The sequence below is a fragment of the Lutjanus erythropterus genome, chromosome 9 (genome assembly GCF_056507025.1).
Source record: "Lutjanus erythropterus isolate fLutEry1 chromosome 9, fLutEry1.hap2, whole genome shotgun sequence".
Lineage (NCBI taxonomy): Eukaryota > Metazoa > Chordata > Actinopteri > Lutjaniformes > Lutjanidae > Lutjanus > Lutjanus erythropterus.
The window spans coordinates 10,293,859-10,365,947 of record NC_139325.1 but is presented as its reverse complement, the minus strand read 5'-3'; the positions used below and the strand labels follow the sequence as shown (position 1 = coordinate 10,365,947).

Sequence of the window (72,089 nt, the reverse complement as noted above, 5' to 3'; positions counted from 1 at the left end):
TGGACCATATTCAGTTGTATTTTGCTGCTGATGTTAAATATATTAACTGTTTGGAGACACGTTGAAATTCCATGTTACACCATAGAATTTCTTACTGTATATATTTTGTTCTATTATCGATTATTGTCATTTTGTCTCTTTGTATATTGTAGTAGATTGTACATATTTTTACACTACCTATTTTATGGTTTCTTCTATATTTTTCTATTCATGAACCTGTAACGATCAGTAAAGTATTTCTGACTGTGATTCTGATTCTGAATTTGGGTGAGTAACTTTTTCAAAGCTTAAAATAGCTGTCAAATCCCCAGTGTGGTTTGCTGAGAAGTTTATGGGGTATTTGATCAGTGTTGGGAATTTGCATTTAAGTATATAAATAAGCAGTCTAGAGCTACTATTAGTGGTCTGGAGAATGCATATTCATATAAAGCAGCTGGTATATTCAAAGCAGTGGCTTGCATCAGGGCCAGGGATGTCATCTGTTTCAGGGGAAAGACAGTTACAAAAAGGGGTCAAAGAGCCACAGCAACAAGCGGGATGATACATGACAGCCAGTCAGAGAGGCTTTTCTTAGCCTGATGTTAAGCGCCCACAGGAACCACGGCAGTATAATGCCAATAAAACCAAATAAAATAGCTTATGATAAACATTAAATATCTCAGCTCTGCCATCTTCTGCTCGACCATGGCAACAATCTGAGAGCAATTTCAGGTCAGACTGAAGGCTCTGAATGACCTTTTTAGCCACACAAGTGTCATGGTTATATAAATCTGTCAGCGTTGTAAAATGACCTTTGCCTCCAAACTTACTAATTTTTCATCCATAAGTTAATTATTTCACTTTTCATAGTTGAGTTAGTAAATATTGTTAATAGTATTTCTGATTGTTTTGTACATAGTGTTTTTGAGCATTTTGATAATCACCGCAGTGTCTTAGATAACCGTTAGCAACATTAGCTTGCTGGCTAGCATCATCACCTTCACTCACACTCAGCAGAAAAAAATCAAACTCATTGAAAATGTCTCGGCTCATCTTTCAACTGCTTACACAACCATCAACCAAACTGACTTCAGCCAAAAATGGCTAAGTAGGTGAAAGTAATGTTACCATGGTGTTGACAGGAAGTAAGGAATTGTGCAAATAGGGAATGTCAGTCTGTTGGCCCATTTCTTTGGTACAGACTGATACCTTTAAACAGTCGTTTGTGGGTGTACATTAACTGCCATCATATTGTGTAGAGACGTTCCAGAGACTGAAGCAAACTGACTTTGGTGATCATTTGACTTTTCATCTTGCACCACCATGAGGTTGACTCTGCCATGCTCTCAGAGCTTCTAGCATGCCTGTAGGCCGAGATAAGGCTGTCCCATGTCTTCCTAATGAACAATAAGTTCAAATCTCTGAACAATCCGTTTTTGCTCAAGAGAGATCGGAATTTCTGATTCATTCAAGCACACTGCACGTGTAAATCTTAGCATGTGTGCAAAAGGGTGAGTATGATTGTCTACAGTTTGCACAATAATCACTTGCACATTAGCCTGATATCAGACTGAATCGTCAAGTCATTAAGCTTCATTTCCATATTCAGACACACAGCCAACTCAGTGGAGTGGGTGGATCCGAAGGTCTGAATCCAGGCTACTTGCACATGGCTCTCTGATCAAGACCGATGAGTTGATTCTCACTGAAACTTTTCGCAACTTCACAACTGAGTCATCATATGCAAAATGATCCATTCAATTATACAAATCTGTCAGACATTCATGTATATTCTCTTTTTTTCTATTGCACGGATCTCTGCTAAATCAGCAAATGACCTGCCAGGTGACTGGAATGAACTTGGAAATACAGTACATGTGTTTTTGTGTCAGATTTTCTTTTCACTGTATTTTACTTTACATGATAGATCAAAGGTGAATCGTCTGTTTACGGCACATTTAACATAATTTTGCTGTATACATGCAAATGTCAATGAATGTGTGCTACATTTTTGTTGAATATTGACTTTTGCCAGTAAACTTTTACCCATTGTTGAATTCTGAATTTAAAAAGCTCCGTGCGATGCACAACAGATTTAGCCAGACAGCATTCCTGTATAATAGAGTTAGCAGTGAGTGTCAACAAAAGACTGGAACAAAACAGGGGTGTGTATGTACAGTAAGAAACATTTCCGGGGTTGACTGCCATCAGGAAAAAAGAAATATTTAGAGCAGTATGGCTCACACGTTTCATTCTGGTGGCATTGGTCAATTTACTGACATAGCATCTAGGTTTCAAAGCATGAATGAAATGTTTTGGGTGAATTACCACGTTTTGCAGATATGCAATAGAGTTGTGATGTCCCAAGAAACAGTCATGATGGTTGCATTTAAGAGCTGTAAGTCATCCCTTGTCATGCCAGTATTTTTTTTTTACATTTTGGTTTAGTACAATTTGGAGTAAGGAAGAAAAAATATTGGTCTTTCATAAATATCATAAATAGACAGACGAATACCGGACCAGCTTTGCATCAAATTAATACAAAACTACTCCTGGTTTCCATCATTAAACTATAAACTGTAAAGAGCACAGCTGACAAGTGATTAACAGAGCAAAGTTTTACTTTTCTAATATCTCTAAAACATTGTAATTAGTACTAATTAGCAAATTCTAGCTTACTAGCTATACTACAATGGTGAGCATCAGCATGTAGCATTATGTTCAGCATGCTGTATCAGCATGTTAGCATACTAATATTAGTATTTAGCTGAAAGCACTGCTGTACCTAAAGACAGCCTCACAGGACTGCGAGTGTATTCTTATTCACGATGAGTTGTCTGTGCTCACTCTGACAGATTTCAGACCATTGTTGATGAGCGTGTAGCCTCCATGCAAGACGCTTTGTAACGTCAGCAGGTCTTATTTCTGCAGACGAGGAAAGTCAATCAGCTCCCTGCCAGCGGCTCATCTTCTCACACCACAAATCACAATGCAGGATCCCTCCTTGTCAGTTTTATTTTAGCTCAGCCCTGACATGAGGTTGGACACTCATCAAATATGTGAGAAGGCTTCATGTTTTTAATGTAACACTAAACCTGATTAGTTTCCAACCCCGTACCCACCCCCAGCTCTCTCTCTCTCTCCCTCTATCTAATTCTCTATCGCAAAAACAGCATGCACAGATGCACACCCATCCATGCATAACCACTATGTATTGTGCTGATATGGTTGTAATGTTGTTTGCTCCGGTTGTGTGACAGGGAGTCATTTTATACTCAAAGTGGTGAACATAGACCGCCCCACACATGCAGGCATCATATCAGAGACCTGTGTAATGGAAACTTCATGCTCCCAACAAAACACAGCCACAAAACACACAAAACAAACTGACAACATGTGCTCTGAAAATGCACCAACAACCAAACATTTAAAAAGAGACTCAGCAAATTTCTCATGACTCAGTTTATTCCATAAGTGCTCAGATAAAATGTAATTTTTCTGATTTTAAATAATCTGTGGAATTAATCTCCAGAATATTCCCAAAGAGTTTAACTTAAATGGCTTTGTTTTTACTCAAAGGATTAAATAACAACTTAATAACAATTCCATAGCTGAAATGACTTAAATCAGATAAATGTTCCTATACTGAATGTTTCACGTTTTTTTTTTTTTTTTTTTTTTTTTTGTTAGAATATGTTATACTAGTTGATTAATCAATTAGATGGCAGCTATTAAATTAATCACCAACTATTTCTGTATCATTTTGAGTAATTCTTTTAGGAAAAATTATTTCAGCCTCTCAAATTTGAATATTTTCTGCTTTCCTCACTCCTCTTTGACTGAATGTCTTTGGTTTGTGGACAACTTAAGACATTTGAGGACGCCATCTTGGAAATCAGTGATCAACATTTTTCATCATTTTCTGATATTTTATAGAAATGGATTAAATAAGAAAATGATCAACAGATTACTCAATAATGAAAATAATTGTTATTTGCAGTTCTAATGATCTATATTCATAATTTATTTAGTCACATGATACAGTTCAACATAGAGCATCTTCTTCCCTCAGGCTGTGAGACTGCATATGATTTATTCAACCAATCCACTGTGTCATTTTACCAATGTATTTTGAGCAGCAAAAGGGGTACTACAACTTAATCATGTTATACAATGATAAATAAATCTACCATGTCTCTTGTATACACTGTAAAGAAAAAAAACTGTTTGTTTTAACTTTTAAAAAAGTTTATGTCCAGGCTCCATTAAAATTTAAACTTGACTGAAGCATTTTTTTTTTTTTTTTTTTTTGTAATTCTTGCAATGCTTCAAAACAAATAAACCTTTCTAGTCAAATAAAATTTGTACACTGTAAAATAGCATACAGGAATTCAGTGAATCAACTATTTTCTCCCCCATGACTTAACATAAATATACAAGTTTTATATATTCAAGTCCATCAAATTTATAATATTTATTTTCAGAACACTTCAGAACTTATGAACATTGAGTTCCTCTAATTTGAAGTCCGACTTAAAAATTTGAGTTGAATGAATGTACTGTACAGATTTCAGTCAACTCAATAACTTAAGTTTCTATATTTATTTGTTTTGAATCACTAAGCTTGTCTTTTCAGATTTAGTCAACTCAGTTTTAAGGCAGCCCAGACACTAACTGTTTTAAGTTTAAAGTAAAAAAAAAAAAAAAAAAAAAAGTAGTTATTTTACAGTGTATAGTTGTTCACTCAGTGTAAAAACTAATATGTGTTGTGTTTAATATTTACATTTACATGTAGATACTGTGTAATGCAATATATGATAATGTCATATGGTTTGGTTTGAGCTGACAGCAGGAGCCTAATGTGCTGTCAACCCTTAGATAATATAATAATGAAAATATTTATCAGACAAAACTTATTATGAAAACACTCAAAACATGAGTTATGTTGTTGAGTTGTGAGTCATTGCCATTATAAACCTCAGCCTGTAAACTGTGTCAGACTTAAGAGATTCCCATTAATGCCCACAGAAGTGGCTGTGACGCGTGTTTCTTCTTTATGGATCCCTTTCAGAGAGTACAGAAGTTATCTAACTCCGGTAAAAAACTAGGACTGCTATCCTTATTGTAATAAGTTAGTCGAATGATGTTTATGTCTATGTAGGAAATTATTTTCTCATTTCTCATATCTGATCCCCAGTTTTTCCCTGACATGTGACACTGTCAGATCTAATTTGCATACAAACAGGGTTTTGTAAGAAGACAATCACAGCTGAGGTGTGAAAATCCATGCAGTGTGGGTATGAAATATAATTTGATTTTATTTGTTCACATATATATAAAAAATGCAGCATGATATATACATAAACAGATTATGTGAGGGAGAAGTGCAGTGGCTCTCTCCAGTCCAGACCCAAATAAATTGGAAATTAATAGAAAAGAAAAGGACAGAGAAGATAAAGAAAAAAAAAAAAAAAAAAAAGTTACAGATGTTCCCTGTATGGAAAAAGATCTGGGAGAAATATCTTCGAGGGATCATAGATCCTGATACTTGGACATTAATCTGGCAGGAAATAAATAGAAAGTCAAACGCTGCACAAAACAAACCTATAAATTTTACATTTATCAGAACAACATTACACCCCAAGAAAACTGCAACTTATGACGTAGTGCAGTGAAGAAGGCGAAAGGCCTATTTTTTTCATATGGCATGGAAATGTCCAAAAATACAATTCATTTCATCAACAATTATTAAAGAAAGAATCCCCTTAGATCCCAAGATATGTATTCTGAATGAAAAAAATATGGCCACACTTTAAGAAAAGATTGTGTGTTGGATTTATGAGTGCTGAAAGAGTTATAGCCGCTAACTAGAAGACTATTCATATAATAAATGAGAAATTATGCTTACTACTTTTGAAACATTAAGTTTACAACAAATGTCTAACTCCATCCAACTACGAAACTTGGAATCAGATTAATGCACACATTTATAACAACATAACGAGTCCAGATAAAGAACATAAAGACCACAACCGATTTATATTACATTATTATATAATATTAGATCTGAATGTATGTAAGCATATGTTAATATACTTATAGTGTATGTGTGGGTATACATACATATGCATGAGTATATGTGTGGGCAGGTGTATGCAACTTTCTTAACCATCTTATTTTTTGTTCAAATATCTTCTTTTTGTCTTTATAATAAGCATAAATTGCATTTATAGAGCAGCTTTCAAAACAGAGTTACAAAGTGCTGTACTATAAAAAAAACACATTTAAAACAATGGAAAATTATCTAAAAATCATAGAAAATAAAAACATCAACAGAAGGATAAAACTAGAGAATCATTAAAAAGTCATTTTAAAATAATGGGTTTTTAAAAGTGATTTAAAAGATGTTTGCAGCTCTGATCTCCTCAGGCAGGCCGTTCCTCAGTCTCAGAGCTCTAATAACAAAGGCTCTGTCACATTTATGTACTAATCTCAATCTTGGAACAACCGGCAACAACCATCTGAGGATCTAAGGTAGCGAGAAGGAGCATAGCGAACTAAAAGTACAGCTAAATAATAAGGGAATGGGTGTCTTAGAGCTTTGTAAGCAATGAGCAATATCTTAAAATCAGTTCTAAAAGCAACAGGCAACCAATGAAGGGAAGCCACAGTGGGTGAGATGTGTTTCTTAGACTGAGTCAGAATCCGGGCAGCAGAGTTTTGGATGAGCTAAACATGGCAGAGGAATTTTTTTTGTTTTAAGGAGAAAAGAGGCTAGAACTGTGAAAAAAAAAAAAAAAATGCTAAAATGTCTGAAACTTTGGGGCTCTCCTACATCAAGAAACTCTTGAAAACTTGGAGGATTTACAGAATCTGCATTTTAACATCTTCCATGTGCGCATAAATGAGGCAGCTGCTACATTTCCTTAAAATGTTTATTTAAAATGTGTGGAACAAATTTGTTTATAACATAACTGTTCATGAAGGGAAAAAGGAATAAGATTGCACACTAGCAGATATTCATATGTATACAAAGCAATAAATTTTTAGAGGACAGTTTACAAAGATAATCCATAAGAATGTCTTGCTTATCAAACATGAATGACTTTTAACACACGTGTTTTATTAATGTTTTATTAACATTATTTATTTGGTTATTAAGGACAAAGGTCTGTCTCTGTCTCGCTGCCCCAGTTGCTGAGCGAGACAGGACGCTCATCTGTCCTGCAGGTTCTGAGACTTATATAAGATAAACCTGCTAACCTCAATGACACTAATCTCTGAGAAGAGAGGATCACCTTCCCTCCCTGCACTCCCTCACCTTCTCTCTCTCTCTCTCTCTGTCCACACACACACACACACACACACACACACACACACACACACACACACACACACGTATACACACACAATCACTTCTTTTATGATCCACTACTCTTTGCGTTTATACTCTCTCCATTTATTTTCCTTTTCCCTCTCGTTCCTCCCACCCCACCTAACCTCATCCAGGATCCATGAATCACTCAGCTCCATTCAGTCGTTTCAGCTCTGTATTTCCTCCTGGTTGATTCTGTCAGCTGAGGTGTACTTTTACGGGAGTCTGTAAATCTTTAAACTTCAGCAACGATCTCAGTCAGGTCCCACTGACACCTGTTGTTGACCTCCATGTCTGTGTTTCTCTTCCAGTGTCTGATTTCTTTTGTGTTTCCATAACTGGTTGACTTCAGGTCAAGACAAGTTGTACCGCTGTAACACTAAGAGTTGCCTTTCATTGCTGTTTGTTTGACACACCATTTGTTACAAAAAGAGCCCCAGTGTGGCCCACATTTACCCCAAATCTGTGGGAAAACATGTTGTCACAACCTGTCATAATGTGAAATATTACAGCAGAGCAACAGGATACGGTGATTCAAGTTATTGTTCCCTCTTTTTAAGCACATTTTCTTCTGGAACAGTAGTTGAGCTTCTTTGTATTGTGGCCTACATATGATCTTCTGAATAGTTTTAAAAGGAATTAATATAGTGCTCCAAAAAAGAAAATACAGCTCTCAAGAGAAGAAGTTTTCAATTCAATACTTTCTATTAGAAAAGAAAGTAGTTCCTGTTGATTCTATGACAGAAAGAAAGTAGTTTCCACATGAAACTGCTCACAACAAGTTCACGGATCATGATGTTTGGAAAGAGACATCGCTGTTGAGTTTTTCAAATTATTATTTTTTGGTGCTTTGAGCACCATGGGACTAGTGTCAATTAGTTCTATTATATTTGGGAGAAGGCAGAGATCTCGCCAAAACAGTATAGATAGATCATTATCACTACAGGCCAGTGGACAACGCCCCATATCTGGGATAGTTTGGTTTCATTTTTGTACAGTGGAAAGAAGTGGAGCTGCATCTTATCTTTATTTACAGCCCATGATAAAAATTGTATATATTTAGGTTGAGCCAGACATTATAGACTTCCATCAGTGATTAATGCCGCTATTGATTTCACAGTCTGGATGCAGATGGTCTAACAGGTGACAATAGGAGTAAGTGAACTGATTGATGAAAGGATTCCAGTATTGATGTAAGTAAATGATAAGCAATAATTTAGGCTAACTTGTGCTTCTGTCTTTATTTGACCATTTCCACACAATAATACCACTGAAACAGCAGTTTTATCATAATGAACATAATGGAACTCCTCTGTGATAAAAATTCTTGCAGTCTGATGTAATGTATGACATCCTATCATCAATACAAGGCCAATATCCTCCAACCAGTAATCTCAGACAGATTTATCAGCCATCAGCTCAGCCTGAAGAATGTGAGAAGAGTGTGATGTATATGTGAGTTAAACGTTTGAGGCAGGTTGTCGTTTGGAGGTGTGACAACAGCAGGGGCGCGGACCGATTCAGATGATGTTGTTTTACTAAGAACAGTAGTGTGCTGCGTGACCTGCAGCTGACTCTTCATCTCCCTCATGGCTGTGAGCATGCATGATGAATGTTTCCTTACTGTTTGTGCAAACTCACCCCTCTGGAATTTGTTTACAAGCCCAGCTTGATGTGATCGGGGGATTCTGCTCTCATACTGTCTGATCAGTGCTATCCCACATGCTTAAAAATAAAATGTTGCAATGTTCTGGTTACTGGGATTTCTGAGAATAAGCCATATTGTAAATCAAGATATTAGTTAGCTTGGCCACAGTCGGCGCTCCACGCTAGCGGACTGGACCCGGCAGTGAGTTTGGTAATGCCACACTCCAAATGGTTCCCGGTTATTCCATAAAAACTTTCATCTGGAAAAAATTCTTCACAGAAATAGAGGGGGAAAAAAGCAGAGAAATCCCATGAAGCCGGCCATTCTCCAGTCTTTGTGGTGGAAAAGCTATTAGAGAGCAGCTGCGCGCAGACAAGCAGGAGGGACGAGGAACCGGAGGATGACTGACAAGTGTCTCAAGCTTTTATTCAGAGGTAAACAGGTTATTATAAAGACATTTACTCACAGATGCTGCGTGGATTCACCCTGTGGTCGGCTTCAGCTATCACCCTCCGCCAGCTCACCGCTGCGCTGAGAGTCTTTCACAACTTGCTCTTGAAACTTCCAAATCAAAGCTCCCTTAAATTAAGAGGGCTATTTCGTTTGATGCTGCATCTCAAATTAAGGACCTGAGATTTAGGCCCTTTGGCGCCGTTCTTACATCAATCTGACTTCTTAAGAGCAAACCACAAATGAGCAGGATTCTTCACGGGGGATTAAGTAAAACCATGCTTGAAATTAAGAGTTAAACTATAAGCGCTACCAGGTATGAGACTTTGACAGTAAGTAAATATGTACTCCTGCTCGCTGCTGGCTGGAGGTCAAGATGATGGAGGTGATGCTGCATACTTTCATGTTAGGTTTAGTATTTTAAGGCTGTTTTTTATTATTTCAAACCTTTATTTAAACTCAAAGGACCATCGAGGTTTTCCTCATTTACAATGAGAAACAGAAAACAGCAAATTTAACAAAATACTCAGTCCAGCACCAAGTATGATGGGGAATGTGGGCTGTCACTACAATATTAATAGCTTGAAGCTTCGTTTTGATCCATTCCCGTTTGCCCTGTTAAAATTAATGTATTACACTCTTAATACAACATTTCCTGTATCCATTTCAAATTAAGAGCTCTCTGATGTTTTACTGGATCGTGCAGGTTTTTGATGACGTGGTGAGAAACTTTACTCAGCAAATTTGATTATTGCTGTGATCTACTTTTGTAATGAAATAAATATATTTCATATCCTTATATCATATCCATATTCACACATATGTGAATGCGGGCGAGTGGCCACTGCCTGTTGAGGTGAACTTCTCCGCTATCGTGACTTGATCCGAGGCCATACAAACAAATACCAAGGTCTAGCCCTAATGACCAATGTACTAAGGGGCAGTGTAACAAGCCATTTCATCAAAATATTACTACAATATAAAGTTAAAATGAGGAAAGTATTTGGAAGCAATTGGCTATTTGCTCAATGTAGACACTGAGAAACTTGAGCATTTATTTGTCGTTGTGTTTTCAGAGTGTTTTTGCTAAAAAATAGCTGCCTTTTATGGCTGGAAAAAAAAGTTGATGAGAGCAGTGAGACTGAACCTAAATCCAAAACCAAAATAGTGACCTAAAGAAGCTTAAAGGACCAGTGTGTAAATTTTTGAAGACATCTTACATTGAGCTTGCAGATTGCCTTGTCTCACTTTCCCTTTCCAAATGTGTAAAAGCAGTACAGTAGCCCAGAACAGACACAGCCACTATAGAAGCATGATACTACAATACAGCAGCCTCTGTAGAAGGAGACGTGCACCCTCTGTGGATATAAATATATCATTCTAAGATAATAAAAACACAATGATTATTATTTTCAGGTGATTATACACTAATGAAATCATGCTTATGGACATTATATTCAATTTCTGCCATATTCTGTCAATAAATCCCAGTAAATCTTAGACAGTGGACCTTTAATAAGATAATATAAGAAAATTGATAATTGCAGTTTTAAAGCATAGATGTCAGATAATGTGACTGTGCCAATTCCAACATGACACAAGGCCTTTCATGATTGATTTCTAATTTGCTGTTTAAACACAGACATTTGTGCCTCAGTCACCCCCCCAATCACTTAAAGGGACAGCTTGCTACAAAATCAAATATCCGTATTTCTCCACTGCAGTGCTATTTATTGATCTAGATTGTTTTGCTGTGAGTTGCTGAGTTTGGAGATATCAGCTGTAGAGATGTCTGCCTTCTCTCAAGTTTAACAGACACTCAGCTTGTGGTCTACACTAATGTCTCTTTCCAAAAATCCTGACTCTGTTACTCAAGAGAAATCATAGAAGATGTTGTGAGCAGTTTCATGTAGGAACTATTTTCTTTCTATTTTAAAGAAAGAAGTTCTGGTAGATTCTAAAGTAGTTTTGGTAGATTCTACTGCAAAAAGAAAGCAGTCCCTTCATGAAACTGCTCACAACAAGGTGTGTAGATTATCTTGCTTAACCAGGTCATGATTTTTGAATTTTTCAGATAAATTTTTAGTGCACTGAGCACCACAAGCCGAGTGCCAGTTAGTCCCATTATACTGGACAGAAGGCAGACACCTCTATGGCCTGTAGCTCCAAAACTCTGCAACTCCATCAGAAACAATCTAGATAGATAAATTTAATACTACAGGGGAGAAATATGCATTTTTTCATGCATTTGGACAAAACCTACAGTCCAAGTTTTGAGCAAAAACACCTTTGAAATGCGCTTCAACAGTCTGAGATACTGTTTTATTGTACGTATGGGCTTGCTTGTATTGTTTAAAGTAGACTTTAAGTTTAGGCACACTGAGTTTGGGAATGAAAAGGACCAATAGAACATTAAATGTGTCACTAACATGTCTGCTTAACCAACAGAAAATACACAACAAATGATTCTGTATACAGCTGTACGCACATATCTGTTCATCTGAGGGCCTGTCAATCAATCTTCGATGGCTCAGATTAATGAGCTGTAAATGCGCTTAAGTGAAAGAGATAATGTCATTATCATGTCTGCTATATATAGTGAATCTCTGACTCATTCTGTGTTTTCTTCTGCATATCCCTCTGTATCTAGGACAGTTTGTCATGTGACCTGTGTGACAGTCAGCTCTGTTGTGGTAGTTTTATTTCGGCCTGACAGCCATGAGACAGTTGGACTCTGGTCTCTGCAGGCCTTAGCGCTGATCGTCACTGCATTGCTGTCAGTGTCCGGGGGGGCTGTTAACAAGAGAGAATTTGATGAGCAGGCAAAGATATTCATTCTACAAAAGCGTCGAAGTCTCTTTTTTGGGTGGATGCAAATCCCCTCACATTCAACAACAGCTCTTTCTGGCAGCAGCGGGCCAGTTCTGGACGGGTTTCTGGCTGGGCCCGTTGGGCCCGGCAGGCCGTGGCAGGGATTTGCCTCTCTGTGTGAGTGAGCAGGGGAATGAGCAATTTCTCATGTTTGGCAGTCGATTAGTGTCTGGACTAAACCGGGGCAGTAAACTTGATTTAGACTCATAGACAGATGACTAACGAGAGACATCACAAATCTGGTTTTCAGATATTTTATTGATGAAAACATCTTTAACCTTTTGACCCATTGGACACATAACATAATATAGCAAAAAAGCTATTGAGAACATATCCTCTGAAGCCCAATCACAGATTCAAAAGCACTGCGACACCCGCAGTGTCTGTTACATTTATAAAAATAACAATTATAAAAAATATACATACAAGACAAGGATCTTTTTCTTTCTTTTTCAAAGTGTGATTTGTAAAAGACTGCATGAGCAGGAACAGATAATTTCAGACAAACGCGTACAAGACAATGCAGTAACCCACAATCTCTAACTGATAGGCACAATCACTAACTGACAGGCAGACTGGAGCTAGCTAGCTAGTCAGCTGTTAGGACTTCACTGAGTATAAAAGGACAACACGTTGCCTGCACAATCCAAAGGATACCATCGACATTGGACAGTCACTGAGAAGAAGAAACAACCGAACAGAGCAGTTGTGGATTATCAGAATCAGGCGAGACAGAGGATGAGAAAAAAAGCAAGAGAATTTCTCTTTGTTGATGCTGGTCTTCTGGGCCCTAACCTAACGCTTTTATGCTTTAGCATCATTTCCTTTGTCTATCTGCCATCAGGAAAGGCTGCAGTGTAGTTAGCGAGGAGTAAGTGAGTTGGCAAAGCTGAAGCATGTTATCAAATACTGGATATATAGACTTTAAAACGGTGTGGAATGAAGCATAAAAACCATCAATAAAGCAACCTCACGGATGAAACATAAGTTGCAACTTAAAGTCTCCTGAGGCTGGTGTGAATGCATGCAGTTTCCACTCTTTTGAGCAACAAAACAGAGAGTAAATGGTGATAACAGTTTTTGGTGTCCCTGAAAAAAGGGTGAGAGTGAGCACTGTCCATTAAGTTGTAATATGACCTTAACAGAGACAGTTTGTACAGTAAAGCATGGTAGCCCTGGAGAGATAAACCCCATCACCAGCTGCACCCATCTCTCCAGACTCCGACTCACTCTCCCTCCTGCCGTTTTTTTTTTTTTTTTTTTAAACCACTACATTTTCCTTTTTCCCTTCCCTTTTTTCTCCCTCTACTGTCTTCTATATCGACGCAGTATCTTTTTTCCTGCGCCATCAAACTTCACGGCGATCACCAAAAATGTTTGGCACAACATTTTCTGAAGCCTGAAGAACGGAGCGTCTGCAGACCCGAACCATCCCCAGCTAAGTTCAAGCTCTTCGGCAGCAGCTGAGGAATTCCCTGCCAGGGTGCTACAGCAAATAGTGTCTCATCATCTGAGGTGTCTCTGCAAATATGCTCCCAGCGGAGGAGGAAGCACACACCGAGCTCTCTGTCGGCGCCCTCTCTAAACGCACTCTTTCCTCTCCCTGTCTCTTATCTTGTGAACTTATTTAATTTTTCTCAGATGAGAAAAAAAGAAGCACCACTGTACATAAATATACAGAAAATTGCGTGTGAGTGACGCTTTTATTTGTTGCTGATGATCTGGAAATGCCTGTTGTCCTTTTTCCTAACAAATACTCAACAATGGTGTTTATTTGGGACAACAGAGTATCAAATTATCAGTTTCCAAACCTAAAATTCTTAAATCTTGCAACATCCCATCAATCACACATTTTACTGCTACTTTACTACACTGATGCATGGTGCTCTTTTTCATCCAAACGTACACAAACACTGACATGTGCATGGTTTCACGTATACATTCACAAGCCTCTGGGGTGCTGTTGTCTCTTGACAGAGTGGGGCTAATTCACAAAAATCATATGGCCTGCTCATTCTTTTTCTCTGCCTCTCTTTCTGAGAGGCAATAGGCACTTAAAAACTCACATATGTTCACATATACAAATAGACATAGCTTCATATTTTTGTTTATCTTTCCCCCATCAAAACTGGGTTTTAATGTTACAAACAATCAAAAAAATCTTTGGTCTGTAAACAACCATAATTATATCCAAATGCAAAGGCAGAGATGCCTGTTTGTTATCCAAACTAGTTTAACAGCATCTCACCTCATTTCAGCTGAAAAGCAGAGTCGAGGGTGCTTGTTTCAAAGCCTTGCACACACACTTCTGATTTCACCTAGAGTGTGCAAATGTGTGTGTGTGTGTGTGTGTGTGTGTGTGTGTGTGTGTGTGTGTGTGTGTGTGTGTGTGTGGAGAAGCTGTCGACTGCTTTGGTCTGCTGCTGGAACATGCTGGCTAATTGGTTCTTGACAGATTCACTCGATGACAGTTCTGCTTCTTTGACACATTTGCATTGAGCCTTTTATTTCCAAGCTACCCCCAAATTAGTCTTTTCCAAACCTGGCTGGCCTGGGCAGGATCACAAGACGTTGGCATTTCAAGCAACATGAGATAATTCACATTGAAATACTCAAAGTGAAAGCCAACTGTTCATACTCAGCGTACGAACAAAAGCTTTAAAAAGAAGACTCCTTTTTCTGTCAGCTGTCAAACACTGGGCAGGTTTGAGGCGGCGACTGTGCCGCTCACTCCTGTTTAAACAAATCTCTCCCTCCTCCTGTCCTCGGGCCTGACTCAGTTACAGGGAAGCCAGGTGGAGTACGCAGGCTGCTGGCAGGCAAACACCGGCTGTACCTGCGCTATGTAGTAGTTACTGAAGTTGCCATCTGCCACATAAGGAGCAGGTTGGTAGTAACATGTAACATTAGCCACGTTAGGGATGACGTTCTGCTCAGCCAGAACTCGCACAGCCAGCATGGCTATGAGCCCTAAGGTCTGCCGCCTCTCGTGTCCCATCAGGCACACCGTACTCTCATTGACCACCCCATGGAGGGTCATCAGGTAGTCGTACTTGCGGTCTTCCAGGCCCACAAAGTGGTTTTGAAGGTAGGACTCCAGCTTGCGCTGCTGCTCCCCAATGTCGGGGAAGTCGATGAAGAACCTTGAGCACATGTAGCGCTGCAGGGACTTCATCTCTGACTCGGAGGCAGCCCGGAAACCCCTCACCAGCAGGTGACAGTACTTCAGGAGCCCGCCGCCCCGGATCTCCTCCGGGTTGCGGGTGCAGATGATCTTGTGGCGTAGGTGGTCCAGGGCCTCGCCGAAGTCCCCATACACGCTCTCGCCCATGATGGTTGGGTGGAAGGTCTCGGCCATCGGGTTCTCCGAGCACTCGTAGAACAGCAGCAGGGAGTCCAGTTTGATCTGAAACGAGTCCACGCTGAACTCAAACTGCCGCCGGAGAGAGTCCACAAACTTCAGCTCCACGTTCTTCCCCCGGTTGTTGGAGAGGGAGATGAGGCTCCAGCGGTCTGAGTCATTACACACTTTCACCATCTTCTGCACATAGGCCTCCTATAAATGTGTGTGTGTGAGGGAGAGAAAAAGAATAAATATTAGGTAGACAGCCTTTAAAGTAATTGTGCAGAGCTACATGAACATTCAAGCCTGATTTTGCATTGTGCAACTAGTTTTAATACTAATTTTAATTTTTAACAATCATTTATCTACATCTATAGGTACTATCTGCATGTCTTTGTGTTATAAATATTGTGTTATTAATGTTACTGACCCCAATATTAACCATAGAATGTACTTGGGTTGTGGGATCTAGGTGGCTGAGCTCAGGATCCTTTCTAAATTGGTTTAACTTAATCCTCTTAACTACAGAAAACCAACATTTTACTATCACTAAACTAATCTAATTGTACATTAAGCTGCGCATAATTGCCGATAAGCCCAATTGGTAAATGCAATTAAATCTTATCACATATTTAACAGCGAATAACAGAAGCAAGAGAATAAAAAAAAATAAATGTAGTAAGTACCTTTAATGTTAACGGCGTTATTTTCTCTTTATTCACACAGTCGGGTAAAAAGTCCAGGAGACAATCCAAAACTATGTCCTTCACAGTCTGGAAATCGCTTTCACCTTTCATATCTGCACAAAATATGAGGTCAAGGTCCTTAAAGCCCAGTCCGCTGTCCTCGTGCAGAATGTGGCTGGCCGCGGAGCCGTTTAACCGCACGTCCCGGACGTGGATCTGTTTTTCCTCCATCCGACTCCGCACCACCTTAACGATCTGCCGCGGCTGCATCTCCAGAGTGGGGAAGTTACCCCGGCCGTGGATCGGGATGGTCTCCGTCAGGATGGCGTCCAGCCGCTGCACTTGCTCCCAGCTGAGTACGCTCACGTTGCTGCCTTCAGCGTCGGACATGCAGCTGGTGGTGGAGCTACTGTCGTCCTCTGACATGGTGGAGCGGAGAAAAGTCCTCGGTAAATGAAATAAAATAAAAATTAAATAGTTTTCTCAAAATGCAGATCACTTGCCGCGTCTTTACGCACAAATTCGGTAAAGTGGAGGGACTATAACTTCATCCGCAGGACCCTCAGGATTTGAACTTGTCCGATTTGACTGTAAACATGCAAAAATGAAAAAAATATTAAACACCCCAAGGCAAAAAGTGAGAGTTTCAGCTGTGCGTCACAAGCCTGCGGTTGGAGATCCAGTGGCGCAGCAGTGGAGCTGGTGGTTGTGTTGGGGAAAGAAGTGCAGTCAGTCAACAGAAGCGTGTAGAAAACGAGTCCTAACTTTCTCCTCTTCTCTTTCTCTGTCCTTTTAAAACATTCACCCCCAGTGCCGCCGTCAATGCGTCCGAGCGCTGCGCATCACAGTCTTTGAAGGTCGCTGATGATCCAGGAGGGGGTTTGCTTTTCCGGCTGTGACTCCATCGCCCAAAGGCACGCCTATGATTTTATGAATTTGCATGAATAAGCTGCTCCTCAAGTCGCACTTTGGCACAACCGACGGTCAACCCCTCACAGGAATCTTGTGGATTTTTACGCACAGCTCCTACATATTTTTAATTTCTCCTCCTCTTGCCAACAAATAATCCCGTTAATACGAGTTGAATGTGCTCAGGAAATCCAGCTCGCTTTCCGTCCGACTTTGTTTAGTTCAACATATTTTCCCCACTTGTGCAGAAGTTAACCGTTAGCTGCCCACCTCACATGCTGCCTCCCTCCTTCTGCTACAGTCAGGTCTGTAGTCTGAAGATGTCAGCCGGGATTCACTCCGCCCCCCTCTGACAGACAGACAGACAGTCTGCTGCTCACTGACATCCCTGCTCAACATGATCACACTGTAAAGTCTTTATGAAGCACACTTCTCCAGACTGCCTTAATGATACATTTATAATGCTTTTAATCTGAAAACCTTGAAGTGTTCATTAAAATATTACTCTGCTCTGTTATTCTGCTCAGAATGATAATTGTTGCACCTGCATTCATTCATAAATTACAAGTTATTTAGAGTCAAAGATGATCATCCTTATATAACCAAACATAAGATTTAAAAAGAAAAAGAAATAAATAACATGAAATATAAAGTATTTTTTAATCTCTGTCAGATTCAACTGGTGCTGATCTGCATAGACAATCAAACTCACTTGATGTTACCATGTAGCCCCCTGCTGGCTGGATTAGGTTTGACATAAAATAACATTGCCTCACAGGGGCTATTTCCTTTCAAATGTCCCATGAAAGCACTGTAATATACATTAAACTTGTACCAACCCAAATAGCCATCAAGGAAATGGAACTTCTGCTGTTTAAAACGGACAGGAAATATTTTCTCCGTAATCCCGTAAGCCTGTTACCCCCAGACCACTAACACCATCAGGTCAGAGTGTGCAGCCCCCTCGCTGTCAGATTACCCTCAGCCTCTGACGACATGTGTGGACTGTCGCCCTCCCCACTGGATTGTAAAAGTTGTTATGCAAGGGTGAAAGTAAAACATTAACTTAAACATGGTGGAGGGGTTACATGTTAAGTGGGGTTCAGCGGGTCCTCGACCAGGAAATTTTGAGCATTTCATTTAATGGGATTCTGGTTCATTTCAATGCATTGGTTTGTGCCTTTTCTGCATCAATTTGTGGTGGATATGTCCCACACTTTAGCAAGACTGGTAGTTTAAAAACATTTTACTATCTCAAAGTGCGCCAAAATGTCTCAAAAAACAAATAAAAGTGTTATTTTGTATGTAAAGTGGAACAACCTCAAGTATACTTAGTGCCCTTACTGTATGTGTGTGTATGTATTACTATACATGCTTGATTAATGAAATTAAAGTTTACCTTGTTTGTCCCACTTTTTCAAAGAACACTGAAGTACAGCTTCAGATAAATTTTGTAAGCATACTTGAATACTTCTAATGAAGTTAAATTAAGCACATTTAATAAACCATACTAATAGCAAGTAGTAATATTAAAGTATACCAATATTGCATAATTAGTACATTTATTTTAAGAAGTAATTTTATAGCATCTATTTTGAAATACACTTTTTTAAACTACACTTTAAATATGCTTTAATTTAAGAAAAAAAAAGTATACTTATAATAACTTTTATGTTCTTCAATTATACTTCTAATGCACAAAATATACTTCTTTTCTTTCCTGGGAGACGTTGTCAGTTTTTTTGACCGTTTTTAGACAGTTGCTATGTACTTAATGCTAAATTAGCTTGTCTGCTAGCTAACTTACCTGGATAGCGAGCTTTAATTATATGCAGGCAACAAAAACCTCCACTTTTTTCCTTCTTCTTCTTCTTCTTCTTCTTCTTCTTCTTCTTCTTCTTCTTCTTTCTATTTTATGGCAGATTGCAACCATTACTTATGAGATTCCTATAGAGTGCTGAAGGAAAGAGTCAAAGACAGTGTTTTCTTTTCTTTTTTTTTAGTCAGTTTTTGGGTAAGTGCTTAATTTTTAAGCTTTTTTCATGTCTTAAAAAAAGTAATTGCTAACAAGTAGATAAGTGAGACTACAGAGGTTGTCAGGGACATTAAACGTCTTCACACCAAACACTACAATCTGTCTTGCTGAAAAAAATGTGTAAGTATCATAAATTTCCGTTTGAGCGCAGGGTGCACATCTTCCAGGACTGGCCAGCTGATGTTGCCTGCCAGAGGGCTTCTTTCAGAGATTTGACTAGAATTTACATTCTTTTTTCTTTTTTTTTTACACCAGAAGTGTCGCTTGAAAAGGTGATTTCTTGCTCCATCTGTAGCATCCTGACTTCTGATCATGTGGCTCATGCTCAGCTGAGCAGCAGTTTAAAAAGGTTTTTGTTTAAAGGATGACCCATTATTTTAGATTTTTACAGTTCTGCAACTATGATACATGTAATCTCAAACGATTGTGAGACGATTGCACCAATATTGTGGTGCAGTCTCTCCTTGAGTAGATCCAGGCTCTTTATTAAGGGTGGGGGCCATGCACTGGAACCAGAGACAGATTAGAGGGAGACTTTTCAGACGATTATAGCCCTGCTTAGGGTCAGTTTTTCTGAAGGAGACCTATCCAAAAACATCAAACCAGAAGTCCTCTCCAAGCCCCAGACAGTCCAGGCAGCTTGTGACGGGGTCAGTCATGGGGTCAGATGAAGACAGAGGGGTCAGGGCGTGGCAGCTGTCACTGATGCTCCATTAGGCAGCGTAAAGCCCTGCGTCACTGCAGCCACCCAGATCTGTAAACCCTGATTATCCCATTTACTCTATTGCACTGTCTTAACTCCCACGGCCCACACAGGAACTCTGCCTCTGCACAGTGTCAGTCACTCTGCAGCACGGGACACACACACCACAGTTTACAATCACATGGTGCAGCTTTTACAGTCAATACGACAGTAAAATAAATTACCAAAAAATTACAGATTAAGAGCTGAGAAAGAAAAGAGCTTTTTTTTGTACACGGTGTAATCATTTTAATGGTTCATTTTTTAAATAGAACTTTTGCTTTGTTTTCATACTTTGCTTTGGCACGTGTCAGACAGGTTGATCGCAGGTCTCTGAAATCGAATCCACCATCTGGAAATGTACATGGAACTATTAGTCAGTTACAATGGACCGTGAGCTGCCTCGTCAATGTGTTTCCCAGGTGTTTAGGGATGGTTGCTATGGATTGGACCGAGTCCCTGCGCCGTGGACGGTGCAAAGCTAAATCAAAGCGGCTGTCAGACACTTAACAGCAGGCATATGCATACGGTGCGGGCCTAAATCCAAACCGGCGCTCCGCTGATGAGTTGTTTTGTGTAAATACCAGTTGTCACTTCATTACTCACAGTGGAATGAGTGATTCATTGGCTGGTGGTTATTGAAAGACATGAGATTATGTTGTCGGAAAATTAAATGGAGGCAAGAAGTCAAAACAATACATACCTTCTCCCCTTGGTGATGGTGATGTCTTTGTCTGTGATGATGATGGGCTTGTATTAATTTAGTCAAAATGCCTACAATATAAAATATGGAAAGTTTAAAAAAAAGTATTTGCAAAACAGAGCAAGTTTCCTCACTCTGGAGACTTTAATGTACGTGGGAGAGACCTCTTCTTCTTCTATTCCTCATAAAGCAAATCTTTTACAATCACGGTGTTCCTCTCTGGGGCCTATGAAACATTTTCTGGACAGTTCAGCCCAATAAAAAGAAAAAGAGAAAAAAGAAAGACCTGTTTTGATTTCCAGTGATGTTTATCTCACTGCATGAGTTGGATTTATCTGCCATGATGTGCAACATCCACACAGCCTTTGAGCTTCCTTCTTCAGGTCAGGACTGTCTGCTGGGATACCCCACCAAACCTCGCCATGATTCAATATCTAATGTCAATAGCGTGCATGTTTTACTTCTTTTTTTTCTTTACATAATGGCTACTTTCTCTCAATCCAGTGCTACACTCACAATAAAGATGGTCAGTGTTGGTGGTTATTAAATGTTTGATACTGATCAGTCGTATCCATGACTGAAGATTATTTGTAGCTGTGCAATTACTGTATTTTTTTCATATTCCATGTGATAGTATGTATGGAGCTCCAAACTGTAAAATATTTAAAAGAAAAGACAAAATGAGATAAATAATGAACAAGATAAATAACAATATTACAATATTCTATTTATTGATTAATTGATTGAACACCGTTTGGCTCCTGTTTGCTTCCTTGTTCTTTTGTGACAGTCCACATGTAGTTTCCTCGTGAATAACATCTGAGTGGAAATGCTGAGTTTCTGCATCTTTGTGACACATTGAATATGACTGTCTTTTACCTCAGCCTAATGCAATCGATTTTAAGTCAGGGGTTCTCAAAGCAAGGCCAGCAGGCCAGTGGTGGCTCACGGGAACATTTTGTGCCTCCCCTGAATGTAGAATGAAATATGCATTACGTTCTAATCATCTGTTTCATTTCAGTACTTTCACTTTGCATAATCTACATTTAATACACTACTCGGCTGTACTGCCCCCACATCCAACAAGCGTCTGTCAGGTTAGGAATGATGATTTATAGAAAGTTACTGGTTGCATGGCAACTCGTGGCACCTGGAGAATGTTGCAAGTACTTTATGCCATGCAACTGCTTTATTTTTGTTGACAACTCAACAGTTTAAAGTGGAAGTGAGATGGCAAAGCCACCACGGAAAAGAAAACACTGTATGGTTGAGGAGAAGAGGAGGTTTCAGGAAAAATGGATCAGCTCTTACTTTGTTGGAACATGAAGTGTTCTAATCACCTGTCGAACAGCTGAACGTAATGCTCAAACACTAATATTAAACACCTTTATTAAACCAATCACAAATCCTGTGAAAAGTTCATGTTTTTTCCTGTGCATCTTCCTACATTGGCACTCAGTCAAAACTTTGAGAACCTCTTGTTTAAGCCATCAAAAATCCTTGGGCCTCTTGTTAAAACTTAAGTTCCTGTGGCTTATCTTCCCTAACTGGCCTGCGATAAGAAAAGCCTGTTAAAACCATCACTACCGGTGCAATTTGATGTTGTACCTGTTTTCCAATTATAGGAAGGAATGAGTTGTGTGGAATTTGTTTCTGCCAGAGGAGACGCTGACGTTTAGGTTTCTCTGGCATAATTATTAGAATTTTCATCTCATTAGGAGCAATCCAGAAAAAAACAGATCTTTTTCTACCAACCTCACCTCCAGCACACGAGGAGAGAACAGGTTGTTCTGTTGTGCCAAAGAATGGGGGGGGGAATTTAATAAACAGTGGTGAGTGCTAAAACAATGCATGCAGGTTGCTAAAAAGCTCTGTTGGCATGTGTGTGGAATCTGCTGTGACAACAGTAAGAGATTTAAACGGAGTGTCACATCATTGACATTTCATTTTTTACTGTCAACAGAAGTGGAAATCCGTTTTCTCTGCTGCTGGAGAAGTAAAGGAGATGGAATAACAGGGTGTCTGATTCGATCGGAAACACTTGACCTCAGAAGCAATACGGCGTGACGACGCTCTCACATATGGACGAGCGGTTTCGGAGCCAGCCTTGCTTGAGAAAACGTGAGCGATGGTGACGCAACCAGAAAACAAAGATCCAGTCATTGTCGTTCCCCTTTGGGTCTCCTCCCTCCTCCTTCACCCTCAGCCTCCTTTTACTGGGAGATAACTGGATTTCCAGGAGGGTCACATTAGTTTGTCCCGGCTGTCGGAGAGATATTCCCACTGCTGACGGCAGAGTTAGTTTTGGTTGAGGATCAGAGGCACGAGGACATAAATGGGATTTCCAGTCCTTTTCAGTCAAACTGCTTCTGACCCCCAGTGACAAAAACCTGGAGAATCGCTCCACCATTGAGGAGAAGGAGCGTGGGGTTATATGGGGTCTGCGTGGAGAAGAAGCAGCAGCAGCAATCGCATCAGCAGAGAATCCCTTTATTTCAACTCTTTTTCATCCCAAAGGGGCTGGTGTGTGTGGTGAGCCTAGTTTCAAATGATCCTGGCAGATTAATACCGAAGGTTACAGAGGGGGTCATGTTTCACAGCGGGATGGAGAGGCCCATCTCACCTAATCTGCCTCATTATAAGGTCTTCGTGATCTCACAGCCTGAAGATCCTGGAATTGTAAAAGAGCTGATTGCTGCTGCTAAAACACTTGAGCGATTAATAGATGCTCAAGAGACGCGCTGTGATCTCTGTGCTGTACAGTATGTGCTGCTGTGCCTGGATAACTTTCATTCAGCGCATTCACCTTATTGGTATGACAGCCTCTCCCCCCACCTGGACGTCCAAACCATCCTGAAGGCGTGCTGGAAAACATCCACATCAAACATCCACACCTTCAACTCAGGGGCTTTTTAAGCGTGCGTGGTTTTCTAATCTGTGTCATTGTAACTGCACGCTTAATTGCACCCTGCTTCTCTTTTCACGGGTGTGTCCATTTACAGTAACAACATGTCTTAGCAGTGACTCGAGACGGAGGGATGAAGCAAAAGACAGGAGGATCTCAGAAAAATTATACATCACCACTCTTTATTCAGTGGGGGATAGAGATCTATACCACTCTCGTATCTGTACAGCAAATATGAAGCCGCAGCTGGTTAGCTTAGCTTAGCATAAAGATTGGAAACAGGGGAAACAGTTAGCCTGGCTCCGCCAAAAGGTAACCAAAACGATTTGTGGTTTTACTGGGGCTTGCAATTCATTGCAATCCATAGTTCCAACATTGTTGCCTACTTTGTCACCAGATTCAGCAACTTTTCAGGCCCTCTTAGCAACATTACTTCCAAAAAGCAGCTAGCAACAAATTTTGCAACTTTTTCTGCAAACAGCAAAGGGGTCTCTCTCTTCTTCTCCCTCTCTTTCACTGTGCTGCAGACAAAAGGATGGGTGTGTCTAGAGGGGAACCTCATGATCTTTCTGGAGTTTTGGAAAGGAAAGGTTTCCCCTCTAGAGGTTGGATCTTGTCAAAGTGTGAGTGAGCAGCTCTCACTCTTCCTCTCCAGATCTCTGGATTAGGGTGTTACTATACGAAGTCACTGGAGTGCCATAAAAAAGAACAAATCTGTTAAAGAATAAGAAAATTAATGTGGAAATTTAAATAGTTTGTTTGATCAAGTAAACTTCAAGTAAACTTCAAGTAACTTTAAGTAAATTATGTCCATGCAGTTATTTTTTGGTTTAAGATTCCTCTATCTACATTTTATATGGTTTAAAGCTTTTACTGAGGCAGGCCATACAAGAGTGATAACAAGCATTTCACATCCATACACTCGGTACTCGATATCGGCCAATACTCAAAGTTAAAGTATCAGAATTGCTATCAGGAGGGAAAAAATGGTATCAGAACATCTCTGCTCTGAATTTCACAGACATTTACAGCAGCTGATTTAAGAGCTTAGCACACTTCAATTGAAGGGAGTCATAAGCTTGTACTGCAGAGACTTCAAATCAAAGGAAACTGCAACCACAAAGTTGTCACAGCATGTTTTGCAACACAAACACTACATATAGTAAAAGTATTGATGAAAAAGTACTTCTGCTTAGAGTTCACTGTGTGCACCGCCATACTGTGGTAACATCAGGTGACAACAAAACTTATGCTATGTTCCATTTAACTCCTAAGTTGGAAGTTGGAAAACCAAACCATAAATAGAGTTGGGACAGCAGGCTACACTGTGTACAACTGATTTAATTAAACACAAAAGACAGACATGCTAAAAAAAAAAAAAAACAGTAGGCCTATTACTACAGGTTTCACTTCCTGTTGATTCTGGGAGCAGCCATCTTGGATTTTGAGGTCAGGATTGGTGAGGTTCTGGTGACTTTCAAAGTCAGAAATCCAGCTTCAGGGATGTTTCAGTTGAAATTTCTGACTGGGAACCTGGAACTTCCAAGTTTCAATGGAACACATAAAAGAATGTGTGAAATAGTGAGCTTTATAGCTTTATCTGGCACATTTGGACAGAGCCAGGCTGTTTCAACCCGTTTCCAGTCTTTATGCTAAGCTAGCTGGCTGTAGCTTCATATTAACTGTGCAAAACTAAGAATGTTACTGAAGTTCTCATTTAGTGGGAAAACAAATAACCATATTCCCCAAAATGTTAAACTACCACTTTAAAAACAAAGTTGGACAGTTGGACAGTAGGCTGCTAATATACAGTAAGCCTATACAGCTTTCACATGGAATAAAATAATATGTAAATTCTGGCAAATTTGGATGGAGTCAGGCTGGCGGTTCTCCCTGTTTTGATTGTTTATGCTAAGCTAAGCTATATTAACTGCAAAGACATGAAAATTTTTTCAAAGTTCATTTAGTGAGAAAGCAAATAAGCATATTTCATATTGCTTTAAAAAGGTTTACCGGTAATTAATATGAAGAAAGATAAATAATAAAACAAGTGAGGAACGGAAATAAGCAGGAACAGGCACAGCCAGCGAGAAATGGATCATGGTTGTTCCATGAACCCCAACCAAATGTGTGCAAATATATTTTGAATGAAATATCAGTTAAAATAGGTGTGTGCTCTAAAGTGAATACCTTTTGGAAAAAATAATACAGACAAGAGAAATGTGGGTGTTATGATAATGATGGCAGAGGCATCAAAAAAACTTTGCAAAAAGAGAACAGGAGATCACTCACAGTCACAACGACTGTCATCACGTCCACCGGTTTGGCACATGCTTTGTGACAAAGCTTTGAGGACGTCACAAGACCACGCTCACTGCCAGGAGACACGTGGCTCTAAGGCTGTCAAACTGATAGCAAGAGGAAGCCAAGAGGATGTGAACTGAATGACGGTGGAGACAGCACGTTCTGGCCACACTCTCAGAGTGAAACACTTCCTGAGGCCCTAATGATCTCTGTAAAGCTGCCAGCAGAGTGACGGCCGTGGAGAGGTCGGGTAATCCGGGGCTAACTGGCTCCATGTCCACGAAATAGGATTGAAAGGGCTGGTCAAACCCTTGCTCCTCCTCGACTGAGCAACAGGTCAGTATTCAAGCCAAAGAAGAGTATGAATAACTCTTAAGTAACTCTTAAGGTATTACAGATGAGCAGCCGTGGATCAGTCAGGCTCCTAAATGTCCCATTGCTCAAACTACTGCCAGGTCTGTCAAACATATGTTTATTATTAGTAGGAGTAGTAGAAGTGGCTGGTGTAAAGTTATATTATTTCTCAATATATATTATCACATTTTACTTCTATTTTATTACATGTGGTTTCATAAAGTGCCTTTGAATTCAACACTTGTTAATACAGTCTGGTATCAACATTTTTAATTGCATAACTTAAATGCATGTAACTGTTAAGGAGATTAAACTTAATTTACACTGTCAATTTATTTTCTTTGTACACCAGGGTATATCCCATTTCTAAAATGCATCTGATAATGTCCAGTCATGTTTGGACATTTTGTAAGAAGCTGGATGTTATTTTCATATAAAAACTTTAAATTCACGTCAGAAGAACTCTTCAAAACAAATGAGGATGTATAGTTAATTGATAGTTATACAAATAAAGTATTTGTTTTTTTGTTTGTTTGTTGTTTTTTGTTTACTCCTTAAAGGACAAATAGTAAATATTAAAATCCCCACAATATGTTATCAGGCATCAAGGACACAGGTGCCCCCCCGTTGAAATTTCTATTCTGGGCTGAAATAACTTTTTGTTGCCTGTTTATTCTTTATTCAGACCCCAATTAGCTTCCACTAATTTGTTGCTAGTCTTCCTAGGTTCCACACACAAAACAACAACAACAACAACAATAAAATTACATCAATTTGAAATCACACAGTATCAATGAGACAATAATATTCAATATCAGCCCAAAACTAAGACAAAAAGAGGACTTAAAAAAAGAAAAATTGTCACAAACACACTGCACTAAATAAAAAATAAAAAAATTAATTAAAACATTCAAGAACTGACTTAACAAAATTTACATGCGATTCATCAGTTTTGGTTTTAGTGACTTTTTGAAGGAATATCTGTTTTTAATCTGTCAAATGTTGGGAACACATTCCAAGCTGAAGAACCTCTATAAAGAACAGTTCATACGATCTGTGGATTTTGTGCCACCAGCAGACCAGTACTCACTTGATGTGTCGCATGACAAAAAACACTATATACTAGTTAATCACCAAAGAACTGAGGTGTGTTTAAAAGTATAATAACAAAAGACTAGATTTTAGTATAGTCTTCACAGTCAGCCAAGGTAGTCGATCTCGTACACATTGGCATGGAAAGAACAACGAAGAATTGATCTAGCTGCCCTTTTCTGTGCAATTTGAAGCAAGTTTCACGTTAATTAGCGTTAAAATTAATGCAGAATGTTTGCAAAATGAGTAAAAATAGTAGTGGGCTTTTGTTTCTAGGTGATCAGCTTACACTGCAGGACTTGTCCTCGCTTGTTATTGTCGATTCATTATGATGCGTAGATCCTATGCTGCTACAGTGTTCCTGCAGGAGCACTCGTCCTGCGCTCCTGCAGTGTTCCTGCAGCCAGCCTGAGCTTCCTTGTGTCTGTGGAGGAGGAGATGGGTGGAAACAACTCACTTCAACCACAGACTGTAGATTAAACAGGATTTCAACCTACTTAATATACCGTCTATGGATCCAACTCGCTATTTGGACGGCAGCACTCATTTTCTAGCTAATTTCCCTGTTTAACTGTAGAGGGGGCTGACTTTTTATAGAAATCACCCTTTTCAATTATATTATGGCTTAGAGTTAGACATAAATATGAGCGTGCCTGCTTTGAGTGACAGGTGGACACCATCACAGATGACTATTTGGTATGTAGCTGCTTCATTTGGCTGCCCCAGCTCCACTCACACTCCACCTCTTTGCCCATTTTTGGATTAGCCGGGAGTTGGCAGAGTCCGTCACTGACAAGATAGCGACGGCCAGAGCCACCATAACCTGAGCTTAACAACAGCTCTGTGACATCACAGAAGCTCCGTCCACTATTTATTATAGTCTCTGTGTATCATGTTGTTGCAGTTCTTCATTGAAGCTACACGATGTGTAACTGAGAGTAATATTCTTTTTGTCTCCCACTAAGCTAATTTTATGGGTTAAAGCAAGTTTAATTCAATTTTAGTCATGGGTATATTAAAGAAACTTTAGTTAATATTACCAAAGGGCAAACAAAATGCATTTTTCATGTGTCCGTAAAAACACTGCCACCTTTTTTGTCACTGGTGCACAATTTAATTTAAGCTCATTAAAGTTCTTAATGCACTCACTGATGTGACTGCGGGTTACTGCAAGTACTGCAGGGCAGACGAGGCTACGCATTCATGCTGCTGTCATGATACGTGTTATCCTTTTCATCAACTTCTTCTCTGACCAGGAATTCATCTTAAACTCACTTCCTATGTCGGAGAAAAAATGATGCTGCAGTTTTTGCTGTTTCATAAAATAAGTGGCCTAAAATACAACACTGTAATTACTAAAAAATAAATCAGCAACTTCACAATTGTTGACCACAATGAAGCAGAGAAATCTACTAAGACAAGAATAAACACAGAAACAGAGTAACATCTGTATATAGAGTGTTTCTTAACCTTGACAATCTTGATCATGTTATTTCAGTTGCTATAAAAATGTTATATTTCCATTCTGTTGTAGACAGACATACTACACTGGTGTACTTAGCATAAAAGAAGTTGGAGAACTACTTAAGAGACATTTACAATCATTAGACCTTAACAAATGACACTGACAAGCAGCCTGATGAATGTAGGGTTCAGTTTGAATAAATGAAGGGGTTTGACCTCACTCATTTCGATTTGACCTGGCAGCGTTCACTCAGAATGTATTCCGTGGAGTGTCTCGAGCGTCCCTCTTTCTCCATAAACAAATGAATCGTGAAGTTATCCTCACCGTCTGGAAGACAGTCCTATGACTTTTCCATCTGCCTGGCAGGAAGGCTCCATGGCCAGGGTCTATCCTCCACCATCTCTCCACAGGAAGAGTGCACCTTCCTAAAATGTGCTCCAGCGCTGCTCTGTCACACCCTTCTCTGTGCTTTACAGCAGTGATTACTAAACAGGGGTATTTGGACCCCAGGCCAGGGTAGATGTGCAGCTGCCAGGGGTAACATGGAAAGATTGCAGTGAAGTTCAGCTAGTTTCGTTAAAGGTCCAGCATGTAAGATTTATGGGGATCTATTGGGAGAATATGGCAGAAATTGAATACAATATTTTAAAACCTGAAAATCAGAAATGTTGTATTGTTGGCGAGGACACCATGTTGAACTGCCATGTTTCTACAGCAGCCCAGAACAGACAAACCCAACAGGCTCGAGACTGGACACTTTAGCGTTTTTTCATGATCAGTATTCAGTTTGTTACAACTTACAGCTTCACCACTAGAAGCCACTGAATTCTACACATGTCCTTAAAAAAAACCCAACAAAGTTAGTCAGCTATTACACCTGAACAGGACGTGTTGCAACAAAGGGTGCATGAAAACTAGCAAGCAGAGAAGTTGAAATAGCTAAAAGGCTAAATGGAACACAGTACATAGCTAGTAATGGATAAATGGTTATAGCTAAAAGAAACTGATAATTGGATGACATGGATGGCTGAAATAATAAATATAAATGGCTGAAATAGTTAAATAAAAGTAACTAATACTTGGTTTAAATAGTTAGCTAAAAGTGATTAACAGCATTAAATGGCTGAAACATTTTGTTTCTGCTCTAAGTGGAACTATGAATACAAACTTAACTAACAAACTTGATGGACCTGAACACTGCCTTTCAACTGTAGACAGAAATATGGTAATATTTTCAACTTATATCATTATTGGTTAAATAATATCCAGGTTAAATGAACACTCTTATGTGTGATATGTGAAGGGTGTTTAAGACGGTCTACTGACCACCGCTCTACTGCAATCACCAGCAATGGAAAGTAACATTTACTCAAGTACTGTTAAATATAAATTTGAAGTACTTTCTATTTCTACCCCACCACATTTCAAAGAGAACTGTATTTTTCACTTATCTTAACATTTATCTGACAGCTTTTGTTACTAGTTACTTTAAAAATTAAGATTTTTTTATACACAAAACATATGGAGACTTCATAAAATATGTTTTGTTATAAACTGAACTACCCATTAGTTTATACAAATTGCTGAAATTATTAATCAGTTTGTCGACTGACAGAAAATAAATTGGCTATTTTGATAATGATTTAGTTATTTTTCATGTAAAAACATTTCATGGCTCCAGCTTCTCAAATGTGAAGATTTTTTAATTATTTTAATAATTTTAATGTTTTTTTTAATAATGTTGAGGATTGGACTGTTGGTTTGATTGAAGATTTCTAACTATTTTTAGATTTTCTACAAACCGAACAATCAATCACTCCTTGAAGAAAATAATTAGCACATTTATCATTAATGAAAGTAGTCATTAGCTGCAGTCGTATATAGATCACTTTAAAATGAGCTTCATTAGAGCCAACTACAACAGTAAAATCCTGCTTTTACAATACATGGGTTACAATAATCCAATCATAATAATAGCAGTATATTTTCCTGATTAAGCTTACATATTTAACTTAAATAGAATTTTCAAAGCCAGACTTTTACATGTAAAAGAGCATTTTAAATAACTATTTTACTGTGGCATTTGTATTTTCACTACAATAAAGGATCTGAGTACTTCCTCCAACGCTGGTACTGAATATTTACAGTGTGTTTGTATGAACACTGGTATCCTATTCATTAGGTTTTTGAAGGATCTCGGTTATGTGTTGCCCATGTAAAAACCATCTGTTGTTTTCAGAAACCTGGATAAACTCTTATCTTGTTTTTGAGAAACTTGTATCTTAAGTGCTCTAACAGAAACCAGGATACCATGGCATGTAAACACCTCATCCAGGTTTTTCTGAACAATCATTGTGAGGGATATAATGAGAAAACAAAACTGCTGACAGATTATCAGAAACCTTTATACTGTTACAATCATGATTACAAGGGTATGAAGACCCACGTTTCTTGTGTTCAATGTAAACCAGGAAAAGGCTCCAAACTTGGATATTAACACAAATGGAAACTCAAAAAGAGTGCACATGCTGAAGTACATTATGTATGCTGCTTATGCCTAAAGGTCTAATTTTAAAACATGTAATGTTCCACTCCAGCACCTGCAAAAACACTACATTTTTATTCAGAGCACAGACGCTGGGTATGAGCAGTCCTTTTGAAAAATTCCACATTGCCTTCCAGGGTTGCGGTATCAGCCCAGCACATTGTGGAGTGATGTAAAGCGGCAGACGTTTTCTCCAAGGCTTTGATACATGTGTCGTCTCTGCACAGACTAATAGATCTTAATCTGTAATTAATATTTCCCCCACGAGCAGTCTCTCCCTGACTTCCGATGCGATGCTCTACCTGTAATTACAGCCAATAAAATCTCTAAATCTCCACACTCGCTGTTCAGATCAGGGTCATCACAGTTAATCACAGGCTGAGACTTGATAATGGTGCTTTGCTCATGCAGGGCAGCTAAAGTGTCAGGAGACAGGCAGGTTAAATGTTATCTTTATTAGATGCAATGAGAGCCTCAGTAAAGGACCAAGGTTCTGCTATTTAAAAAAAAAAGCAAGGAGATAATTGAAAAAATTAAATTTGTCTCTCCTTTCATTGCGATGTAAACTTAAATAGACACAGGAGACAGGATCATTGCACAGCTGAGATATTTTATTACATGCCATTTTCACTTTACATCCTTCTGTCTCACACACACATGGCATCTGAAGATGAGATTACATGGTCCAGATCTGAGGTACCTACCAAACGTACACTGGCTCCAGCAAAAAAACAAAAGCTGGAGAATAAAACAACTAACCACTGAAGAAGAAACTAATGAAGAGAAAAATGATATTTTAGCTGCTGTATCTGTGTGCATGTGGTCACTATTTGATAAAGGCACACCACGTGCTGTAAAATGCACTACTGATAGCTTCAAAGGCTGGAGTTCCACACAATCAACCCTACTGAGCATTTACCGCTCACTATATCTGTGTCAAATAATATATGTAACATGTATGTATACAACCCCCCTTCCAAAAGAGTTGGGATGCTATGTAAATAAAAATGGAATGCAATGATTTCAACCTAACAAAGTCAAGATATTTAATGTTTGAACCAGTAAACTTTGTTTTTTGTAAATATATATTTATGCTGAATTTGAGGGCTGCAAAACGTTTCAAAAAGGCAGCAACAAAGACTGAGAAAGTGGTGGAAAACTCAAAAGATGCCCGTTTGTGTGTTGAGGCTGTTAGTCCTCTGCAGCGGCTGCAGGTTCGATTCCTGCCTGCGGCCCATTTGCTGCATGTCACCCCCCCCCTTTCCTGTTATATCTTCAGCTGTCCTGTCAATAAAGGCAGACCCCCACCCCCCAAAAAAAACAAAAAAAAACAAAAAAAAACCCACCTGTTTGAAACATTCAACAGGTAAAGTATCATAATTGGATATTAAAGGGACATCCTTGGAACACCTGTTCAAGCAAGAACCACATGAGGTTGACCACTATGTGAAAAACTGTCAGCCAACAGTTCAATTTTAATAGTTTTCTTAATGCACAATTGCAAAGAATTTAGGAATCTCACCATCTACAATGCTTGATATAATTAAAATATTCAGAAAATCTGAATGAAAATGGAAATAAGAAATGAAAATAAACACTGACTGCCTGTGACCTTCGATCCCTCAGGCAGCACTACAAGACCAACATAAAGGATATTATTACATGGACTCAGGAACACTTTGGAAAACCATCAGCAAACACAGTTTGTTGCTGCATCTACAATCGCAAGGTAAGACTGACAGTGTGACAAGTCCACACTGCAATTTGGTTTTAGACATCCTGGACGTTGTGTGTGGAGTTCAGACCTGTTTCCCATTGAAAATGTGAGGTCCATTAAGAAGAACAAAATACATCAACGGGGACCCCGTACTGATGAGCACCTGAAGTCATATATCAAGCAAGAATGGGAAAGAATTTCACTTTTAAACTTCAACAATTAGTGTCCTCAGTTCCCACATGCTTAATGAATGTTCTCAAAAATCCCGTAAAGTTCCAAGGCACTCTTTAACAACAATTAAAATGCCTTTATTGTCATGGCATGGTCATTTTAGACCTTAAAACCTTTGATGACTCCCTGACAAAGGTTAGTTTGTTTATTTCAAGGTCTAACATGACCATGCTGTGATAATAAAGGCATTTTACTTGTTTTAAAACAAAGTGCCTTGGAACGCTGGAAGCGCTCCTCTGCCAACTTTTTTTTTTGGCTTACCAAGTATCACGAAAAGAAAAGTTGATGTAAAACAGTAGTAAACATCACCTTGCATCAGCCTTTTGGAACACACTGCAGGCATCAAATTCAGAATAAGTGTATATTTACAAAAAACTAAGAACTTCATCAGTTCAAACATTCACCATCTTGTCTTTGTACTGTGTTCAATGGAGCACAGCTTTAAAAGTATTTGCAAATATTTGCATTCTGTTTTTATTTATGGTCCCAACTTTTTTGCAAACGAGTCCATGCACACATTTACTGACTTCACCAAGGTTACCATGTCACTGCAAATCAGCTGAAGCGATCAGTCAGACGTAAGAAGATGTGAGTATGTAGAAGAAATAAAGGGCCATAAAAAGAAACTTAATGTACTGCCTTGGTAAACAGCTCAATTTACGTCTTAAGTACAGCTGATGCTCTGCCACAGTTGATTAATTGGCACTCTTACTTTCTTAATCACATTGAGAGCTTCCACTGATGTAACACACACATAAGCCCTCGAGGTGATGTAGCTTGGACCCACTTTGTGGCTTGAGCATGTCCATTTCTTTGGCAACTTTAACTTCACATAATGACATTTATTTGGAAAAGTTGATTACTTTTCGTATTATTGGTTTGCCTAGTAGATGAGTCGTAGAGAGAAAAAAACAACATGCATGAGCAATCCCAGTCACTCTCTTTCACACATACGCACAAAATGTTGAGCAGCAATAAAATAAAACTTAAAGTAACACTGCAGAGACAAGTATAGATTTGCATTAGACCATCCCACACCTGGCGGGATTAGTTTGAGGTGCATATCATCATGGACTGATGGATCTGATGATGTTTTTAGGGATGCTGCCAACAATACAGACTGACAACTGCAGGGGATGTTCTCACTTTGATGGTATGTAGCAGCTAAGCTGTTTTAGATCAGTGTTTGTTCCAGGTTGGGACTGCAACAGGACCTCTGAAGGACCTCTCCACCACTATCAGCTCGTCAGGGTTGTCATGCGCCATATAATGGAACAGGAGGTCTTGGATTGCCCGCTCTTCGACCTTCGAGGACAGAAAATGACAGGAAAAGAAGATCAAGACGGGGATACTGCGGGCGACAAAACCACACTTCATTTGAGGGTAAAAGAAAAAATGCTGACACTGAGAGCTTAATGATAATATGAGTGTTTTACATAATGGCAACCAGAAAGCCACAAGAGAAAAGAAAGTGTTTGTGAAGGCGTTGACAGATGCCTGGCAACAGCTGGAGACGAGCAGAGAAGGCTGTCAAAGGACAAAACTGGAGGCACCTCATTTCTCACTAGCGCAGTACACAATGGGTTACTCATTAGATAAAAAGTCTGCCAGATAAAGACAGAAAGGAGACGAATGCTGTGGCCATACCTCCCTGAAACACTTTGTTTTCCACTCACAATCTATACATTTAGTCATAGCAGGAGTGTGTACGTGTGGGTGAGTGTGTGAGCGCTAACGCGCACAGACACGGCGAGTTACCTGGATGAGCGCCAGCGGCTTCTCTCGTCTGCGGATCAGCGCCGCTTCCTGCTGCCTCTCCTCCTCCACGATGGAGGCAAAGGTCACCAGGGAGGGGGGAGGGCTGCCTACCGCTCCCAGCACCCAGGGCCTGGGGTGGGGTGACACACAGAAAGAGAGGAGGGGTTATCAGTGTCTGTGCTGTGATAGTGAAAGCAACAACAGTCTCAGTGTGTGGACACTGGTTGAGCCAACTACTACTGACAAGCTCCAGTGTGTAAACGGCCGCCTGTCCACCTGGCTTTCACAAACCTCTTATGTGATTACGAAACAAGACTGAAAATATATTTTGATTATACAATATAGAGGCAGCTCTTGACCTTTGCAGGGATGCAAGATACTAGATTTTTGTCAATATCTGGTATAGATATATGATGGAGATATGATCATGTTATGTTACGCCTACTCTTATCTTGATGGTCCACTGGTAGATGCAGATATGAAAAAATTATACATAATAGAAAAAGCCAATTATTTTTTAAATTATATTTACAGCTTCACCTATGCAATATGTAAATAAAAATACAATAATCTGTGTAATAATTCAACTGTTTAATTAATAATTTCTATATGTTTATATATACACACACATCTATACTTGAATGGGAACAACTGTAACAGAAAAATTTCCCCCGGAGATCAATGAAGTATTTCTGATTCTGAAAATACAATGCTTTTCAAAATATGCACATCCACTGATTAACAAAAACTGCTGACAGGGCGTTTCCACCGGTGCCTGTTTTTTCTTTGTACTTGACAAATTCTTAATAATGTTCAGAAAGGCGGCTCTCAAGATGGTCAATTAAATTTGTAGTGTTGAAGGAACAGTATTTACAAAAACAACATTTCCTATCATGATTATACGGACAATAGTCAAATTTACACGTCTGAATCAGAATCAAATTCTGAGGTGCCAAGAGATTCCTACCTCTAACGTCTTGTGCTATACATTTGTTGTTACATATGCCAACAATGAAACTAACAAAATAGATAGCAGAGCATGTGTTCTGCATTTCCTCTCGGAATATTTATATTCTTTGACTGACAAAGTACACAACCTGTCTTGCTTTTTCCTATCCCAGGAGGACCCTGAACATCGATTCGACATGACATGTGAAATATGACATGTCGCACAGCTGACATGAGCTCCCTGCAGTCTGATTTGTGCACTTCAACTGATTCCTATTTCATAGTTGTTACGTGAGGATGGAAACGCACTGCATTGATGTTTTGTTATAAATGTGGCCAAAAACATTCCTAATCATTCACAATGATGCATGTTAAAGTCATATGAAAAATGGAGTCTGTGTTTGTGTGTGTGTGTGTTAATCTGGCCAAGAGACACCTCTGGAAATGGTCAGAGAAGACATAAGAGAGAAAAGAAAAAGCCTGACATTCAATCAAAGGGTTTTTAAAGGCATCTGTATTAATTCTGACTCGGGATGTGGAAACTGCATCCCAGAAGGCAGACATGAGAATTCACGAGGCTGCCGCTGCTTCCTGAGCCTTGAACTCATCCGTCTCTCTGCTCATCCAAATACCAAGAGGAACCTGAAACCTGCTCCCTGTTCTGTATGATCCGTTGTGACATGAGGGCTGCCCTTATCAATACTGATTAACATCAACGGCTTCACTAGAGTGACTCACACAGCTGTTTAATATCTAGAAGTCGGCTCTGGAGATTGTAGCATGAAGCGCGAGTGAACATACAGAACAGGAAGAATGATATTAGATAAAAGAGACGCACTTCCAAGAGGCGAGGAAGATGAAGTTCACTGTTAAGGCTTGAAATTACTTCCCACAGTTTAATTTCTTTTTGTCACTCACACACACTGTAAGGGTGGGTGGTATACCGGTTTCATCACAGATACAGATTTTGCAAAACCATTATTACTGTGATAAATGTTTGATCATATTATTGTTGTAAAATCATTCTTACTCAAGTGGACTGCAGTTTTATAGTTGTGGTGTGGACTCCACCATCCACTTGAGTTATAACAGCCCTTAAAACTAATGTGTTTTACTGTGATAATATGTTGGTAGAGGGCTACACATGCACTCATAGAACTGGAGTTACATTGAGCAAGTACTATTTTCCTTGCCGAAGCAAACTCGACAACATGCAGATTGGGTAACATGTAGACAGCATTACAAGCAAAGCATGACCCTGTTGTTGGCTGCAGGAACAAACACAAAAGTCTAAATATGCCTCCACTATCCAAGGAAATTAATCTCCAGGGGAAAACCTTTATTTTTAATTATAATTTCCACGTTAAATTCAAGCATCTATTGTATTGTAACAGGTAGGGACAATGTTGGACAAATGTATTGTTGAGGGACAGTCAAGAAAAATTATGTGGTTACTTAATTGGCTTTGAGGCCTAATGTTCGGAGTAGGAGGTTCATGCTGGACATCCCATTGATTTTTGTACAGCTTCATACTGCAACTCAAGCTCAGCTGGCTTTGTTGTTACAGGAAAAATCCTCTCTGCTCTGTGATCCATCCCAGTATGTGCATCTGTTGCTGCTGTATGTAACTGTAATGATAGACATGCCCCATGGTACACTGACTGTTCTACTTATGTTTATATACTTTGGATTTTCTACTAAATACATGCTGCTGATCTGCCGAATCCAGCTCTTCTCATACTTCTCTAACTGAAAATGAATCACATTATTTTTACTAATTAAAGCTACATTACAGGGCAGGCTACTCCTCCCAACACATACAGCCTATGCTTCTTTTTCATTCCTATTTAGTGCCAATAAACAGATCTTTTTTTTTTTTCATCATCAAGATATGTTACTTAACATTGTCAATCGAGTGAAAAAAGATTGAATCCTGTTTTGAGATGACTGCCTTATTATTTGAGTAATACCATGATATAAAACTATCACAGCAAAAAATACAGTGATATAAATTTTAAGTTATATTGTCCATCCCTAACACACACACACACACACACACACACACACACACACACCTATATCAAAGATAAATACAATAAAAAGATAATCTGCCTTTATGGATGACTGCAAATGCAATTCAACTAGAAATGAATATTTATTGACTGGAGCTCACGCTGCTGTCTGTGCGTGTGTGCCGTGTTTGTCCAGCTGTCTGGGGACGTTGTAAAGGTCAGGCTGACTCAGTGTCTGCCAGCAGGTCAACCCAGCTGTACTGGGTCATTTCGAGCTGTTCACCTCACTCAGACCAGAGCGTCACACCTCGTTCTATCTGTCTAACGGGAAGACATCCAGTCTGTCAGCACTTACATTCGACAAGTTGTCCAGTCAGACTAACAACTCTTCTTAAAATGTTTTCCCTTCTCTGGAGAATCAGGCTTCTATAAATACTCCTCGCTGCTTCCCCTTTTATTTCTTGACATCAAAAACTGGGTAAGACCAAGTAGCTCCAAAAAAAAAAAAAAATTTGAAAATGTTTCGTATTTGAGCATTTTCTCAATCTGATGAAAGACGAATTAGGATGTGAAAAATTCAGTTATTTTTAAATTAGATTAGATTAGATTAAGTTTTATAATGAGATTAGTTAGAACTGAGGAAATCACTCTTAAGTTAATGTGGTATCTTTTATCTTGTGTATACAATTTGCGTGTGTGTGTGTGTGTGTGTGTGTGTGCGCTGCTGATTTTCAAAAACCTTTTGAGCAGCAGTTTTATGAAGACACCTCAACAGTGCCACCAAGTGGAAGACAGCAGAAAGAACAGTAGTCAATCTTGTTTGTACTCCATTGTATGTATAGACACTCACCCACTGGGTCTCTCTGGCCCGCTGCTTTCGGTACATTTAAATGTGACCCTCCTGGCTGCAGGAGTAGCAGTGACGGGGAACCACTGGGCACTTTGGCCCCTCTGGACTCCTGTTTGCCTCACTCTGATCAAGCGGTTCTCTTCCTCCTCCAGCAGCGCCCGAAATGAGCATGAGGAGGGTGGAGACTGGACTGCTGTTGCCCTGCAGCAGGAAAAAAAAGACAGAGGAAGGAAAGCATGTGTGACCATTAATTTAGAATGAAAGTAAAAAATGGTTGCACTTTTGTTGATACACCTCCTATGCAGACCTGCTGCATCTCCAATGTAAAGCAGGGGAGTTGGTAGGGTGGATTTACTGTCAACAGAAACAACTTTTTTTTTTTTTTTACGGCTAGAGCCCACTTTTAATTCCTGGAGAAGGGATCGGCTTTTATAACTCTCTTGAGTGGATATGCAGATTTTTCTACCCACAATGACAGCATCAGACCACACAATTACTATCTGACACACGCAGAACTCTGTCACTAATATAAATTTTATGTAAGGGCTGAGAAATTCTGGCTTTCTTCTGTCGCAGATCAGATGACATTCTGATTTTCTTTTATGCCGTTTGTGTGGGATGTAGAATAATGTTTATTTCAGGCTACAGTTCCAATTTAAAAATAACTAAATACACAGACAATTTCTGACCCATTCTTTGTTTAGCATCTATCGCCTTTAATTTTGTGTACTGCACGTTAGTTCACAGTGATTACCTGCAGTTTCGTCTCATATCATCCAGGCTAAAAATTTAAGCAGTCATGGAATTGTGGCCACCTGAAGAATGCAAGTTCAATATCTACTCTCTTTTTAGCTGTGTTTTGGTCTCCACTAAAATTCTGTATCTTTAGCTGACAAATACTGTGTAATAATGTTCACCAGTTACTTGCTTATTTTGTCTGAATGCCAATTGCTGCTGGGCAGGTGGTGTAACATTGTATTTATTAGGAAACATGCTGCAACAGGACATGACACTGATGAGAGCCTTGAGAATGAAAAAACTGTCAAGTTGCCAGAGATAAAAAGGAAAGATAATAAAGATAATAAAGTCCTCTGTAGAATTAGGGGTGGGTTTGTGATTTCAATCAAAGTTATTATACTTAATTACAACTAAACTAAAAGCTAAAACTAATGTAGTTAACTAAAAAAAAAAAAAAAAAAAAAAACACTTTCTGAAAAAAAATTAAAACTAACTGTAAAGATATGTGAACTTAAAAATCTAAAATATTAATATATGAACAATGCCTTTAGTTTTAGTCTTAGTTAATTTGGTCAAATTTGTTAACACGGCTAGCATGAGGAGGCACTGGTACATGTTTATTGAAAATGGGATATCTACATGACTGTGGGTCATTTGCCACAAAGTAAACCCACCCTGGAAACTAACAAAATCTAAACTGACAACAAAAATTAAAAACAAAATAAAATAAAAACTTCAGAAAAATGCAAAACTACAATAACTCTGATTCCAAGCGACCCTAACATCAAACACTGAGTCATCTGATCTGTTTTTAATACAAAAACACTGATTGTAACCACTTTAAAATTAACTGCTGCTGCTATAAACTCATCAAGAGGGACCCGGAAGTCATTTCTTGACAGCTTCGAGTGGTGGACAGTTTGGTCTTCATATTTGGGCTCACTCACCAGGCCTTCCCACTGCTTTTGGATGGGGTGACTGTGGGGGTTGGTTTGGATGCAGTAGACTCCACACTGGCCTCCTTGCTGGCCATTGCCAGCATCTTCCTCTGCTTCTGGGACAGTTTAGCAGGAACAGGGGAGTGCTTAATGCTGGTGCTGACAGGCAGGAGGAAAAATATGTACTGTTAGCTCAAGTGAACAACATCGAAGAAACACCGTTTATTCATGTGGCAGTACAGCTTTCCTTCAGACTGGGCAACAGGGCAAAATGAAGCATCACATTTTATAAATTAGGCAATGGTACAAGTGTAATTCTATGACAATCAGTCACTAATTGATCACCATTGAAATGTGGTCACTGTAAATAATTTGCCTCTTAAATAATCTCCTCAAGTAGAAGAAATACAGAGAGACGTCTCATACCTTCCAGGGCTTTTAAGAGTCACTCCGAGGGTCTGCAGAGAGTTGGCCTCCATGTCCATGATAGTTCTCAGATCCAAGACTGGAGGTGGACGTGCAGGACTGCAGATTTTAATAACACAGTCACACATACAGCTCAAGTTTCAATACTAATTTATTAACTAGGCATAAAAACCTTTCCTTCTTTCTCTCAACCCCCTCATCAAAATGAAGTGGGAGGATACAGGGTCTGTTGTTAAGGTCAGGGTATCTTATATCAAATCTCAAACCTGCTTTTTAAAAAAAATTAAAACCACTGATCTCCTTCTGAAAGTTCTACCTACAGTATTTTCAGGAGGAGCAAGATTTTAAGCAGAAAGAGGATGTTTTAAAATATAGATTCAATAAGTTGATCTTACCAGGGAAGGACCTTTGGGATGGTTTGTGGAGCAGAGTTGGCGGGAGTTGGGAGACAGTTCCTCAGGGAGGTCGGGGTGCTGGGTGGGGTCTTTAGCCTCTGAATGAGAGCCTTCTCATCCTGAAGATGATAAACAATTTTACCTGTCACCCCCTGCATTTTTGAGCATTAAATCAATAACTCCATGTAACATAATAGCTGATGAATAACTTCACCCCAAGTAATACTTGTGTTTATACTTCTGATAAAGTTTTTATGATGAACTGACAGTAGCCAGCATGTCAAATATTATAATTAACTAAAAAAAAATTGTCATAATAAAAAGAAAAAACACATAATCAGCTATATTTAGCCTGCATCAAAATAAAAGGACTGCATGTGATTGTTGTAACGGTCAGACATTCACCTCAGTTCTGTCATGGAAGACTGGTGACTGCATGTCTCTGGGACTGCCCACCCCCATGTAGCTGCCCTCTGAGTCAGATGTGAGGAGCTCCTGCAGGGACTCTGTAGAGTTTGCCTTGCCCGACTTCACCAGGGACAAGGGGACCACTGAGACAAGAGGGAGTGTATTAGTGAGATTATTACCCCATAACACTTCTGAAAGGAGAACACAACAACAACAACAACAAAAAAACCCTCATAATGTGTGGATGAATGATAGCATTTAATTATGGTATTTAAATATTAATATTTCAAAACAACATATCCTCTGTGTTTGTGTAAGTATACCTGTAGCAGGAGGGCTTTGAATGATATCAGAGAGAGTGTAGCCTCCTGAGCTGTCAGTGCGTCGCCTTGGTTTCTTTTTAGCCTTCATCTTGGCCTTCTTTAGCAGGATTTCCCTGGAGTACAATCATTAGCATGCATTTATTTGGGGCACCACATTTCAGAAGTTTAAAGGAAACAGCAAGGACTTGCAGATAACCTGGCTAGGCTAGCTGCTATCCAACTTTAGGTCTATACATTAAGAAGTCACAGCTCTTTTCTGGTCTGCACCCACATGCAGAGAGCAATGTTTTTCTACAGATGATATGAAAATACAAAACACTGAACTTCAGCCAAATCAGAAAACAAAAGCAGCCAGAGTCAACACAGAGATAGTGAACATTTCTTTTTGAGTACCTGCAGGAGTGATCCAGTTCTTCTTCTGGTTTGGGGCTGAATGCTGATTCCACATCCTCATCCTCATACACACTGAGGTCTGGAGCACCAGCATACGGAGTGATAACCCTCTTATGCATGGCTGGGATCTGAAATTAAAACAAAAATAATTTTTAAATCCAAACAGACGTTGCAAGAGAAAATTACAGTTCCCCCACAGTTGCTCTGACATTGTTAGTCAAATTAAATGACAATGTTTGACATTTATTTTTTAGTATTTAGATTTATTTATATGGCACATTTGTATTTCTGAACATTCCCCAGAAACCATGGTGAGTGTGTCAGAGGAAGTTACATAAGGAAAAAACAAGAGTAACAATAGTGTCTTTTGGCTAAAGTCTACTATTGAAGAGATTGATTTTTTTTTTTAAAGTCAGAGCAGAGTAATGAGTCTAGGGAGCCCTTACTCTGTAAACTGATGGCTACTAGTGCCATATTAAAATTCACTTCAGCACTTCCTTGAAGCTGTCTCTCAGCATTACTTTAAATTGCTATGTTATTGGGGGGGGGGATCAAAGCCAAAAGACAAATACTAAACAAACAAAGTGGTGAAGAGATTGGGATGTTTCTAGGCCTGGGGTGAGGCGGGGTGACTCACCATCCTCCTGTAGGCTGCAGAAAGCTCCACGAGCACTTCATCACTAAGAATATCCAGTGCTCTGAGGGCAGCACAAAAACAAAGGGGCAAACAGACACACACACATACAGATGAGAAAAGTTATTTTTACTTCTCTCCTGCTGGGGAAAGTATTTGTCCTGCTACATATCACATCTTGATGTCCACAACTTTCCTGAACACATAATCAAGACTAATCGGACTAATGCACACTTTTGGAGTTATGTAATACTTGTAATGAGACTCATTATAGCACTGTCTTCAAAGTGTACTACGGGGTGTAGCTATAAATAAACAATTAAAAGACAAAATTAAAATACTGAAATGCAATGAATGAATTCATAAAAGATCTTTCAGCATGCACACTGGGTTAGTTGTTATGATTCTCACTTTGACTCCAGCATGGCAGCCATGTTGAGCACAATAAACTGGAGGCAGGAAAGTTTAAGCTGATCTGCATTGTACATAACAGCAAACTCCAGCAGCTCAGCAGCATTCTTCAGAGTCACTGTGAAGAGAAAAGTAAACCTTTTCAATTCATTTGTAAAACTGTGCTGCATTCACATCATATATATAACTGGAAAATGGAAATCTCCAACATAAAACAGCCAATGCATGATGACACATCATGCAGAAATTAAGTAAAAGATGATATTTAAGAAAACACCAGATCAAATATCTCAAGAAACTGGATAACATGAAGGGACAGCAGCCTGTAACTAACCTTCAGAATGTATTCACTATCAGTTCAAAACCGTCACTTCATTGTACTTCATTGCACATACCTTAACTATTAAGCGAAATTAGAAGAACACCAACATTGCTGCCAATTTTCTCTCACTGTAGTCAACTCAGTCATATGTATTAGATATTGACAGGCCTCAAGTGCATTTTTTTGGAAATAAGGAATTCACATTGCACAAAACTTCTGTCACAATGTCTTGGTGACTTTATTATTGTACATTACACTGTACATTAACTTTTTTTTGCTCCTGACCTAAAAACCCATCAAACTGTAATTTTCATGAAGTAAGTGTAGAATTATTTCAAAATAAAAGAAGCAGGAATAAGAGCAAAGAAACTGACACTGGCTGGAAGTATAAAAGAAAAGAAACTCAACTTACAGTTCTCGGTGATGGCCACCTCGCACATCTCCTTCAGCCGTGTGATTAGCAGCTGGTCGGCCACAACCAACACGCTGCAGACAAACTCTACATTTAGACACTCTGTTGAGTAAAGAAAGACAATGATAAGTCCTGTTAATGTGTCTTTTTATTACTGTTTTCTGCAAATTTAGCAACATTATTCAAAATAGCAATTCAAAATGTGCTGCCAGTCCAACATAAAAGTGCATAAAGCTACCTTTAATGGTGGGAGACTCATCTGTGTAAATGTACTTGAGGATGACCTGCAGAATCTCTGAGCTGGTGGGCATCTCCAGTGCAGTGCAGGATGTGGCCTGAGGGGGGCGCAAGACATCATCATTAACAATACCAATATGGTCATGTCCACCAAAGTGCAATTATATAATGAGGTATGAAATAAAAAGCTGGCATACCTCAATCCAGGGGTTCCCAAGCATACTATTGAAGTATTCTGCAGAGAATATGGACACAAACCAAATTTTAAAAAAGTACTTCAACACACAGGAGACCATTATTCAAAAGGTCAATAGCAACTTTTATTCTCTATTACTATGAATGAAGAGAACATCTGTACATTTGTGTCTTTGCTGTTGTGTGGATCCATCTTACCGAGTCTTGCACAGAGGACACTTTTGTGACACGGAAACTCTTTCCCATCTTCAGACTTCAGAGTAACATCACAAAGGTGGGAGCTGTGCAGACACAAAAAGATGAGATATCAGAAAATCTTAAATTTTATGTCCAATTCATTATTTTAGCTTGGAATTCTCAAATGAGATTTTTTTTTTTTTTCAAGACATTTTATTTTTCTCAATCGTTCAAAACAAATGTGCACGTTTTGGCAAATGTGTGCAAATGAATAAGTAGAACTATCTACAGTTTGCACAATAACCACTTGCACATGGCTCGCTGACCAAAACCTATGAGTTGGTTCTCAGTGAAATTGTTAAACTCTTCACATCTTGTCATTGTTTGAGACATCACACGCAAACTGGTCCAATCAATGATCAAAATCTGTCAGAACCTGCCTGAACTATCAAGTTTTGTCATTGCTGCGTTTTGTTTTTGTGGCATGGATGTAATTTTCTGTTTACTGTATAAGACTTAAAATGAAAGATCAAAGGTGTATTTTCTGTTTACAGTAGGCCTACTAGTAATACATTTCTACACAAATACATTTTTGAAGCATGAACAAAATGTTTTGGCTGAGGTGCAACCTCCAGCAGACATGCAATAGAGCTGTGATGTCCCATGAAACAGTTGTGTCAATTGGACTTAAACTTTAGAGAATGTTAAGACTGTTAAAAAAAAAAAGCCAAAGCAATTGAGAAAAACTGTAATATACACTCAAATACGCACCATTTTTTCTGGAAGAATATGGGTTTGAGGCCAGTTTTGCTGTTTATAACATTGATCTTTCCATTCTCATATTTGACTCCGTCCAGTCTGTTGAGGAACAAAGAAAGCATGATTAATACGAAATTAAACTAAATCTTATTTTGCCTCAGGGTTTTGGGTACACTTGATCTCTCACCGTGCAAACAGGCTTCTCAGGCCCAGCTTTTTTGCAACACCCTGTAAGGTTTTCACAGGGTTGCCTCCTCCCTCCTTGGCCCTGGTCTTGTCACCTTTGCCTCCTCTCCTCCTCCTGCCAGGCTTGGCGTTCTTGCTCTTGGCCTTGTCACCGTCTCCTTTGGCTGTAGGGGGGAGGGAGTGGTACACGTCCAGCGCTGAACGACCTCTCAGGTCCAAGTCCTGCAGGCCACTGATAAGCTTCTCCTGCTCAGAATCCTGGCCAAGACACAACAAGACAGCAGACCACTCTTCTTGAAATAACCACAACTCTTCAGTGGCTAAAGAAAACACTTTGTAAACAATTTGTATAGACAAAAATAAGTACATAAAACAACACATTGAAGCCTAGTGATTAACACAACAACATTAACAGATTGTTTTGGGGTTTTTTTCTCACCTGGTTTTGTTCCTTCAAGGGCCCTGAGACTCTCACCTGGGCCCCGTGCTCCAGCAGCTCACAGGAGTCTGTGTAGATGAAGTGCAGGGCGTATTCAAGCATGTCCGCTGGGATCTTCTCAAAAATGATTAAGTCACAGCCCACAGCATCTTCGCTCGTCCTCACTTCTCCATTAAATTCCTCATCAGTTACCCCGCATCGGTCGGGCATGAAGAGCTTCCGGAAGAACTCGGACCTCATGGACAGGATGTACTTGTGGGCTGGGAAGGTGCGATCACCGGCCTGAAGGGTCACATCATGGATGCTGTCCATCTCATCCGCCTCATCCAGGAGACACCGGAAATGTTGAGAGAAGGAGGATGCAGAGATGATGGGAATCTCAAACAAGCTGGATTAAAGACAGGATGGAAATTGTACAATAATCATTCAGACAATCAGAAAAATCTTTTCCTCTCATTATGTATAGACAAATAAAAAATGCAATCATAAATAATTGAAAATAAACCAACTCGGAAAGAATGGCTTACTGAAGCAACAGAAATTATTAAATTGGAAAAGGTAGCCTTTAGACTGCAAGATAATGAGACAGAATATTCTGAAACATGGACACCAGTGGGAAAAGTACTTAATGTCACTATACAGAAGAAAAAATGGTAGACCAATTTTTTTTCTTATTTCTGACTTAAAGGAGCAACATGTAAGACCCTAAATGGTATATTAAACAGGCTGAATCCCTATTTAATATATAGTCTATGGTTGAAGTGATTTGTTTTCCCCCTCCTCAACAGAGTCAAAGCCCAGGCAGATTGTCTGCAGGGACACAAGCTAACAGGGACAACATATTTGACGCTGACATGCGACGACAAGTCCTACACTGCAAAATGATCAGCTATTTATAACTGTCAATTATCTGCCAATGTAAAGCTAAGCCTGTTATCCTGAAAACAAAAGCCCACTGCTCTGAAAATACAAACTCAAAGTACAATGGAAACTGTAAGATAGTGTTATGACTGATTATTGTTTGACAGGTGCATTGGCAAAGGGCTAGTTTAAATTTTGCAAACTGTTTTGGAGGGGGTCAGAAATGGTAGTACTCAGTTGTTTGTTGATTAACTGTCAGAATTATGTACATTCTGTTTTCTAGCTGTATCTTGTGAGATAATAAAGATAAAAAGAATCATTCAGATGATCAAAAATGAACATTTGGAACACAAACATCAAGAACAAAAACACAACGAGTTTCATTTGTGACGCCCAAGTGATAACTAGACTGAAGGCAATGCATCTTCAAAAGGCCAGGCGTCTATTTAAATAGAAAGCATCAACATAAATAGATGGCAGACCTTTTCATAACAAGATAACAATGTTGATGAGACAGCAAATGTATAAACATCATCATATGTTGTTAAAGGAACAGGAGTAAAATAAAAGAAAATGGCTTCCATGCTGTAACACTGGCTCCAATAAAGCAACATATTATCAGTAGGGAAATGGTCTAAAAATAAAAGACAATTAAAACCAACCAGATTAGATAAATAGTACACTGTTTTGCATTATGCTCAACCAGCCTAAATGTACCAACAGAACATTCAGTGGTAAATCATTATTAAGTCCCTGGGGAGATGATGCTTTTAAAGTCTTTTTGTTTTGCTTCCAATCTCTTCAGAAACAGGTTTCCGCCTCTAGATGGCAGAGTTGTTTTTTAACTTTAAGATAAGAATACGTTTTATATCTACTAGATATTCTTTATAACTTCTCCAAACGCTCTTCCCCCCTTTCCTACTTAGCTGCTCAAATTCTTCACATTCTTGATGTTACACTATAGTGAGCCACGAGGATAGCAAAGCCCATGTTTTTGCCTTACTGTGGGCAATAAAAAGCAGATTTCAATTATGTTATGAAATTGGAAACATTACCCACTTGGGTAATGATTTACAGTTGAATGATGAATGAGATCTCATGTGATGATTCATCCTCTGTTTGAGATTATTTAGCCTCTTCTATCCACTGATTGGGATAACCTGATAGGTGAAGTTTGCATTTCACACCATCAGTTCTGTGAAAATCACCTTATGATGATTTCATAGATTTATTTCCTCCAGTTCAATTATCACTCATTGTAGCTTGAACACCCTATTTACTCAGGATGTTTTTAAGCCTCTGTTTTGAGTTGCCTGCCCACTTAAAAGTTTTAATCAATGCAGCTGTCAACACTGGCTGCAGAACAGCTTGCAGTTCACCAACACTTCACATGTGTAACTTGTCCCAAAGCGACTTTTTAGGCTTCAGGTCTATTTTCTACATACTTACATAAGTACAATATTGTGAGCAGCGTTTTCTATGGTTCGGGAGAGAGTTCCTACCTTGCTTTGGGGTCAGACTGAAGCACTCCAAAATTTCGGCCTTTAGAGTCCATGGTGATGCTGACAGCTCTGTGGACATACGGGAGTTTCTCCAGTCGGATTCGCTCGAAGACTGTGCCAGCATCTGAATGGCCACAAACCTCCACGCTGACCTCTGAAAACAGCATATAAATCTGATTTATTAAAAATGACATTAACATTCTTTTTAAATTAAGTTTAAAAATTAAGTTTAAAAAATTAAAATGTATTTTTAGAGACTTGCTTTAATTATTCCTTTTAGCCAATCCCATTTAATTTAATGTTGTTTATGCTCTTTATTCTTATCCTTGTACACTTGTGCTGCTCTTTTATGTCTAATAAACTTGGAATTAAAATGTTAAGGTCACATTTCACTTTCAAAAATGGCTACACAGTCTTAAAGTTTAATATCAGATCAAAATAAGCAACAATTAATACCACTTAAAACTACTGAAATATTTTGTAACTATCAACTGCAAAACATGCGTCAACTTTATGATTCAATATACTGTGTTCCTAAATCCCTCACCTTTCTTCTCCCCATACTTCTTATCTTCTCCAGCCCACACTCCACTGAAGCCCTCTCCCTCCTGAGTCACAAACATCATGCCGTTCTTGCTGAGAGCTATGTCCGACATGAAAACCTCACGCCCGTACGCCCACCGGCACCGTCTCACCAAGCTACCGCGGGAACGCCAGTAAAACACCTGACAGAGAGAGGGGAAACGGAGGAGGGAGCAAATTTAAGCAGAGTTACAACAACACAAGTCTTAGTCACCATTTTCATCCATAGGACCCCATACAGGTAGGTTTGGTTTGGGATTGTATAACTGTCTACTTAGACCATAGGTTAGATAACATGAAGTAAAGGCAATGTTAAAAATAACAATGTTAAACATTCTCTCGTATTTAGAAACTGATGCAGGACTGAGACTAAACTACAGTTGTATTGTCCCAAATTATTAAGTAATGCTTCTCCCCAGCAGGTGCCCAAACAATAGACTGAAAAGCTTTTTTAAATGCACTTACCCTCCCAGCTTCATCTAACGCCAAGATGGTCACCTTTTCCCCTCCTCCCTCATTCAGGATCTGTGGAACCACACGGTGGTCCAGATTACCACCACTGACCAGAACCTTCTTGATGTTCAGCTGCCTGAAAGAGACCAATCACAACCAAAGAATATGAAGTGTCACATTCAAATATAAATATACTATATTCATTAACTTCATCTATGGAAGACAATCACAGCATTCAGGTAAATAGGTAACCATTTATTATAGCCATCATTAAATAATGCTAAATTGATACTTCATTAAAGTTTAGTTAATAGTTATTTCACTGTAACTAAATAATATTATTTGTTTATGATTACCAAATTGTAAATGTGTAAACCTTTAAGAATCATTACATAGAGTAACAGACCAGATGTGTAACACTTTATGACACATCTATAAACATTACTTGGGTGGCCATTATAAAATTGCAACTGATGATTATAATGTCTTATGTACATGAGCACATGACAGTGTAATTATTCCAACCCCAAAATGATCTTTTACTTAACCTACTCATGTCCTTTTTGTGCCATTATTTTGAAAGTATACCTGGATACACTGCATATTTATTATTGTTAACTAGACTGCAGTGCACTGAATGTGCAAAACTGAGGCTAGAAGGGTACCTACAGCGTCACAGTTTGACGTACAGGTCCACTGACCAAGCTGCCATATTTGTGGCAGCAGATTGGGAATGAGGACATTCATCATCTGGATAGTTATTGTAAAGTTGCAACACATATTCAACATTTTTTCAATATTTACTAACAGTAAAATAACAATTAATTGAGGTTTAATTACCTATCAATTCACCATTTATTAATGATTCTTACAACAAAGTGTTACCAGTAAATCTAAGGTGGTGTTATTTAACAGACAGGCGCATACTTAGTCCCATTCTCCTTTCCAACAAACACATGTTCGCAGCACTACACTATGCAAATCAAAGAAAAAGATAAAGTAACTGTTACCTATTAAGTAGATAATTTACTATCTGCTGCCATTCAAAGCAGGTCTGATTAGAATACCAAAGGTGATGCAGAACAGACATTTGTTCTAGAAAAGGCGGTACATGTCAATCAGATTTATACACATGGAAGAATATTGAGAGTACTTGGGTGAGGTCGGCTAAAACCTGAGGCTCATGTAGGAGTTTAGTGCGAAGCCGAACTGAAAAAAGGGATCAATAGATAAGGCCAACTGAGTCTTAATAATGGCTGCAGTGCAATAAGTTGTACTATCCTGTTCACCTTGAAGCCATTTTCTTGCACTGGTAGTCAGCCAACAGGTAAACGTCCCCCTTCTCAGTCACGACTACTGTCGCTCCATCACTAGCTGCTGCCATCGCGATGGTAATATCCTTGTGGTGCAGGGCTGAAACCTGCCGGGGGACTGTCACACATTTCTCTCCATTAGGATCCAGTAAGTAACCTGGAGGTCAACACACAAAGGAAGACAAAAAACATGTTAGACTCACTTATGCCCATATGCAGTGTGTGTGGAATAGTTTAATACTGACCATGTGCTTAAAAAAAATACAAGTAAAATCACATAACAGCCTTTTGTGTCATCCACTTCTGATATGATGGAGGGTCTTAACTCCTCCTCATACCTGTCTCCTACAGAAGTAAATAAAAATTTGTACCAATTCTACCACTGGAACAAGTTCAGTATTGCTGAAAAGATTAGCAAAATGTCTTTACTCCGGCGTGGTTACACTATACATACACATTTACCACAACCGTTCAATCACATTAAAGTTCTCTTGTAGCACTGGCTTTGCTGACATTTCAATGCTGAGACTTACCCAGCTGGCCTCCATTGAGTCCCATTGTGTAGACTGCCTCCCTGGTCCACAACACTGTGTGAAACCTTCCAGCTGCAACTCCAATCACAGTCCTGCCTTTCAGCATCTTGGAGAACACCTACACACATACATATATTAAACATACAGTATATATGTCAACTATAATTCTTAACATACAGGTACTGATCAATCAAAGAAAGACACATTCATACTACAAAAGAGCAGAGAGAAGATTGAAGAAGTCCTGCTACACTGTCATTTCATTCACCGAAATGGGAGAATTTCATTTAGCACACAAACTATGCCCGTTACATGTACTACAAAATGTCAGCAGTCTGTTTCCATTAGCCTCCCTGCTGCCTCCTACCTGTTTAGGAACATGTGCTGAGGCGGGGGGAGGACTCTGGCCTAGCTGGTGAAAGTTGTTGAGGCCAAATGTGAAAACGTAACCCTCTTCTGTCAGCACCACCGTGTGGTCTTTAGCTGCCGCCACCTGAGAGCAGCGGTAGGACAGCAGACTCTTCACGATCCGGGGAACCTGTGGGGAGGAGTGAGAAGGAGGGTATGATGAGAGATTAGACAGAACAAACTGAGCTCGCTGCTCAGCTGTCGATGGCATCTGTTTGGGGTTGACCAATAAAAGGTATTAAAGAGTTTGCAGAGTTTCTTCTGTATTTAGTCAAGAAAGCATCCAAATTTTTAGCACCAGGCTAATACCCTGTGTATAATATTGCCTAACTTATAGTTATTTACTGGCAGTCACTCAAATGGCACCGTCACAGCAGGAGCCCTGCTGTTTGTTGTACAGCTAATGTAAAAGGACAAACCTAATCATAGTCTATATTTTTCGCATTGTAAACAAATCCTATGAAAAGACCAAAATCAACAATGAATTGATCCTGGTGACAAGTATTATCTCTGTATCCACGTTCTAAATTTACAGTGCTTATAATGGCCAATTTTCCGTGGTGTTATGTCAGCTGTATGTTTCTTTCTCAGGTCATAGAGTTTGTGGTGCTATAATGGACCGCATTTTATTGAAGTAGGTTTCTAATATTCTTCCACCCTCATTGTTGTAAATGGGGTGGTCAAGACATAAGAAGCACCTTTCAATAACAGTTCAGACCCACTGGAAATTACAACCTCACTAGTAAATATATAGTTAAAACAACATCTCCACAACAGTGTCAATCAAAACTAGGACTGAGATGATTTCTGTAGAAACTCGAGTAACTTGATTCCTAAAAATAATTGCATCTAAGCTTTTTTTAATTAATATAAGTAGTTGGTCTGTTTAGTCTTCTAAATTTAGCCGTCACAGTGTGAAATACAGTTTTATTGCTGCTGTTACTTTTTAAAGTACTAATTGTCTAAATGTCAATGCAGTGTTGCATTGAAAAGACAAGACAGATGGCACAGTGTTTTACTCTGAAGAACTACTGTGTGGCACAGAGTCTTTATAAAAGGGAAGAGCAACACTTCTTTTCAGAGTAGTGACACTTTAGAAATAGTATTTAGACAGTGAAACTGAAGACGTTAATCTCCAGGGTCAGTGGCTTTAGGCATTTAACCATGAAGTCAAAAAACATTCTGTGCTTTCAGTTTGTGGCTCTGGTCAGGGAGGAACCTCTGTCTTTATCAGTGGGGGGACAACATGACTGGCTGTAAGTGATTAATTAATATTTACTAACAGGACATTAGAGCCATGACAGATAAGTAAACACAGCCTCAACTTAACCCCCCTTAACATAAATTAATTTTTCCTAACAGACAATCGTCATCTCAAGCATCGTCATCATCATCCTACACACTTAGCTCTTTACTTTAAAAGAGAAGTGGATATCACTTCCCAAAACACTGCATCTCTTTCACATTCCCTGCATGCAAAAACTTAGAAGCTTGTTGAGATCAACTGAATATATGGTTAATGAGCCAAGTTGGCCATTAATCAACTTAAAACACTGATCATGAATGGTTCTCTTTTAAAGGTTAATTATACATTATAATTCAGAAGAAAATTAAAATGAACTCAAAATTTATTGTTGGACCAAGGTAACCTATAACAACTCTCACCAGGTAAGTCTCTTCATCTCCATGGCCAAGTCGTCCTCCCTGTCCATGCCCACAGGTGAAGACCCGTCCGTTCTGAGACAGGAACACAGAGTGGAACTTGCACAGGACCACCTACAGGGGAGAAGCGCCAATTAAACATGAACATAATAGTGTCTTTTCAGTTTTTGCTTTCAGCTTTAAAAGACAACATATCTTGTTCTAAGTTTGTGCTGATTAAGGCTCTTGTCATTATAATGTTGACCTCATGGCAGAGGCTGTGATGCATCTCTTTCCATGTCCCTGGGCCAAGCCCTCTTGTAGTGATAGTAAAACACTGTGCCAATAAAGGCCAGGGCACAAGTGGAAAAGCAAACATCATTACTAATACATTGCTCCCCTCAAGCTTTCAATAGAGCGCAGAGATGTTTCCCGAAGTATCACATTGATGTGGACATTCACACACATGCATACACACCAGTGTGGTTCATTTAATTAAAAACATGTCATTGTGGAATTAATATTTAACCTCTGGCACCTGCTGGATTGGGCTAAGAAGACAAAGACTATACGCAGTGCCACTGGGTCATTGTGTGGTCATGAAATCAGATCCATCTGTCCCCCACTAGGCTTTATGAAATTACTCTGCATGACAAGTCCTGCAGGGCAGAAAAAGAACAACTCAAACATAGGGTTTCCTTTGTATACATCAATAAAATGGTGACACAAAGCTCTGATTCATAGTTTAACAAATACACAAACCACATACAAATGCCAAGTCTGAAGAATAGATTAAAATGACAACATGTTTAACATGGTTGTTCTGCATTATTTAATCTACTATAAGAAGCACCTGGTGTGTACACACATCACTGGTGGGTGGTTGCACTGGTGCCAGCAGCTATATTAATCACACTAAGAGCACCCACATGACAAATGCATGAAATTGTAGCCATGCTGGCAGAGCCGGTCATGGATTAACCATGCACAGAACGGCTCAACTAAGTCACAAATTATGAACAGACAGTGCAAGCCAGAGTTGAACAGTCATTGCCTGTCACATCAACTATGCCCTTTGCCCTCAACATTACTGATGGTGTCTTCCCTTTCTTTAGATAATTTTATTTTTATGTTTTATCATGGTGGGAAAGAAAAATGACTTTTCTGTTGACAAAATCGTCCAACTAAAAACAACAATATCAGTTTAAATGTATGCTATATTTAGAACAATTCCAACATTTTGCTGTGCAAAAAGATTTTCTGATGGGAAATCACCATTATGTAAAGCCAAATATCGCTCTCTCCAAAACAATTCCATAAGAGAAATCAGTTATTTGACCTCACAAAACATTACGCTGCCTGTCTACTGCTACCTCTATCTGTTAGTTTGTTTGTGTTATTGTGTGGCTTTGGCATTTTAAAAGGTTAGGTCAAATTTGCATTAGCCGCACAATAACACCAACAAATTAAAAGACTGACGCAGCAGTAGACCTGCAACTGTGTTCTGCAAAGTAAAACTATTGACTTCACCAGCTGCATTTGGTTGGATTAGAGAAAGCAATATTTGGTTTCATGACAGACAAGGCAGTCTGCTGGTAAAATGTGAAAATATTCTAACTATTGCGTACACTTAAAACTGATGTCTGTCTAAAATACCTTTTCTTGCTGACCATATCCACATTGGTCAGCCATATCCGCTTTGGTGCTGGTGTTCATCTCTGCTTCTCTAAATTGGGGGTGTGTCAACCAGAATTTACTGTAGGTAATACACTGACTATCAGCAAGTGTTTCATATAACCCCACCTTAAGTAATGCAAACTCTCTTTAAAGAATACCCATGGTTTACTACAGCATGCCTAATAATAGAATGTCACGTGTCTATACGACGACTAATTTCATTCATATATCAGAAGAGCAATACAAAACTCACAAGCATAACCAACATTTGGACATCTCTGGGTTCAGAAAGTATGAGTCAGTATGAGCAATGCTTTAAGGAAATTTATTTTTTTTCACAAATGCTGATTTACCCTGAGGAGAAGGTTGTGTAATACAAGACTCTGGGGAGGGAGTGTTTTGCTGGTTTACCCAGGTGGCGCGTCTTATCTCAAGTACCCATGTGCATTGGCTTTTTTTTTTATGTAACACATGTTGGCACAGAGTTGGAACGTGAGGCCATTACCGGTGTGACACATGCAAGTGTGGTTTTCAGTGAAGGGAAGCCCTGATGCTGTAGAAAAACAGCTTCTTGCTCCCTGGAGAGCTGAGACAGCAGGGTGTTGTTCACCTACCTGCTTGATGTAAACTCCAGTCCTGGCAAACACATCCACAAGCTCAGGGTGCTGTCTGCTCTTCTGATTACCATGCCCAAGACTGAAATTAGTATCGTTTCCCCACGTGTAAACTTCAGTTGGGTCTGTAATGAGAAGAAAAATACAGTTACAAGTTCAGCTGCAACACTGCCTCCACCTGAAGCTTGATTTAACCACTGGTCTTTTCTCCCATTAAGAGGCAAGTTTATTTACAGCGCTGTGTACTGGCAGGAATCTGGTGAGAGAATACAGGGGTTATGATTCAAAATATTGCATATATTGCAATGCTGTAAGCAAGGCCATACATTGAATTTTTTAAAATCAAAATTCAGGATAACTGTCTCTACTTTTTGTGCAATCCGAGCAAAGGAAAGACATGTGCTTACTTCTTCCTGTCTCAGTTTACAGTGTTCCGTTAGAGTGAAAGAGTCAAATGGGTCAGAATAGATTACAACACTGCCACAAATATTTGCATGTAACCTATAAATTAGTAAGCACAAATTTGCAATAGTTGCAACATACATATGTGCATGCATCCACGTGTCCATGCATTCACGCAAACAACCGACTTCTGTGGCTCAGGTATAAGTAGTGGGAATAAGTCACCCCAGTAGAAAAAAAACTTTCTGCCAAGTCCAGTGACATCTGCTGCAAGGCACTATGACAAACAGATCATGAGTTATGATAATTGTCACTGATGAAAACTTAACTCTGTTTAGTCCAATGATGACTCCGAGAAGTGCTTAAAACAAACCAATGTCGCCTCCCACAAGACAAACAAACAATCGGTTCATGAGTTTGGTCATATATATTATCTGAATCTGCTCAGAAGTTATGCACCTTTTTGTTAGAGGCCACTGCCATGCCCCCTTTTAGCTAATCCACATCAACATGAATACACACATACACACATACATGACCACAATGTCAAATTTCAGTCTCCCAGTGTGAAAACTGTGACCACCAAAGGCTGGAGAATTGCAGCTAAAAAAAAAAAATCAATACAGTGAATTTGAGAATCACTACAGTATCACAAAACATAATACCGCAAAACTCAAGTTTGTAGAGCACCTTTAAACTACAATGAAATTCAGAGTGCTTTACATAAAACATAAAATGCATTAAGAAAAGAAACACATGGGAATATAAAAAGTCAATATGAAATAGACATTTACAAAGGATTTAAAGGGATCAATGGAATACAGGATAAACTGAATGATAAAATAGGGTAAGCCAGACATAACAGGAGGACACCCAGTTCATCTGCAGTGGGTACAACCCCCTTTCCTAAGTCTTGTGAAAAGCACAAATCATAATGGCAAGTGTTGAAGAAAAATATTCTTTCGGGTCTAAGATCTTGGCTGGTTCTGGATAAGCTTTATTCACTGCACAGCGGAGACAGCCTCACAACCTGGTGACATGGTACTGTCTGCTGGAGTCAAGTTGTTTGCCAGGTTACACACAGTTTGCAGGAAATCACAGGAGGTTTAGAATGCAAATTTCATCAGAAATGTGAACTAGGTGCTAAACCAGTGGGAGTGCGTCTGAGAAACCAGTGGGAGTGTGTCTGAAAAACCCAAAGTGTAAGTCTGTAATTATAATACCAATGGGTTCTCATGTAAAGAGGGACAGACTAAAAGGGGAGAGCAGTTGGGGGTAGGTAAGGTGTGATGTCAGGGGACAATTGGGCTCACAATACAACAATGGATTCATTTATAGAATGCTAATCAAGGGTGAAACATCATTAAAATGACAAAGGCATGATGCCAGCTTTTCTTACCTGTGTTTTTGAACACAACATGTGATGGTCGATCCTTCATTGTAAGGTCTAGGACAGAGAGGCCCTCCTTGTCCTGGGTGGAGAGGATTCCAGCATGCTAAAACAACGTCAAGGAAAAAAGTTAGGTACATCTAATTCTAGAACATTAGTAAGGAATATTCTTAATGTTTCCTTTATGGCACCATACGTAACTTTCCAAATTATTGCAGTGTATTACTAATTTGGTCATGCAATTTGAACGAGCCAGCCTTTGTCTTGTCCATTCTAAGCTACTGTAGGCACATGGCAGTTCAACACAGCGTCCTCCATGGAAGAGGACCAGTGTTCCCTATAGATATAAACCTCTCATTGTAAGGTAACAAAGACAGGATTCTTATATTCAGGTGATTATACAGTAATTAAAACACTTATAAATATTACATTCCATTTCAGCCTCATTCTGAGAGTTAATCCCTCTAAATCTCACACTTGATCTCAATGAATCTTACACACTGGACCTTTAAATAGTGAGAACACCTTGAACAACTAGACAGCACATTAACTGGTGATGCACATTAAATACACACCTTAACCAGCGATATGAGACAGTGGATCTGTCCATAGAAAGCACTCCGATGCAGAGCAGTCCAGCCAGATTCCTTATCCTTCACCGTCAGGTCAGCACTCTTACTCTCCAGCAGCCACTCCAGCAGGGCCTTCTTTCCCAAAGAAGCTGCCATGTGCAGGGTGGTGCGACCAAAGGCATCGCGTAAAGTGGCCGCATTGTGGCAGTGTGAATTCAAGAACGCCCGCAGCTGCCCCTCAGAGCCACTTGTCAGCGCTGCTACCACCTCATGTGCATGCTGCTGTGAGCGGCATTTGGGGGTGCAATCCAGCCGTGCCCGACTCATCCTGAACTCCACCAAATCTTCACAGTGAACTCTCCTCTCTTATATATTACAAGGTCCTTTTGACAGCCCACCACCCAAAATTACAAACAAACTCAAAAACACATACGATGTGATGTAACAAATCAAAAACACTGCCACTAAAATAACCGAGCTGCTTTTCAAGAATTAAAGAAAAAAATGTGTCAACTAAAGGCAGAAATGGTTTGGAGTGCTAGAATTGTGCTTGTGTTGAGGTTCCACCGCACCCTAGCAACTCCAGAGCCTTTCTGTGACTTGTTTCAGTCCACCATTTCAACCAAGAATTGAGCACAAACTAAGGTGCTTGTAGTATACAATGGCATCAAGAATTCAATAAATACAAAAACTCTTGTGCTTTTTATACAAAATTGCACATATTAACGTTTGCAAAAATAGTTCACTCTTTAATAATTTAAAAAAGGCAACAATTTCAACAACCCTCTGACCTTCTTGACCAGCAGTCCAACCATCAAACTTGAGGGGAAAGGCACCCTTTCCCCCCAAAACTCTAACTTTTCTTTTCAAAACTCCATAATTGTAGAGTGCACCTGAGGAAGAGAAGCAAAGAGATACCAGTGAAAAACAATGCAGTACAGGTATTTTATCCAAAAGTGCTGATCAACCATTTACACATTTGCAACATAAACAAATGTGTGCAAATCATAAGGAAAATTTTGAAAATCACTTAAATATGATCATACCAAAAATGCTTTTGTGTTTGATGTTACTACTCATACAGTCTCCTCTATAACATATAGCCTAGAAAGTTCAAGAAATCCAATTGGTGATTCAAAGGTGTTTCTTGACCATACCCAGGCACCATTTTTTTCTTATGCAATAAATAATTTAAAGCAATATCACTGTATTTGTATACTTGTATACGAGGCAACATAAATTGGTACTAATCCATATAAACACTGGCATTGATTGAACAAATATTATTTTAATATCACTTTAATAAGAACTTTTATATTACTTTCTAAATATTTGTGTCAGCTAAATTGGAAAATCAACATAAACGTTTGCAATAATGAACATCAACTTAATCAGGTTAGCACTTAAGTAAAACTTGTTTTCACTGCAAAGATATTGCAAGAAAATAAACTGACTAGGTCATTTAAGCCACTTAAGCATCTAAGGATTAAGAATTTCCTTTTGCACATTCATTGTACTGCATCCAGCTCCATGTCTCGTGTAAAACACAGTGTCTGGGTCTGGACAGCACTGTACCCTTCATGTGGACATCAGACAAGAAACTATTCATAAATCAGTCTTTTAATGTGGTCACACTGAGAAATTGTGGCATCATCAATTTTAGTATTTTTCAAAACTTGCACAGACTTGGATTTCTTAAGACTATTATTAAGTTATAGATTTATCACTCCCAAAGACTGGATCAAGACATTTTACTTTGGTCCCTAAATACACAAGACTATGGAGTAAGTTCTGCAAATTTTAGATTTATATGTGCAGTACAACTTTAATGAAGCATTTAAAATGTGCATATTGTTTTACTGATGACAGGATAAAACAAAAGTCTATTAATTCCTTCTAAATGCACTTATTTTGTCTCATTTATGAAGGAAGCTGTCTTATATTGTTTTCATGAGGACATAAAAACAAAATGACGGCCTGTTTACTCAGCCTAAACAGATTTGTCATTTCAAAAGTTTAGTATATGCTGTTATATAAGTTTTCAACAAAGCATCAAGATAATTTAAGGTGATGTGGAAATGGCAGTAGGAATGGTCAAGAACCTTCATTAAAGCACAAATGAACTCTTCCCAGAGTTTACGGATAAGGTATATCATGCTTTAGGTTGCAAAGATTTTTCATTATTAAAACATGGATCCCAAGAAAAAAAAAGGTAAACACTGTAACATATTTATGAGACTACAACAGGTTAAAGAGTTTCTGTTTCAATTTGTGTGGGGACATGTGTAATGTCTGTACTAACGGCCCACATTCATACATTCACATAAACAAAATACAAGTAGAGCTTTGTGTGCAGGATTCAGTGGTGAAATGAGATCCAAAACTGCAAGACAAACGTATGTTTAACCTATTTACAGACTTAACAAGCACAGGTCAGCTGAGTTTGCAGGTTTGCTAGAAAGCTATCTGATAGTCTGTTGCAATAAGCCTTGAATGTTAAATTTAAACTTTGCATCTGTTAGTTTGCATATATGTAGTTAATATTATAATGAAAACAGCACACTAAAACAAGTATGGGAGGTTTCTAATGTTAAGGAAACAGTATGATTATGTAACAGGCTAAGTTAGCCAAATAGCATGAGCTGCTTAGTTTTAAGTGTTGTATGCACACCATTCAAAGTTTTGTCGGGTTCTGTGTTAGAAACCTATGGTGTTGAAAACATTAACTTATTTTTCTATTAGAATAAGATTAAGAGACCATATTTCCCACCATAACTCTTGTTAACCAGATGACTAACTTGCTAGCCAGCTGTTCAGAAGCTAACAGCTACTTCACCTAATTAGGCAAGTCTTAGCTCACAATGTCCACGCAGGATAATGTTACACATCAAGCCATCGCAAGTATTTTCAAACTTGGCAACGAAATACATACCTAGAGTTGGCAAAAGCAAATTTAAGGGCACAGGTTTGAAAATGTAAGTGCTGTTTGCTATCGTTAGCAACCTTAGCAGCTAGCCTAACTAACACATAATCAACAGCTGCCGTTAACGAGCTGGAAATTAACGTCGTCTCAGGTCTTACCTTCCGCTAGATAAAGAAAAAAGAGGCCATGGCGAAAGTAGCATCAACGACGTACATCCACTGTGTCATAACGACAAATAAGAGAAGCTAACAGTTTTTTACTGCTGCAGATTTCGACGAGACTGGAGACGCCTGCAGGTCAGGTTAAAAACCAGAATAGCCAACGTCGAGACTTCTGATTGGTCAATAACGCGTACATCCCGATATTCTATTGGTTCATTTTTGTGGGTGTAGGTTGTGCTTACAGTGCACTGTTGCTGTATCGATGATGTCATAGGAAGTTTTATTTATTTTATTTTAGGTTTTACATTATATGCACGATTGTAAAATAACAATATATTAGAAAACAACATGATGAAATTACAATAAAAATGAACAAAAAGCCATATATGTTGTAAATGAATCTGAAATTATACAAAAGAGTCAATTTAGAAGTGTTAAATTTTGCACCTCGTGAATCTCAACAATAATAGCAAGGAACCTACACATCACATACTCACATTGTCTGCTCTTAAATGGATTCTATAATTGCTGTTTTTTGTTGTTGCAATTAAACATATTTTGTCACTAGTAGTTTGCTATCACTTGTATTATTTCATGTAGTCTTCTGTATTTTTCTGTACTTTGAGTTCTTAACAACTTTGTGAAAATTTTATTAGGTGGAGACTTCAAATAAGCCCTTTGGGTTTTTTGCCTCTCCCTGCACTGTATTTCATTATTCATTTTTTTTCTTGCCTTTTATGTGTGTTTTAATTATGCAAACTAAACTAAACTAAACTAAACCTTAATTACTATCATTGGTAACAGCTGTGTTTAATCCACCATTTCATGTCAAAATATCTATGGTGAAAAAGGTCTGTCTTTAGTGGACACGTATCACAAAACTGCCATATATTCACACCTATATGTAATATAGCAAGCAAGACCAAAAGAGAGAAGGTTTAAGAGGTGTGTTGAAATATTTTTTTCAATAAATGTTTTATGACTTTAATAGAAAAGATTGATAATTTGATGTTGATCTTTAAGCATGTCACACCTAAAGTAGTGTGGCCATGAGAGGTGGATGTGAAAAGTTTGTAGATTCTCCACAAAGACATCATGTCAGTTACAATAGTCTCACGTATGTTAGATAGAGTATCGCTCTCAGACTATAGGCTACACAATATGGTAAAAAGATGATTATTTTGACAGATATTGGGATTGTGATATGATTCGCGATCAGTAGGAATGACCATTTTTGCTTCCCTGCAGCAAAATAGTACTTCACTAAAACTGTGTCACTCATTTTTCCTTTATCAAAAAACTGCAGCTTCTTTAAATTGTATATTGCACTTGGCCATATTGCAATTTTGATAATATTTTTGATGAATTATGCAGCCCTAACTCAGCCTCTATTCAGGTTTCATGGGATTACTCAGATGATTGTGTCATTGACCCGAGCCATGAATAGGAAGGGGTCACACGAGGGTAAAGCTAGGGTTACAATGGGGTCTACTCTGGAGCCTCCAAATATGACATATTGATGAGCGCGCCCTCCCTCGTCATTCATGCATGAATACAACCACCGGTTTACTTCTCAGCAGTGTAATCCTGCATAATCCAGCAGGCAGTACTTTTACTACAAGGTCACGTCTGAAGTCATTTCTCAAATGGAGATGTGGAAATACAGACCATGTAAAGAGATAAAAGGAACCTGACCACTGCATTGTTTTCTGAAAAAATATCATGTTATTATCCCAGATCATGGACCTACATCTTGTCCACAGTTTATCTCTAATACTATAAATCAGCCTAATTTGTTTTATGCACATTCATGACTGTATAGTGCAGGACCTCTACGGTTCAGAATTTTTGAAAACATTTTTAGGACTTTTATGTGTTTATGTTTTTGGGTCATCACGTATCTGAAGAACACCCTGAGGGAATTTCTTCAACCTTGACACAAATGTTCACTTGGACTCAAAGATGGACTGATTAAATTTGAGCGGTCAAAGGTCACTGCGAGCTCATGTCTGTCATGTTCTTGTGAAAATGATATCTCAAGAACAGCTTGAGGGAATTTCTTCAAACTTGGTAAAAGCATCCACTCGGACACAAGGATGAACTGATTAGCTTTTGGTGGTCAAAGGTCAAGGTCACTGTGACCTCACTTAACACATTTTTGGCCATAACTCAAGATTTCATAGGCTAATTATGCCAAAATTCCATGCAAATATCTAATATAACCAGTTGATGAGGTGATGCATGTTATATCCAAAAGGTCAAAAGTCAACATCATCATAATGTTCTGCAAAAACAGCTCTCTATCAGTATTCCTCTGTAAAAAATCTCTTTGTGAAGACAGCATGTTTCTCACTGGAAATTATTCACTGGAATCACACATGTATAGTGAGAACTTCCATTGTGCAAAAAAATTAAATAAATAAATATACTTAATAAGTTTTATGAAATTCCTTCAAGGCTAAAGGTCAATATAGTGGTAATTTTCTTCTTGTTTTTGATTTTCTTCTTCTTCCTTCAAAGTCTTCATTACATACATTATGAGTCTGGACAGACTGACTCCTCAGCCTTCTTAACCAGCCACTAGGGGCTGCAAGTGATCAACAGCTGCTGCAGTTTTAAATCTTGTTTCAGTTTGGGACAAAGTATGTGGATGTCATGTTAATGTTGGCAGACATCGGCCCCACCCAATGTGGCGCCCTAGGCGACATTTTATATGGCGACCACCTCCATCGGCTATTTACATATGCTTACAAAAGAAACCGAACAGCACTGTTTTTACCATTGTCTTTAAGACAACTCCACGCCGCCCAGCTACAGAAATATAAAACTGTTTATTTACTGATTAGCATACCATGTTGAGGCTAATCACCCAGAATAAAGTTATCAACTTAACAGTACACTGTGCTAAATAACTGACGCAGCACAACTGATGCTTCATTTCATTACTGTGTCTTTACTTTACCTCTTTCTTTCTCCTTTTTTTCCTCCTCTTCTTTTCTTTTTTTTTCTTCCCTGTGCTCCGGACAGTTTAGGTCGTTATTACATGTTTACAAAGTTCTCTGGGGTCACGTCAATAAATTCGCCCCTCCCCCCACAGAGAGCGAGCAGGTATCGAGCAGCCGGAGGAGGAGGGGCGGGGACGAATTTGGTATTATCATTTGTAGTAATATTAATTGGGCATCGCTTTACATTTGAATCTCTGTTAGCTTTTCCATTATAAGAGTTAATAGTAATGACTAGTTTTAATATAATTATATTGAAGGTGAATTTTTTCCCGATTTTGTGGCGCCCCCTGGAGGCCACGGCACCCTTAGCGTTTGCCTATATTGCCTAATGGGCCAGTCGGCTCCGCAGAACAAAAACCTCTGCTGGTTGCATTTAGCAGTTGTGGTGACATTGCAGTAGGTGCTTCACCATCTGTTGCTTGGTGAGGATCTGCCCTCTACTGAGTGACCAACTCTTGAAACAGTCAAATATAACACTTCTTGTTTAATCACTATTTGGTTAAAAATATTGATAGCTGCCAAAAAAATGCTAAATGCAGAGATGACAGTGGAGAGAAAACGTCAACAAATTTTATCATATTTTTACAGTAGTGCTATTATTTGAAATTAATTATTGCCAGCCTGTTTGTGTTGTGGACCCACTTAAACCTTTTTCCAGGTTACCTCTAAAGTCAATTGGAACTGTTTTTTGTGGGACACAGAATGAATGACATTCAAGTACACGTTTTCAAAGTCATGATCAAAATCAAGTTTATTTCGTCAAAATGTAGCATGTCAAATGTCTGTTTACATCAAAGGATGGTTAATTTAGAATTTTTCAGAATTAAATCTTCCCCTCAAATCTGAGCAAGTCATCCATTCTTTGCTCTTCTTTTGATCTAAGTGGTTTTGCATAATGTCTTCATGCACTAAATCTTCACAGTTTTCTTTTTTTTATCCTGCTTTCAAAAGGGTTTGTGGCTTTTCTAGATAAAAAGCAGTAAATAATAATGGCTTCGGTAATGTCACATTATCAGTAGGTCAAATGATGAATGGTTTTTCGCTACTCAGGTTCTTGCCTTTTATCAAATCCTTTGAGCATTTTCCATGGAGACTATAACTTATGAAATGGGTTTTGTGTTTAACTTGATGACACATCAAGTCTTATGATAAACTCAATAGATCAAACTGATTTTCCGAAAGCAGCAACCTTTTTCATCGAGTCATTTCCCTGCCAAACAACACAATGCAAAGATACTTTATTCCAAGTGATACCATCTGAAAATGTTTGTCCTTAGTAATGATTTAGTAGGGATTTGCAAAATTATCATTTTTGTGTAAATGTCTGTCAAGAAGATCTTTGACCACATTTCTTAATAGACTGCCGACTCATCTACAGTGAAGCTTTAAAAACTTATCTGGCAGTATGTCACTGACATGTGACAGTTCAACAATAATATGGAACCTTGAGGCATCATAAAATATCATCATAGGTGTGTCCTTGTTCTCAAGTATATTACAATCAACATGACAATACAATAGTACATAAGGTAAATGTGATATAAAAAAGGTAGGTAATAAAATTACATGTTTTAAACAAATTCTAATATTATTTTAGCTATATGAGTACTTTATAATTTGAATCGAGTTTGAGTAGAGCTTAAATTCAATCTTGAATGATTTGAATGATGGTCGAGACCCTGACAACTTGACTTAACGAATGTGAAATTTCCCCATTAGAACTGGTTGACAATCTGCTGAACTTTATTATTTTTGTTTTCATAATATAGTATCACATCCTTGGCTTCCAGCTTAATTTAATGATTGGTTTGTGTAGCAAAATAATCCTCTTTTTTCCACAACCCTGATGGGTAGTGACATTCATATGTATTCATTTATTATAAATAAATTCTAAATGACATTCATAAAATAGTTTTAGAATCTGTCACTTTTTCATTCTTATAGAATTCACATTTGTTATTAATATCTACAACTCTGGATATGAATTTGTTAGTGAGATAGATATTATGCCCTATTTTGTAATGTACTTTGTTCATTTTGTTAGAGATAACAAATTTATATGAGAGAAGCAATGTTGTTATGGACAAAAAAATGTCATAACCTCAAATAAATACAAAAATATATCATGAAATACATGAATAAATGAAAAAAAAAATTTTTGGTCATGAAAAAGGATATTTCTGTTTTTTGTTTTAACAGTTATTGTTTGCTTGTTTGTTTGTTATTCATGCCTTCTTTCTGCTATGGATGCACTACTTTAAAACTGATCAAAGACAGGTTAACATGAAATATGTAGCTACAATGTAAGATTGGCTACAACTAGGTGAAAAATAGCAACTTGTGACGGAATGTAACATTTACTTTATCCTTGTATGTTTTTTTATGCTACTGTTACACCAATACATGTCGGAGGCTCATACGGAAGTCTTATTTAATTATTTATTTATGTTAGTGTCATTTTTTGTCCTTCATATGTTGTTTCCCAGTGAGAAACGGGAATTCAATACAAATGTCTCCCATCACACAGTGAGCCTGAGTTGCCTGGGACGTCACTGAAGCCCCCTCGAGGGAAATTTGTTGAATTTTTCTCGAATAAATGTTTGATAAGCAATTCAAGATGTATGTAAAACTGCAGTGTGGTATTATCAAGAGTGATATTTTAAAATTAAAATGAAAATAAACTTGAAAGAGTTTTGTGTTCACCCCCCTCTCGTTGAAAGATGGTATGTTCCCTCCTTCCAGTGATTTGTACTGTGCTGCTGTGTTCAGTCGCTCCCTTCAGACTCCTCTGTCCATGTAGGAGGACGCCAAGCTGGAAATACGTATGTACAGTAATACATGGCACCTTTGGGAGACAGGGAGTGTTGTCTGTTTCGGAGCAAGTACCACGAGTAAGTTATTCACGTCATTGTTTTGCCTGGACAGTAAAAAATATCGTGTAATTTTGGTTTTGGAAAACAAACGAAGAAGAAACGTAGAAGAAGTTTGCGAGCTTCCTCCGCATCACCTTTATTAACCTCATGGAAACGTAGACTTATGCTAAACGAGGATGGTGTGGAGGTAGTTATATGGAGTCTGAGCTGGAAGTGGGAGCAGTTTTCGAAAGGATAAAGGTGGGACACGTAGTTGAAAAACTTTGCCTTGTTCGCGGTGGCAGAACAAGGCGGTGACTGGGCTGGATTGTTGTAAAGTGAGCTTTACGCACGGCGGTCTGCGCAGACAGATTTGTTCAGTTCAAGATGCGCCTGTTGAGCACGTCGTGTGGATATAACCGTGGAGAAATCATCTTCCGAGAGAGATCGCACAGATCTGGGATGATTTATTTGCTCTTCCTCCTCGCGGTAGCACTGTCCTGTCACGGCTGTCCGGACAAATGCGAGTGCTTCTCACAAATTGTGAAATGCCAAAACCAGGACTTGGACGCCATACCGCATTCTTTACCAGCCAACACCAGATCCCTGTTCGTCACAGGAAATAACATTTCCCGTATTAGTGTGGACTCTTTCCCAGATAGGCTGGAACAGTTAACTGATCTCTATCTCAGTGGGAATGAGCTGGAGACTGTGGATGCAAAGGTATTTGACAACCTGCCAAAACTTGTGCTGCTGGACCTGAGCAACAACAATATCCAGAGTTTCAATGAAAGTGCTTTCATTTATAACAACACCCTGCAGGTCCTGAACCTCAGCAGCTCTTTTCACAATCACTCCACCATTGGTGTGCTCCTGAGCATCCTGCAGAGAGGGAACCTCCTCCAGCTGACTGTCTTGGACCTGTCCAACAATGACCTTGTGTTTCCACCAGCTGACATGTTCTCCAGCTTCCCCAACCTGGTCAACCTCAGCCTGCAGAACAGTTCCATCATCTCCATCCAGAACGGGACGCTGAGGGTGCCACCGCTGCGTGACCTTGACCTGAGGGACAACAGCCTGACGGACCTCACCACCACTGCCATGGCAGAGTTCAGCCTCAAGCCCGGCCTCCGCGTCCACCTCTCGGGGAACCCCTGGCGATGTGACTGCTTACTCGACGACATGCTGCCATGGCTGAAAAATTCCACTCAGGTCGTTGATGCGCAAAACCTGACCTGTGTGGAGCCCGATGGCCTGAGACGCCAGCCGCTCCTACATCTAGATCTGTCACAGCTTAAGTGTCCAGGCGACATGGAGGGCGTGCTGGAGACTTCTTATGTTTTCCTGGGGCTGGTGCTGGCCCTGATCGGTGTCATATTCCTGCTGGTGCTCTACCTGAACAGAAAAGGCATCAAGCGGTGGATGTACAACATCCGGGATGCTTGTAGGGACCACATGGAGGGGTACCATTACAGGTACGAGATAAACTCTGACCCTCGTTTAGCCAACCTGAGCATCAATTCAGATGTGTGAGAGAGGATGGGACACTGTCTTAAACCCCACAGTGAGATATTAACTGACTTATACTGTTAAAGGGATAGTTTGGATTATTTGACACAGGGCTGTATGAGGTACTTTTTGATAGTCAGTGTATTAGCTACCTTAAATTCTGGTCTGCACACCCTCAGTTTGGAGAATCAGAGAGGAGTACCAGTGTTCGAAGCTAAGCACTGTACTGCTGTGGACAGGGTCAGCAACAAAGAGTGCAATATTTGGCTCATATAACAGCAGTTTCCCGACAGAAAAGGATGTCTGATGGCAAAGTAAAGCAGTTGAAATTTTCTAAATATAGTGTACACTTAAATTGTTCGAGATTTCTTTAGGTGCACCATTTTTAAGTGGCTAAAACCTTTTATTGCTGACCCTGAGCAAAGCAGGACGTTGCATAAGCATCCGTGCTGATACTCCTCTCTGCTTCTCCAAACTGAAGGCATGCCGACCACCATTTATTGTAGCTAATACACAGACCGTCGGTAAGCGTTTCGCACACCCCCACGTCAGATATCCCTAACGATCGCTTTAAGATTTGCATGAAAGTCTTCCTCCCCTCGCCCCCTTTCCCCCCATGATGCTATTCAGATTTGACATCTGTCATGGCTCCTAATTAACTCCTCTCTCAACCTCTATTCAACCACTGCCGCATGTCCTATAGAAGTACCTGGCAGCTGCGATGTCGGCTGCGTTTCTTCCGTGTAACATTGCATGGACAATGAATCATGGCGAAGGGTTTGTTTTTTTTGTTTTTTTTTGGAGAGTTGCAAAGAGTGATATGTTCTATTTTTACTTTTCATAAAGGATAAACGGATGGAGTTCATTGACTTTTAAGTGAAAGATACCTGTCAAAAACACATATGCTGGTCATTGCATCCTTCTCATTATGCCTCTGCTGCAGAGAAATGCTGTACTGCTTGTTTATGAGTTTGCTCTTTTTAATATGTGAATTTGTGATATACAGTATGCCTTTTTTGAATGATTATAGTGCACATTGCATAGTTTTTTGGATTTACTAGGTGGATGTAATTGCTCAAATTTTTTTCTGTGAAGATATTCAGCTAAATAAAATGCCTCTGGATTGATGGTGCATGTCTCGACTAAGGACCTTTTTCATCTGAAAACTGAGGAATATGATCCAAAGGCTTTGACACGGCAGAGACACTTCCTGAGGCGGTGCCACAGCTAGCATGAAACGTATGACAAACACTCTGGTTGTCAACAAGTTCAACATGTGTGAAACTCTACAGTAACAGTTTGAGCTCTCCTTCCGTTAACAAGTGAGCTGGAAAGTCAAATTGAGAAATTGAATAGATGGTATGGTGTCTGAATTTAAATGAGCTCCCTCTATCCGTGGGTCTATAGGTGATGAAGAGTAGCCAACTGTTATCTCCGGTCCAATTTGCTTCCTGCTGTGAATCTGATAAAAATCCTTGGCTCCGCAGCGAATTCCCTCAAATAATGTCTGTGAGCTGCAGCCAGTGGGCAGCTTTCACATCCAACAGCCCCCACCCATAGACTCCAGCACACACTGAAAGCCTTTCAATATACTCCAGCTGCAGAAAGCGAGGAAAAAGTAGTAGATGCTGTTTCGTGGTAAATGCTAATGAAGGCTAAGTGAACCCGAGATTCTCATGGGGGCACACAGAGGTATTATGGAAATGAGCTCAAGCAGCTTTGCTTCTAATGTAACCCTGTTTTAGGTTAGGTGGCATTCTTGGAAAAAGTCTTTTCCATTAGTGTTCCTACCCTACTGTCAATTGCTGTTTTTGTGCCGTCCAGTATAGAATGGTTTAATAATTAATGTGGTATTCCTTTGAAGAGTATACAATGCATGTTGCTGTCTCGCTGGCAGTCTAAATTAATGAAGATGTTTGTTGTGTCTGCACACAGGGACGACTGTGAACTTCCTTGGCCTTGTGAAGAGCAAAGATAGATAATAATTTCCCTCTTCCTCCCTCCAGCTCCTCACTCTTTCGCACAAACATCTCTAACAACTTGGCCTTGCATCGCCTGCAGCTACATGTCATTTGTAGTAGAACAGCATGGCTCGTGCACAGATTTCCCCCCTCGCTGTATCTCGCAGCAACACAGCGTGTCGTCATGGCACAGCCTATCTGTGTATTTCAGCACGAAGAAACATTTTTGCCATCAACAGCTGCCATAATTCTGATCTGGTCTCTGGATGTGTCTGATTACGCCCGTTTGACATGAGGAAGGGAGGCGCTGCCTGTGTAACACTATCTGTCTGGTCTGGTGCTCCGGCTGGTGTTAATGCTCTGTATGTCTCCTGACAAACACAGCAGCCGCTCCTCCGTCTCAGAGGGCTGAAGACGTGTCGTCACACCTTCGGTTTCACACTTCCTGCCTGGAAATCTCTTTGTCTAGGAGACAAAAACAGCATCGCCAATCTTGGAGATAAGGAGTGTGTAGCAGTCTGTAATAAGCTGCACATTTTTATTATAGGATTATTATTCTCATTGGCTTCAAAGTGTGTTTCTCAGGCTTCTATTCTGATGATCACACCTTCTTTTATGGCCCTTTGTGAGATTGTGATTTTACAGGTTGATTTCCGTCAGTGAAAACTCCCAAACCCAAAGGCTATTAGTTAGAACCATTTTACACTGGACAAAAAACCCACAAACAAAACTCTCTCTCTGTTCTCCTGCACACACACAAGCCTTGAGTCTCAGTGCAAATCACAAAAGAACAGAAAGCCAAATGGGTCTATTTGCAATAGGAAAAGGGTCAACTGCCTGTTTTTAGTGGATTTGGCCACGTTTAAAAAAAAAACTATATACATGCTAATTATGGTGTAAACTGGACTGTTGGTTGGACAAAAGAAGAAATTTGAAGACGTCATTTTGGGTTCTGGGAAATGTGATGAGCATTTTTCACAGTTTTTTGTTTTTCAGGATTCACTGTTAATGTTTTCTGTGTTTTTTTTTTCACTTGCCTTGTTGGGAAACTGGGTCAGAAATCTACTGTGAGATGTCAATTTTTACTTGCCATTGTACAAATAGTTTAATTCATTAGGGGTTATCAAATAACAACAACGATTAAAGTAATTGTCATGTTCAATCTAGGGCAGCAACATCTACAAAATATCAGAAAATAGTGAAAAATGTCGATTCTAGTTTTTCAAAGTTTCAAAGTTGATTTCTTTAAATGTCTTGTTAGTCTAAAACCCCAAAAGTTTAATATGATAATCAACAAAGAGAAGTAGGAAATCTCCATGTTTTAGAGGCTGAAATCTGCATTTTCTGCCATTATTGCATGAAAAATTACTTCATGATTGATCAATTATCAGAATAGTTCAGTAGTTTTATTCTTT

General features: G+C 39.1%; 3 protein-coding genes across 3 annotated transcripts; 1 reads left to right on the top strand and 2 right to left on the bottom strand.

The window, feature by feature from the left end:
• Nucleotides 1–12,561: 12,561 nt before the first annotated feature.
• On the bottom strand, nucleotides 12,562–17,591 carry tent5aa (terminal nucleotidyltransferase 5Aa). Its single transcript, XM_084726125.1, has 2 exons — nucleotides 16,353–17,591; nucleotides 12,562–15,879 (listed from the first exon to the last, which is right to left on the bottom strand). The coding sequence occupies exons 1-2, from the start codon at nucleotides 16,776–16,778 to the stop codon at nucleotides 15,100–15,102; spliced, it is 1,206 nt and encodes a 401-aa protein (XP_084582251.1). The 5' UTR covers nucleotides 16,779–17,591; the 3' UTR covers nucleotides 12,562–15,099.
• A 16,203-nt stretch (nucleotides 17,592–33,794) lies between these two features.
• On the bottom strand, nucleotides 33,795–61,499 carry ibtk (inhibitor of Bruton agammaglobulinemia tyrosine kinase). Its single transcript, XM_084726123.1, has 29 exons — nucleotides 61,345–61,499; nucleotides 58,267–59,156; nucleotides 57,701–57,797; nucleotides 55,900–56,024; nucleotides 53,633–53,743; nucleotides 51,927–52,097; nucleotides 51,560–51,677; nucleotides 51,003–51,183; nucleotides 49,726–49,849; nucleotides 49,226–49,403; nucleotides 48,679–48,832; nucleotides 46,316–46,703; nucleotides 45,878–46,134; nucleotides 45,703–45,789; nucleotides 44,953–45,035; nucleotides 44,757–44,794; nucleotides 44,561–44,657; nucleotides 44,323–44,424; nucleotides 43,589–43,706; nucleotides 43,181–43,241; nucleotides 42,544–42,671; nucleotides 42,151–42,263; nucleotides 41,825–41,970; nucleotides 41,420–41,538; nucleotides 41,025–41,123; nucleotides 40,608–40,757; nucleotides 38,923–39,123; nucleotides 35,113–35,242; nucleotides 33,795–34,659 (listed from the first exon to the last, which is right to left on the bottom strand). Exons 2-29 carry the CDS (start codon nucleotides 58,588–58,590, stop codon nucleotides 34,534–34,536), a joined length of 4,026 nt encoding a protein of 1,341 aa, XP_084582249.1. The 5' UTR covers nucleotides 58,591–59,156; nucleotides 61,345–61,499; the 3' UTR covers nucleotides 33,795–34,533.
• A 5,636-nt stretch (nucleotides 61,500–67,135) lies between these two features.
• On the top strand, nucleotides 67,136–69,176 carry tpbg (trophoblast glycoprotein). The gene has a single exon (XM_084726122.1). The coding sequence runs from the start codon at nucleotides 67,592–67,594 to the stop codon at nucleotides 68,735–68,737; it is 1,146 nt and encodes a 381-aa protein (XP_084582248.1). The 5' UTR covers nucleotides 67,136–67,591; the 3' UTR covers nucleotides 68,738–69,176.
• Nucleotides 69,177–72,089: the final 2,913 nt, after the last annotated feature.

Coding starts and splice junctions, on each gene's coding strand:
- tent5aa (XM_084726125.1), bottom strand. CDS start 16,778: ATGTCAGAGGACGACAGTAGCTCCACCACCAGCTGCATGTCCGACGCT. Junction 15,880..16,352: donor TAACGCCGTTAACATTAAAG/GTACTTACTACA, acceptor ACACATTTATAG/GAGGCCTATGTGCAGAAGAT.
- ibtk (XM_084726123.1), bottom strand. CDS start 58,590: ATGAGTCGGGCACGGCTGGATTGCACCCCCAAATGCCGCTCACAGCAG. Junction 45,036..45,702: donor ATATTCTTCCAGAAAAAATG/GTGCGTATTTGA, acceptor GTGTCTGCACAG/CTCCCACCTTTGTGATGTTA. Junction 41,971..42,150: donor TCAAAGCCCTCCTGCTACAG/GTATACTTACAC, acceptor CTCTTGTCTCAG/TGGTCCCCTTGTCCCTGGTG.
- tpbg (XM_084726122.1), top strand. CDS start 67,592: ATGCGCCTGTTGAGCACGTCGTGTGGATATAACCGTGGAGAAATCATC.